This window comes from Pelobates fuscus, chromosome 5 (genome assembly GCF_036172605.1).
Source record: "Pelobates fuscus isolate aPelFus1 chromosome 5, aPelFus1.pri, whole genome shotgun sequence".
Classification (NCBI taxonomy): Eukaryota; Metazoa; Chordata; class Amphibia; order Anura; family Pelobatidae; genus Pelobates; species Pelobates fuscus.
The window spans coordinates 333,269,488-333,324,587 of NC_086321.1; the positions used below are offsets into that span (position 1 = coordinate 333,269,488).

At 42.9% G+C, this 55,100-nt stretch overlaps 1 protein-coding gene across 1 annotated transcript; it reads left to right on the forward strand.

Annotated features, from left to right (window-relative positions):
- Positions 1-5,074: 5,074 nt before the first annotated feature.
- EIF2S2 (eukaryotic translation initiation factor 2 subunit beta) lies at positions 5,075-31,064 on the forward strand. Its single transcript, XM_063455723.1, has 9 exons — positions 5,075-5,266; positions 22,843-23,023; positions 24,247-24,347; positions 25,271-25,406; positions 25,589-25,689; positions 26,915-27,063; positions 29,016-29,072; positions 29,700-29,785; positions 30,565-31,064. The coding sequence occupies exons 1-9, from the start codon at positions 5,252-5,254 to the stop codon at positions 30,738-30,740; spliced, it is 1,002 nt and encodes a 333-aa protein (XP_063311793.1). The 5' UTR covers positions 5,075-5,251; the 3' UTR covers positions 30,741-31,064.
- Positions 31,065-55,100: the final 24,036 nt, after the last annotated feature.

A 55,100-nucleotide genomic window follows, 5' to 3' on the forward strand; every position in this document is an offset into this window, starting at 1 on the left:
GACTGAAAGGAAGTGTGCACACTATTGTGCACACTTCCTTTCAGTCCCGCCGGAAACCGGAACCTTAAATTAAAGTTCCTGTACCGCGGTGCGCGCTGTGAAGCCGGCCCACGCTTCAGGACAGGTAAGTAATTATGGGATATCGGCGTATAACACGCACCCACGATTTTTCCCCTATTTTCAGGGGGAAAAAGTGCGTGTTATACGCCGATAAATACGGTAGTTATGCTTTCTTGACTGCTGCCTAGATGGAATGTCCCTAACCAACCCCTTGCCCCCAATGACACACAAGAGACCATGTTAAGTTGGGTAAGGGCAACGGCCACTCTATTATACATGCCCTCTATTATACATGCCATTATACATGCCTCTATTATACATGCTATTATACATGCCACTCTATTATACATGCCCTCTATTATACATCCCCTCTATTATACATGCCAGCAAAAACCCTACTGTCAGCTGTTGGGGTGATTAACCAACAGACAGGTCTATCCCAACAAACCATGAGTCTAGAGCAGCCAGCCTCCGCCATCAGCTCCCAGCAGGCTGCGACTCCCCAAGCCTCCTCGGTAACTTCTTTACTTCTGCCTGCGCTGGCCAGGACTCCCGTGTGCTGTGACAAAACAAGAAACAGAAACCAACAACAAGCACCAGGAACAGACCCAAAATCCCCTCTGTACCAGAAAGTCCTAGGGGTGGGAGGGTGGGAAAGTCAGGATCCCTGCACTTCCAAGCGCTGACTGGTAAGTCCCCTCCCCTCACTGTCCTTATAACTGTCCTGCCATTTTGGCCACTTTGTATCTATCTATACCCCACCCCTCTGCTTAGCCTCCCTCAAGACTCCTTAGCCTAGCATCAGTCATGTCCCCCCTTCCTTATCAGTCCAGGGTGGTGTCTTGACTGCTGTCTAGAAAGAATGTCCCCAACCAACCCGTTGCCCCCAATGACACACAAGAGACCATGTTAAGTTGGGTAAGGGCAACGGCCACAGCTTTATTAATTATACATGCCAGCAAAAACCCTACTGTCAGCTGTTGGGGTGATTACCCAACAGACAGGTCTATCCCAACAAACCATGAGTCCAGAGCAGCCTGCCTCCGCCATCAGCTCCCAGCAGGCTGCGACTCCCCAAGCCTCCTCGGCAACTTCTTCACTTCTGCCTGCGCTGGCCAGGACTTCAGCCACCGCAATGACGACCTTCCGTCAGGCCTCCTGTCGTCATCGCGCCCCCCGCCGACAGCGCAGCCTCAATCCCACTCTGTAAACCCGCATTAAAGATATCCAACCCGATGGCATTTAAGTGTACTCCGTCCTTCCTCATCAGATCCAGGTTATCACCCTCAAGCTCCACATGTCGGACGACTACCCCACCTATACGACGTACGAATTTCCCCACTGCAATATTAAGCTTGCGCCGGCTCTTCTCCAATCCGCGTGAGTACGGTATCACGCGCCAGCATGGCCTGGAGACCACCTCAGACCAAACCAAGGTCATGTCCGGAAATAGAGCCATGCACCTCACCAGGTCGTGCCGAATCGCGTGGAGAAGGTCCACTGTCCTGGCTTTCCCTAAGTCATTCCCTCCCGCATGAACCACCACCACCAACGGCCCTGAGACAAATTTACGCAGCGCCATGAATTCTGGGTATACTTGATGTCAGAGAAGACCCCTAGTGCCCTTCCACTGGACCCGGGCCAAGTCAAATGAGAACCCCAAATTCCGTCCGTAGGACCAGTCTTCTGGTCGCCGAGCAGCCCAGTATACATAGGAATGCCCTATAATCCACACGTACCGGGGCCGACCACCTACAACAAGAAGAGGATTACAGCATATGAGGACGGACATAAGACTTAAAACACCCCAACTACCACCTACCATTGCGCCTAATGCCCGCTGCCGAGTAGCCCAATAAACTCGCCTGAGTGGCGGCCCCGATACGAAAGGAATGGGCCGAAAACCCTTGACCATCCATCCCACCAGCTGCCAACACTCTCCGTAGCATGGCTGAGAACTGATACCGCGTGAGAGGCGACCCATCCGAGTGAACTAGCAATGGGCCCCCCCGCTCCGGACGCACCCTCATAGATCCGTGAAAGGCCTCAACCAGACAAACTTCGTCCCCAGTGGCCCCTAAACGAACCCATGCGCCGCGGGCCACCCGATCCTTCTTAGTCCGCCGAACAAAAAATGTAAATGGAAGAAGTAGACCACCGAACATCAGACAGCGCCAACGGTGAGGCCATCCCCCTACTAGAAGCAACCAGCTCGCCGATGCGAAATGCTCCAAAGAAACAAAACGAGAAGGCCAAACGAAAGAGATCGGACTTAAACTCTGAACTACAGACCGTCGGCAAAACTGCGAGAATCCGTTGCAACATCTCCACCGAAATCGGGCGACGTCGATCCGGGCACCGACACAGACGCCACCCCTTTATCACTCTCTGAACTTCCAAGCGCTGACTGGTAAGTCCCCTCCCCTCACTGTCCTTATAACTGTCCTGCCATTTTGGCCACTTTGTATCTATCTATACCCCACCCCTCTGCTTAGCCTCCCTCAAGACTCCTTAGCCTAGCATCAGTCATGTCCCCCCTTCCTTATCAGTCCAGGGTCGTGTCTTGACTGCTGTCTAGATAGAATGTCCCCAACCAACCAGTTGCTCCCAATGACACACAAGAGACCATGTTAAGTTGGGTAAGGGCAACGGCCACAGCTTTATTAATTATACATGCCAGCAAAAACCCTACTGTCAGCTGTTGGGGTGATTACCCAACAGACAGGTCTATCCCAACAAACCATGAGTCCAGAGCAGCCTGCCTCCACCATCAGCTCCCAGCAGGCTGCGACTCCCCAAGCCTCCTCGGCAACTTCTTCACTTCTGCCTGCGCTGGCCAGGACTTCCGCCACCGCGATGACGACCTTCCCTCAGGCCTCCTGTCGTCATCGCGCCCCCCGCCGACAGCGCAGCCTCAATCCCACTCTGTAAACCTGCATTAAAGATATCCAACCCGATGGCATTTAAGTGTACTCCGTCCTTCCTCATCAGATCCAGGTTATCACCCTCAAGCTCCACATGTCGGACGACTACCCCACCTATACGACGTACGAATTTCCCCACTGCAATATTAAGCTTGCGCCGGCTCTTCTCCAATCCGCGTGAGTACGGTAGCACGCGCCAGCACGGCCTGGAGACCACCTCCGACCAAACCAAGGTCATGTCCGGAAATAGAGCCATGCACCTCACCAGGTCGTGCCGAATCGCGTGGAGAAGGTCCACTGTCCTGGCTTTCCCTAAGTCATTCCCTCCCGCATGAACCACCACCACCAACGGCCCTGAGACAAACTTACGCAGCGCCATGAATTCTGGGTATACTTGATGCCAGAGAAGACCCCTAGTGCCCTTCCACTGGACCCGGGCCAAGTCAAATGAGAACCCCAAATTCCGTCCGTAGGACCGGTCTTCTGGTCGCCGAGCAGCCCAGTATACATACTGCAGTCAAGACAAGGCGTCAGCCACCACATTTAGCACATCCGAGACATGACGCGCCCGCACCCAAACATTAAACTGCAGACTATGGAGCACGAGCCGCCGGAGAAGCGCCAAAACCGGAGGAGACGAGGAGGACGACCGGGCAATCACATGGACGACACTCATGTTGTCCGTGTGAAAGACCACCGTGTGATTTCTGCGCCGGAAGAGAAGGGGGACTCCTAGATCTTCCCGCCAATCCACCATCTTGGGCCAGTGCCGCTCGTGGGGACGTGGAAAGGCTCGGCACCACAGCTCCAGCCACCTCCGGTCAACGACTCCTGCGTCCCTCTCTTCCTCCCCTCACAGGACTGGGAGACAGGCGCGATGGCAGCCTGGAACGCCTGGCCCGCCGCCCGCCTTCCACGGACACCTCACCGGTGGCTCCCGGTCCCCGGACACCTTCCATGCCAGCCAGCAACGCTTCCAGCGAGCCTGCTCTGTGTGCGGCCCGGTAAGCCTGCAACAGGGCCACCAAAGACTCCTGGGAGACGTCCATATCGATCAGAAACACAGGTAACCGGAAAGTTGAAATCGCTGATAATTATTTGTTTTATTTTTATAACTGGGGTCAGCAGATTGGGACAGAAAGTCAGGATCCCTGCACTTCCAAGCGCTGATTGGTAAGTCCCCTCCCCTCACTGTCCTTATAACTGTCCTGCCATTTTGGCCACTTTGTATCTATCTATACCCCACCCCTCTGCTTAGCCTCCCTCAAGACTCCTTAGCCTAGCATCAGTCATGTACCCCCTTCCTTATCAGTCCAGGGAGGTGTCTGTCCAACTGTTCATCTTTGGGCAGGATGGTCCTGAACACACTGTCTTGTTGGTCTGTGTTTATTTTTCTTGTTCACGTTCACAGAGTGGATAGTAGGAGCACAAAAATAGACCCGCTAGTGCTAAGCAAACTACCCCGAGTGAGTCCGCCTAGTATGAGAGCTAGTTGGCCAGGCATGGATTCATGCCAAACTCTAAGAAAAAAAGCCTTTTTAGGGGCATGTTTTCTCTTATGAAGTCACCAGTGACCCAGTGTAAAGCACTAAGGAATTTGTTGGCGCTATATAAATAATAACATAATAATAATAATACGGCACCATCCCTTGCTAGCTTGCCCATGTCCGCACTGGTTTCAAACATCTCATAGCAGGATTATTTACCAAATTATAAATCGTAAGGAGTAAATTTATTATTTCAGACTACAATAACGGATTCATAAAATTATCCAAATCATCTATGTATTGAGTGCAGATAGTTTGACTTGGAATTGTGTATACATTTTAAATCACATTTAATTACTGACCAATCCACATATTAGTAAGCAACATTGAAAGTAAATTTAAAATTTTAGGATTAAAACATCTTCCAAATCAGTTATGTTCCAGCTGTGCTAGCTTGGTATTGAATTTGTAAAATAAATAAATAAATGTTTCTAAGCTTAGTCCATTCCCAGGGCCAGACCACCTGCCTCTACTAATATGGCGTCTGCGTAGGCGACACCGCGCTGGTTCTCGGGTGTTTGGAACGCCAGGCGCGGTATAGCACGGTCGCTCTCTGTGTGACGCGGCACACTGCACACGCGCCGCTGTGGAAGAGCCTGAAGCTGATGTAAGAGGAGACCGACCGGGCGAAGCGGAGATACCGGTGCGGGCTGAGAGCGGGAGAGACACGCTGAGCGGAGCAGGAGCCGGGCAGCAAAGATTCCACCGATAGACGACAACATGTCCGGGGACGAGGTGAGAGCAGGCGGCGGGAGAGCTGCCCACAGCCGGCCACATGTGGATGGGAGAGGGCCCGGCCTGCGCCATGCTTTGCCTGAGAACAGGCCGGGGCCCGGGGGGGCCGCTCAGGGACACACTAGAGGCCCAGGGGCTGCAGGCTGGGGAATCAGCTCTGAGGCCGGGGATGTCAGGCCTGGGAGTGGGCAGCCATCCCTCCCCTGGGAATTAATCACAGCCCCCCTGCACTAAGGAAGGGCACAGCCAGATCCCAGCAGCCATGGGCCTGGATATTAAAAAATATATGTATTTATATATTATATGCTCACATTATTATTATTGGCATTTGTATAGCGCCCACATGTTAATTCTACAGGGCTTTACAATATAATATTAATAGGGGAGAAATGTAACAATAAATGAGACAATTACAAAATGTTACAGGAACAATAGGTAGATGAGGACTCTGCTCACAGTCTAGAGGAGGTGGGTGTAAAACCACAGTAGGACGGGTGTGGAGGGGGATAGCGACCAAAGGACAAGGTGGGAAAGTTGCAGAATTGGCAGGTTATTATTTTATTATTTATATAGCGCCATCACATTCTGTAGCGCTGTACATTGGGTGGAGTGTGGCCCTTTTTAAGAGAGCGAGAGATAGCTTTGTGAAATGAGTTACTATGGGAGGCCACAAGCTTTTCTGAAGAGATGGATTTTAAGGGACTTTTGTAAATGATTAAAGACTAGGGGAGAGTCTGATGGGGTTTGGCAGGCTGTTCCGAAGGAATGGAGACTCCTGCAAGAGAGAGTCCATTTTTTTTCCTGTGTCTAAATTTGCTTGGTTTAAATACTTTTAGGAGCTGAGCGGAGCTATTCGTTAAATGGATTTGTCCACCAAACAAATTAAAATCGGGATAGTAGGATTCAGGTTACAAGAGCCAAGCTGTGACTATAGCCTTGTTAGAGGATTTTATCAGATTAGCTGTTGATAGTTGAACTGATTTGATACAATTGAAAGTTTAACAAATGAATCTCTAAAGCAGGTGTGCCCAAAAGATAGATCCCCAGATGTTGAACTACAACTCCCTTAATGCTTTGCATGCCTTTTAAAATGCCCTTCGAATGACAAAGCACCATGGAAGCTATAGTTTTAAAACATTTGGGGATCTACCTTCTCTGCATCTGTGCCCTAAAGAATGATTTGTCTGGCGTGGAATCCAAAGTGAATATTGAATATTAGTTTAAAGCAGCTTAACAGGATAGACTCATTGTTAAATTCAGGTAGTTTTTTTTCCAGTTATTTGTCTTAAATGTGATATTCACTTTGAGTTGCCGACAATTCACACTTTTAATAATTCCCCATTGAGAGCCAGAAGTACATCTGTTGATGCTGATAGTCCATTGACTGGAAGCTGACCAATGAATGAACCTTAGTCTGTTTTGGCTTCCTGTGTGCAGTTTTTAATTATTAGCCTTTATATAGCGCCAGAATATTCTGCAGTTCTTTACAATTATACAAAGGCGATAGATATATATAACCCCCTGGATTGACAGAATAAAAGAGTGATTTTGGAAGACAGAGTGCTGGTATTTTTTCATTTTTATGTTATAATTGTGACTTGGTACTAGGCTTTATTATCTGAATTTTGGAGTGCAGGTATTCTAATTTTATTATATATATATATATATATATATATATATATATATATATATATATATATATATATATATATATATATATATATATATATATATATATATATATATAGCCTTGCTCAAACAGGATTACAATCTATGGGGATTTGAGGTATGTTGTCTAAGGAAACTTACTGGTGTTTGGTGTTCTAGTTTATTTTTTTATTAGTTTGTCCCCCTCTATATAGTGTACTGTTTGCTTTGTCTTTTATCTTCATTTACCATCTTGGTAATAAAGCAGTACAGTAGCCATACATTCGCTATGTTTTGGCAACCTTGCTTTATGATGTTTTTTTTTTTTTTTTTTTTTTTTTTAAATTCTTTATTTTTGCATGTGCATATAAGTTACAGACAAGCGTGCAGGGCCACGGCAGCAACTGCAGGCATATTCATAGCATTGCAATGAGTGGCATGATGGTACAGCACTTTTTTTTTTTTTTTTTTTTTTAACATGAACAGAAAGATTGCCGGCATATTTTTGTGTAAACGTTAGAGTGATGCTGAGTAGTTTTAAGTTTAGATAAAGTACAAGATTGTGTCTGCGAGTTTTAAACAGGCTTGTGTAGCCACTGTAGGAAATACAGGCTAGTGTTACATATCAAGCATTTGAGTGGCACCAGCTAACAGCACTATATTTCGTAGAGTCAGCATAGTTTCCAGACAGTTAAACAAGCATGATAAGGGTGTCTAAAGCGTGAAACAGTTAGTTAATAGTTTTTTGAAAAAGATAAAACAAGCTAGGAACATTTTTAAGGCTTATGAATATATAGGCAAACTAAATAATGACCGCTAGAGCATACACATGAAATCACTGCGTGGCTGATAGGTACTGCAGATTTACAGTGCTCCCCTCTCACCACATAATCTCACTATAGCACAAAAGCACATATTTGAACTAGCAGAAGCATGTAAGCTTCTGTGGATAGGACTAAAAAGAATATGCAACTCAGCCATGTATCATTGGTAATGATGGGGTGGTCTGTCCTGGGAGTCAGCCTTGGGTGTCAGCATAGTCAGGCGGCCATTCATCCTATACCCCTGCTGGGCTGTGGGCTGCCATGTGGGGAAAGTTCATACTGGGCTTCCAGCTGCTTGTCCTGCGTCTGATACCATGCAGTTGGTGGTTGCTGATGCGCTCTGTTCCGTCTTGAGGGCCTGTGCTTTGCATGGGGGCCCGTCGCTGCTAAGGTGTTCTGTCTCCTGGGTGTCCTTTGTCCTCGTGGATGCTTTCTCGTGGTTTCCCGGTGGGGTCGGCAGATTAAGCGCCTCCGTGGTTGTGGTCTCGCTTTTCTACGCTTTGGGGAGGTGCGCCCCATGGTCTGCCGCCCTGTGGGAGCCTCCGTAGTTGCAGACTGTCGCAAGCCACTGTGTGGGTGAGTACAGGGCTGTGGTGGGGTCTGTTGGTGCATTAAACGTTCAAGTTTCGTCCAGAAATCTTGAAAGTGCTGATCCAGCCGGGTGAGGATGTCATCAGCGTCGGGGCTCGAGGGCCATGTGGCCGTCGCCATTTTGGCTAGGCCTCGGTCGACCTGTCGCGAGTTTGCGGTTTCAGCTCGCTGACCTGCCCGGTTTGGAGTGTCCTTCGATAATGGACCGGGATCACCCCCGCCGGTCCTAGGGGAGGGGTAACGGGGCACCCGCATAGAGGGTTGACTTCGCTTGCAGCGCCAGTTCAGCATTTTGGCCGCTGTCTCTGTCCGGCCTGTAGTAGGCCGCTTCTGCCTCGACGGGGCTTGCAGTTGTTCAGAGAGCCGCCGACCACCTCGCCACATCTCAGGTGGGTCAGGCAGCCTAAACCTTGCTTGATGTTGCCCCTGTCTAGGGCAATAGGGCTGTGAAAAGGCAGTTTTTAGCGAGAGTGTGGAGGAGCTCGTCCAAAACACGTCTATCCTCCATTGCGGTCCTTGCTTTATGATGTTGTGGGCCAGGACATTTTATTGCAAAGCAATACAATAAGTTTCAAATGGTCTATAACCAAATTATTAGGCCCGATTTTGAATACACTACTTCTATGTAATAAATTATGCTTGCAAATGTGTAGATTGGTAGAAATTTGAAATATAAAGTACTTGTTACATATGAGGTAGCCTTGCTAAACTCAAGCCAAATTCACAGATCTGTGCGTACCTTTCCTCACCCAGTATCTACCTATGGCCATGTGTGCTTTGCTGTTGTAACAGTAAGACACCAAGTGAGGTGCAGGAGCACACAGAAACACAGAGCTAGTTATTGGGGTAAATGCTCTTTAATTTTAATCTGTTTGTTAGAAATTCTGCTACGTACAATTCAATTAAAAAAAAAATGGAAATTCCTGTAGTGGTTATAGTGCCAGGAATGCACTTCCAAGGGAAGTAGTTAAAAGAATTCACAACTTACCTGAGTAGTATAGATAGTATTGTGTGTGAGGAAACTCTATAGTATATGGAACACCATTTTCAATTATTAAAGGGACACTATAGTCACCAAAACAACTTTAGCTTAAGCCACTACAGGGCTTCCTGGTTTGAAACGGACTTTTGGTCCGGTATCTGGCGCTGGATGTCCTCACGCTCTGCATGAGGACCTCCAGTGTCAGATATTTTTCCCCCATAGGAAAGCATTGACTCAATGCCGCACATGCGCATTAGAATCTGCTTGTCGTGGGGCGGAGGAGCTTCGAACCAATGCCAAGGGACATCGGCTCTGGGTTCAGGTAAGTAAATAAGGGGTTTTTAACAGCTTTGTACTCCTGTCACTGTAGTATCCTTTTAATAAAGCAGTTTTGGTGTATAGATCATGCTCATGCAGTCTCACTGCTCAATTCTCTGCCATTTAGGAGTTAAATCACTTTGTTTATACAACCCTATTCTTTCCTCCCTGCATGTGACTTCCACAGCCTTCCTAAATTCTTACAATGTTTAAACTTCCTTTATTAACATCTGATTGAAAATGAAACCGTTTTTTAAATTCAGGGTGTGAGAGTCACAGCCAGGGGAGGTGTGGCTTGGGCTGCATAAGCAGAAACAAAGGTCGTTCTAATGATTACTATAACCCTTTTGAGAGGAGGAATCTATCAGGTATAATATGCCCTATTGTGCATTGTGGAGAAGGTCCCCCCTCTCAATGCACTGTAAAACCTGTAATAAAAGGTTTTATTTACCTGAAATCCAGCTCTGGGCAAAGTTTCCACACTGCTTTTTTGACGTCATTGGGGCTGCATGTAGTCTAATCAGTCATCTCTCCTAGAGAAGCCTGTGATTGGACCAATTTGGGCCAGCAAAGTGAGAGGGAAGGGTTTATGAATATTAATAATATGATGATGATGAAAAAAAGAGGGAGGCAGGAGGGAGCATCCACAAGATTGGAGGGGAAAATCTATCTTTCCTTTGTAGGCGTTCTGCCTGCAATTGCAAGATCCTTACGTCTGTAAAATATGCTGAATGGCAGTTCTGCTTACTCTGCAGCACTGCTCAAGGAAGCAGCTTTAGTGGCCAGTGAAGTTATCACTAGGCTGTAATGTAAACACTGCATTTTCTCTGACAGTGTTTACAGCAAAAAGCCTGAAGGGAATGATTACTCACCAGAACAAATACAAAGCTGTAGTTGTTCTGGTAAGTATAGTGTCCCTTTAAATGTAAGATAAAGGAAAGTAAAAAAAAGTTACCGTTTAAAGTTCCTATAATTGCAGCACTTGCATTGTTGTGACACCCCCAGCAGTTTTATGATCAGTAGTAAGAAGTGGATAAATAAAACACTCCATGCATCACAACCACTACAGCCCACTATGGTGGTTATGGTGCTAGGGGCACCTTGGCACCATCCCAATATAAGTAGTCACATTTTTTGATTTGTTACCTGAGGACTGTTGAGCACCAGTCTAAACCTCCTCTATAGTTGGAATTTTGTTGTTTCATTGAGCTAACATAGCTAGTTGGCATTAGAGCAATCAGCCTTTGAGCTAGCTCTGTATGACAGGGTTTAGGTCAGTAGAGATAATGGAAGCTCCTACCGTGTTAAATTAATCTTTGCCCCCCAAAAACGCACCTGGTCTTAATTTCGGGGATAAACTGTAGCAAGCATGTGCAAGAAAGCATGTCTGTGTTCAGGGGAATTCTCCCGAACAAAGACCAGTTCACATAGGCATAGAATCCTGCGTATCTAAGCCCAGCTAGGACTTATTTTGTGGGGAAACGGTAGCAGTAGCTTCGGATGCTTCATAGAGGTCTGGACAGTGCAGTGTAGAGGTTATGTGCTTGGGAGTGTTCTATAAAATATACCTGTCATTTATGCGCTATGCTAGTCAAACTGGTAGCAAATGTATAGTATTTTATATAATTTGACTTTCCCTGGCTATATTTGTTGCAGTGCCCCCTCCCCCTCGGGACGTACAAAAATACCACACACACACACATTTTCACAGTATGGCATGTCATTTCTACAGAACCGGTGCGACTAAATTAAATTCAAATAGATTTATGTATTAGTCCTGATTGAAAATGCCTGATATGTCTTGGATTTTAATTAAAGGGTTACACCAAGCATCTACAGCCCACTGTAGTGGTTATGATGTCAGGAGTACCCTGGCTCGATTCCCAGGTAATGGGACAAACGGTTTAGTAACGACTGCGCCAGGCTATGAGGCTCCTCTCCTGCTGGGTGACGTCCGTCCGGTTTTTTTTTTTTTTGCAGGGCTACAGAAACTAGAAGCCAATCTAGTTGCTGTTCATTGGCTGAGGACATCAGTAAATAATTGGCGCTTAGTCTGTGAATGGCACACTGTGCGTGAAACTTTGTAAAGAAGTGACAATAGCCAGCTTGTAACTCTTATTCCAGGCTAGATAATCAACCACTAATGGCACTGCTGGTTTCAGAGTTACACCTCCCGTAGCAAAGAGGTTAAACTCTGTATGTACAGGTTTCAAAGTAAAACTCGGCACATACAGAATCCATGCACCGTAATCACTTAAAATCACTCTCACACCTATGTGGAAGTACAGCAGTGAGGCTGCTATTGGCAATCTAAAACCCAGAAGCTGAAAAAAGAGAAATGGCTTTAGGTAACTACTTTTAGCTGCCCCCAGACAGCCACACTCCAAATGAGTCTTTCTAGATATGCAAAAAAAAAAAAAAAACAGAAGTGAGAGCCTGCTTTAACCCCTTAAGGACCGCTGACGGTTCAGGACCGTCAGCGGTAAAATGTGCGTTTGGACCGCTGACGGTCCTGAACCGTCATAACGGTCAGGGGCTACTTACCTGATCGCCGTCGGTCCCACGGCGGCGATCAGTGCTCCTCCCGGTCCAGGGGGACTGCCTGTCTGCCCGGGCAGTCCCCTCTCGGCAGATCAGGACCCCACGGCCATGTGATCACTCGATCACATGACCGCAATAGGGGTCCATGTGTCTGCCTGCAGGGGGACTGTCTGTGCTGACAGGCAGTCTCCCTGCAAGTGTAAAATCAAAAATAAAGTGTAAAAAAAAAAAAATCAGTGTAAAAATAATAATATGTATATATATAATGTCATACTAAGTGTATTTTTATATTTATATATACGTATATTAATATAAAAATACACTTATATTTATATTGCACACGAATATAAACAATATATATATAATAACTGTATATGGTATATATATATTATTATAAAATACAAATAATATGTTAATAAAAATAAATAACAAAAAATAAAAATAATTTTTAATAATTAAAAAAAATTATATATATATATGCAATTTTATTCTAACAATATTTTGATATTGATATATATATATTTATATCAAAATACACTTAGAATGTAATGATATATATATCTATGTATAAATAAATAAAAATAATACGAAATATACATATGTCCACATACATAATTACATAAATAATTTCATAAATATACACGTAGACGTCAAATATATAAATATGTATATATATTAAAATTCTACGTGCATATTTATGTAATATTTTTACCTAATTAAGTAATTTTAATGATTGCAATTTGAGGGACCTGCCTGCCAACCCAGGCCAAAAGTCCAGATAATTTAATTTGCTAGCACTGTGTTTAACCCTGTAACTTTCTATGACACCCTAAATCCTGTACATGGGGGTACTGTTTTACTCGGGAGACTTCGCTGAACACAAATATTAGTGTTTCAAAACAGTAAAACATATCACAGCGATGATATTGTCAGTGAAAGTGACGTTTTTTGCATTTTTCACACACAAACAGCTCTTTCACTGAGGATATTATTGCTGTGATATATTTTACTGTTCTGATACACTAATATTTGTGTTCAGCGAAGTTTACTGAGTATAACAGTACCCCACATGTAGAGGTTTTATAGTGTTTGTGAAAGTTACAGGGTCAAATATAAGGCTTGATTTTACTTTTTTTTTTTTTATTGAAATTTATCAGATTGGTTAGGTTGCCTTTCAGAGCGTATGGTAGCCAAGGAATGAGAATTAGCCCCATGATGGCATACCATTTGCAAAAGAAGACAACCCAAGGTATTGCAAATGAGGTATGTTCAGCCTTTTTTAGTAGCCACTTAGTCACAAACACCGGCCAAAGTTAGCGTTTTTTGCATTTTTTTTTTTTTTGTAAATCTTTATTTTATTGAGACATTGAGTTATGCGGTACAGAATGTGAACAAAAATAAAGGAGTTAGTGCATAAGACGACGTTAATCAAGTAGTTGGTCACTATACTCATATCTGTCTCATTTTTTGTAAAGTAAACATGCAAGTCTAATTAGTAACAACAAGCTATACCATATAGTGCAGTGTAACAATCAATAGGTAAGTCAACGTAAGTAATATCAAGCTTCTTAGTTATATCAATAATGTTATGGTATGATGGATTCAGGCTAAACCGTAGCGTGAACTAAGCTGATAAGTATAAGTTTTTTGCATTTTTAACACACAAACAAATATAAATGCTAACTTTGGCCAGTGTTTGTGACTAGGTGGCTACTAAAAAAGACTGGACATACCCCATTTTGAATACACTGGGTTGTCTACTTTAAAAAATATGTACATGTTAGGTGTGTTTCGGGGATTTATGACAGATAACGGTGTAACAATGTCACTATTGATACATTTAAAATATATATATATTGAAACCGCAATTTTCTACTTGTATTTATAGGCCTATAACTTGCAAAAAAAAGCAATAAAGCATGTAAACACTGGGTGTTTTTAAACTCGGGACAACATTTTTAATCTATTTAGCAGTTTTTTTCATTAGCTTTTGTAGATAAGTAAAAGATTTTTCAAGTAAAAGTCCAAAAACATGTTTTTTTTTATATTTTTCACCATATTTTATTATTTTTTTTTAAATACAATATATGACATAATATAAATATTGGTATGTAAAGAAAGCCCTTCTTGTCGTGAAAAAAACAATATATAACTTGTATGGGAACCGTAAATGAGAGAGCGGAAAATTACAGCTAAACACAAACACCACAAAAGTGTTAAAACTGCTCTGGTCCTTAACGTACAAACATCGCAAAAACAGGCCGGTCCTGAAGGGGTTAAGCCCCCCATACTTTGTCTATTTGTTTACTTTTCTATTCATTTATTCGCTCAAGATGTTATTTGGCTTTTCTGATTTAACCCCTTAAGGACACATGACGTGTGACATGTCATGATTCCCTTTTATTCCAGAAATTTGGTCCTTAAGGGGTTAAATACTAACTTTAATGAGAACCTGTCATGCTACTTTAATGTGTTTTGCTGAAAAACAAATGTAGTCTTATAGGAAGCAGACATTATTGGCAGCATGCGATAAACAAATGTCATGCAGCATCCTTCTCTCTCACATTACATCTAGTAAAGAGCAGTTTCTTACAGCATCCGTGTGATGGGTCCATTCCATGTAGCACTGACCTTGCACTTGTCATTTACAGCAAGCACTTCAATCACGTATAGAAACAAATGCTAAAGTTTAATGTGGAATGGTCAGACTCCTGGAAGTCATAATATCCTTTTACATCTTCTGAGTGAACCTGATAGAAGAGTTTATTTTAGTGACTAATTCAATGTATATAGCATAAAATAAAATAAAAACTATCCATCTATTTATGCCATGCATGTATGACACTGTGGGGTTTATACTTATTTACATGGCATTCTCAGGTTGGGCCAAGACAGCCAGGCATGCAATGTAAACTATAAAATAATTTTAAATAATCCATTTTTTTTTTTTAATTTTTTTTTTTTTTTAGTAACCAACATTTATTTTGCTATTAATTGTGTGAATATCCCATTAAATATTGTACCTACATCATGCAATGTAATTTAAGGAACACCCCAAGCACAATAACCACTACAACATGGTTAAGTGGTTGAGGTGCTCTTACATTGCCCTTCCCCTCCGTTTTAAGTAGCCAAACCTTGTGGACTGTTTGACAACTTCCCTGAAGTCTTCTATGGGTCCTTTTCCCATCTCCCCTGGAGACAGAAGCTCCTGCAAGGAGCTTTCTTTAATTCTGGAAATAAAAAGAAGTAGATGGCGCTTACACAGTAAAATCAAAACACAGTACTGGAGTGGAAAAAGGTGTTCCCCAACACCCTAGAGTCAAAGTAATAAAATAGAGTATTGAAAGCAACAAGTGCCAAATACACACACCACTCCCTGTGTCTAAAATAAGAAATAATGATACTTATATATATACAGGTACATATGGGAGATGTTCCATGTAGTAAAATCCTATAAAGACAAAAGATACATAGTATAGACTGTATATACAAAAAGAAATATATGAAAGTGATAGAATACACTCACGAATTCCAGAGCCGTGCCAGGCTCTGTATATAGTGCCCAAGGGTGCCTTAGAAGGCTATATGGAGAATCTTGGATGATGTCCCCCAGAAGCAGGAAAAAGCAGCAAGTGATGATAAAAAAATATTACATTTATTGTAAATAAAAGTTTAAAAATACCTGTGCAGGTCCCATATGGTGACACACAAAATCAGTCATGCAGACGCGTTTCAACTCAGTCCGAGTTTTCATCAGTGCATAAAACATCCAGCTGCAGTTCCGTTTTAAGTTCTCCGCTTTTCTGATTGCCGGTCACATGGGCGGAAGTTCGGGTGGCCGGCGTCTGACGTCACTTCCGGTATTTTCGGCGCTCGTTTTCTGGCTTCATTCTGTTCAATGCATTTGCCCAATTGAAGCTGGAAACTCCACATTGTAAATGGGCACCTTGTATAGTCCTTAAAGTGCATACATATAAGCAGTAGCTTGTAATGGGGAAAGTGACATAGTTATATATACAGATAACGGAGAATAATATAGTAGAGGGACTTAATGGATTGACAACTTATAAGTACATAATGCATAATGTCAATATTAGTTTGTTAGTGCATTTGCCCAAATGATGCAAATGGCTCCATATTGAAAATGGGCATCTTTCATATCTTACAGAATACATACATATAAACAATGATTAGTAGTACGAAAAATGACATAGTTGCTTATGCAAATAGCAACAATAAAGCAGTAGTACATACTGAAAGGAAAAATATATATGTGTATTAATAAACAACATATGGGCACATAATATGTAATGCCTTAAAGGTGTATATCACCTCCAATTTATATGGATATAGCCCCTATAGAGTAAGATTGATGGGGTGGAAGGGCCAAAAATATAAAAATAAATATAGATATAAATGTAAAAAGCATATATCAAAAAGTATATGTAAAACAAGTATATAGAAAACTGTGTAAAAAATAATGTGTTTTTAAAAAGTATTATAAAAAAATGAGTCAACTCAAAATCTAAATTTAAGCCATTGGGGGATAAAGTGTTTAGTTCGAATATCCACCTGCTTTCAATTTTGCATAATTCTTTAAAATTGTCTTCCCCCCTCCAATCTTTTTTCTTTTGGGCAATGGCAATAAAATTAACATATGAAGGATCACTGTTATGGCATTGTGAAAAATGTGCAGAGACACTGTGTTTGGCATACCCCCTCTGTATATTGCCCAAGTGTTCCAGTATGCGGGTTTTTAAAGTTCTCGTGGTCATTCCCACATACTGTAGTCCACAGGGGCACCAGAGGAGGTATATCACATTGCTCGAGTGGCATGTGAGAATAGAATTAATTTTATATTCCTTTTTGGATATGTTGGAAATAAATTTAGTACGTGTATCTTTTTTAAATTTTGTTCTTTTACAGGCTGTGCACATTTTACATGGATAAAAGCCATGTTTTTGATTAAAGGTATTAGTATTAGCAGTATGGGTTTTTATATGGTTTTTAACCAATAAAGTTTGGAGATTTTTTGTACCTCTATATACGATTTTGGGTTTATCACCAATGATGTCATTAAAGGGAAACTCCAGTGCCAGAAAAACGATCCGTTTTTCTGGCACTGGAGGGTCCCTCTCCCTCCCACCCACCAATCCCCGGTTACTGAAGGGGTGAAAACCCCTTCAGTCACTTACCAGGGGCAGCGACAGGTCCCACGTCGCTGCTTCCTCCTCCCCCGCCGCTCCTCCTTCTGGTTACGTCGGCCGGTGGGCGAGACTGATCTCGCCCGCCGGCCGAGGAGACCTAATGCGCATGCGCGGCAATGCCGCGCATGCGCATTAGCGCACCCCATAGGAAAGCATTGAAAATGAATTTCAATGCTTCCCTATGGGGAATAGAGCGACGCTGGAGGTCCTCACACAGCGTGAGGACGTCCAGCGACGCTCTAGCACAGAAAACCTGTGCTATGAAGCAGGAAGTGTCCTCTAGTGGCTGTCTAATAGACAGCCACTAGGGGAGGACTTAACCCTGCAAGGTAAATATTGCAGTTTTAAAAAAACTGCAATAATTACACTTGCAGGGTTAAGGGTAGTGGGAGTTGGCACCCAGACCACTCCAATGAGCTGAAGTGGTCTGGGTGCCTGGAGTGTCCCTTTAAGACCTTCATCAGTTTTCAAGATATGCCAGTATTTCTGAACAATGGATTTTATATGTCTAGCATCACCACTATAATCCAAAATTAATGGAGGTTCATTTTTTTGCTCGATTATTTGTCTGTCTCTATATTCTAATAGGGACTCTCTATTTAATTGTCTAGTTTCCTCGATTTGGTAATCTAAAATAATCGGATCATATTTCTTTTCAACAAAAAAGTTTTTTAATCGTCCTGCCTGTTCCTCATATTCCTCAATGTCACTGCAGTTTTTGAAGATACGGTTGAACTGACTTTTGGGCACATTGCGCAACCACGGGTCGTAATGACAACTCGTGGTGTCAATGTACCCATTAACATCCACCGGTTTAAAGTAAGTCCTAGTGGAAATATGATTGTTAGAGATATAAATCTCTAGATCTAGAAACTGGACCGACGTTTGGCTGATTTGACTAGTCAGGACAATATTTCTGCAATTGTCATTGAGGTCTTTCAAAAAGAGATCCAAAGAAATTCTGGACCCCTTCCATATAAAGAAGATGTCGTTGATATACCTGCGATAGAGGACCAGACCCGCCCCCATAGCCTCCCGACCTGGAAGGAAAGTGCCTTCCCAGTGGGACATGAACAAATTAGCATAGCTGGGAGCGAATCTGGTCCCCATCGCATTACCGACTAACTGAAGAAAAAATGAACCATCAAACCAAAAAAAATTATTGGTGAGGATTAGATGGATACTATCTATAATAAAATTGATCTGGTTCTCAACAAACTTGTTGCTTTGTTGCAAAAAATATTTAATAGCTTCACAGCCCAGCTCATGTGAAATGATAGTATATAAACTGATAGTATATAATAGTATATATACTATCATTTCACATGAGCTGGGCTGTGAAGCTATTAAATATTTTTTGAAAGACCTCAATGACAATTGCAGAAATATTCGGTGTTTTTATATTAAAAACTTACCTCCGTTCCAGCGCCGAGCTCCCCGCTAGGCCGCGCCCCCTTTTTCGTCAAAATGACGAAATCGCGGGGCCCAATGGGACTGCTTCGCGCTGGACTAATCGTGTTCTTCATAGAGCGGCATTGAATGCCGCCCTATGAAGAACCTGAGCGCTTTACCGCGCATGTGCGCGGAATGCGCGTTCGCGAGCTGAGCTGTCTGACTGACAGCTCAGCTCGCTTTCTAATATTATCAATAAGGGGGGGGGGCCTACTGCCCCCACCCCTGTGCGGCGGGTGGGGGCCCTAAAATTATCAATGAGGGGGGGGACCTACTGCCCCCCCCCCCGGCCCCCACCCCTGAGCGGCGGGTGGGGGCCCTAAAATTATCAATAAGGGGGGGACCTACTGTCCCCCCCCCCGGCCCCCACCCCTGTGCGGCGGGTGGGGGCCCTACAATTATCAATAAGGGGGGGACCTACTGTCCCCCCCCGGCCCCCACCCCTGTGCGGCGGGTGGGGGCCCTAAAATTATCAATGAGGGGGGGGACCTACTGTCCCCCCCCCGGCCCCCACCCCTGAGCGGCGGGTGGGGGCCCTACAATTATCAATAAGGGGGGACCTACTGTCCCCCCCGGCCCCCACCCCTGTGCGGCGGGTGGGGGCCCTAAAATTATCAATGGGGGGGGGACCTATTATCCCCCCCCGGCCCCCACCCCTGTGCGGCGGGTGGGGGCCCTAAATACAAAGGGGGGGGGACCCTAGTTAACCCTCCCCCCCCCCCCCCCCCAAAAAAAATATCTCCCTACCTACCCCCCTCACCCTAAAAATAATGAGGGGGGACCATTAACTAAAAACCTGTAAAAAAGAAAAAATTAGATAAAATCAACTTGCCATTCGATGTTTTCTTTCTTCTAAAATCTTCTTTCTTCAGCCCCAAAAAAGGCCAAATAAAAATCCATAATAATCGACGCAATTAAAAAAAAAAAAAAAAAAGAGCGCAAAAAAAAATAATCCATCTTCACCCATGGAGGGCTCCGCGCAGACTGAGCTCCGCAGGGTGGGGAAGGCTTATAAAGCCTTGCCCCGCCCTGCAATTAGGCTAAGAACACTCTGATTGGTGGGTTTGAGCCAATCAGAGTGCTCTTTGTCATTTTACAAGCGTGGGAAAGTTCTTTGGAATTTTCCCACGCTTGTAAAATGACACAGAGCACTGTGATTGGATGGGTTTCAAGCCATCCAATCACAGTGCTCTGTGTCATTTTACAAGCGTGGGAAAATTCCAAAGAACTTTCCCACGCTTGTAAAATGACACAGAGCACTGTGATTGGATGGCTTGAAATCCATCCAATCACAGTGCTCTGTGTCATTTTACAAGCGTGGGAAAATTCCAAAGAACTTTCCCACGCTTGTAAAATGACAAAGAGCACTCTGATTGGTTTAAACCCACCAATCAGAGTGTTCTTAGCCTAATTGCAGGGCGGGGCAAGGCTTTATAAGCCTTCCCCACCCTGCGGAGCTCAGTCTGCGCGGAGCCCTCCATGGGTGAAGATGGATTATTTTTTTTGCGCTTGTTTTTTTTTTTTTTTTTTTTTAATTGCGTCGGTTATTATGGATTTTTATTTGGCCTTTTTTGGGCTGAAGAAAGAAGATTTTAGAAGAAAGAAAACATCGAATGGTAAGTTTTTTTTATCTCTTTTTATTTTTTTTTTTACAGGTTTTTAGTTAATGTTCCCCCCCTCATTATTTTTAGGGTGAGGGGGGTAGGTAGGGAGATAATTTTTTTTTGGGGGGGGGGGGGGGGGGGAGGGTTAACTAGGGTCCCCCCCTTTGTATTTAGGGCCCCCACCCGCCGCACAGGGGTGGGGGCCGGGGGGGGACAATAGGTCCCCCCCTTATTGATAATTTTAGGGCCCCCACCCGCCGCACAGGGGTGGGGGCCGGGGGGGACAGTAGGTCCCCCCCTTATTGATAATTTTAGGGCCCCCACCCGCCGCACAGGGGTGGGGGCCGGGGGGGGGGACAGTAGGTCCCCCCCTTATTGATAATTTTAGGGCCCCCACCCGCCGCACAGCGGTGGGGGCCGGGAGGGAGAAGGAGAGTAGGTCTCTCCCCCCCCCCCCCCCCCCCCCCCCCTTCAACCACTATTGTGAACAGTAAGCGTCCCTGTGGGTTCGGGCTTCAGCTGTCAGCTGAAGCCACGCCCACAGCAGTGCTGACAGGCTATCAGCACACAAAGCGCGTTCACAGCCTTTTTAGGGCCTCTGAACTCGGAAGTCCCTCTGGTGGCCGTCTGATTGACTGCAACAAGAGGTGTTCCAAGCTTCCAATGTAAACACTGCATTTTCTCAGAAAATACAGTGCTTACAAGAAAAAGGCTCCGGGTAGCTGTAGCACTCACCTGAACAACCTCATTAAGCTGAAGTTGTTCAGGTGACTATAGTGTCCCTTTAAGTCCCTCTACTATATTATTCTCCGTTATCTGTATATATAACTATGTCACTTTCCCCATTACAAGCTACTGCTTATATGTATGCACTTTAAGGACTATACAAGGTGCCCATTTACAATGTGGAGTTTCCAGCTTCAATTGGGCAAATGCATTGAACAGAATGAAGCCGGAAAAAGAGCGCCGAAAATACCGGAAGTGACGTCAGACGCCGGCCACCCGAACTTCCGCCCATGTGACCGGCAATCAGAAAAGCGGAGAACTTAAAACGGAACTGCAGCTGGATGTTTTATGCACTGATGAAAACTCGGACTGAGTTGAAACGCGTCTGCATGACTGATTTTGTGTGTCACCATATGGGACCTGCACAGTTATTTTTAAACTTTTATTTACAATAAATGTAATATTTTTTTATCATCACTTGCTGCTTTTTCCTGCTTCTGGGGGACATCATCCAAGATTCTCCATATAGCCTTCTAAGGCACCCTTGGGCACTATATACAGAGCCTGGCACGGCTCTGGAATTCGTGAGTGTATTCTATCACTTTCATATATTTCTTTTTGTATATACAGTCTATACTATGTATCTTTTGTCTTTATAGGATTTTACTACATGGAACATCTCCCATATGTACCTGTGTGTATATATATATAAGTATCATTATTTCTTATTTTAGACACAGAGAGTGGTGTGTGTATTTGGCACTTGTTGCTTTCAATACTCTATTTTATTACTTTCTTTAATTCTGCTGTGCTATGTAGGACTGACTCCTTGGCTGAGAGCGTCGGCTGAGCAATCTCAGCCAATGAGCACCTGCCTGCACTGCCAGGCTTAGCTCAGTGCTGGAAAAAAAAATTTGACTTCCGAGAAGGTGGCAGGTTCCCCAGCAGACCCCAGGTAAGTTGTCAAACACTGTGCTTACAGTAGGAGGCAAAAAGTGCCCTCTTGCCACTGTAAATACAACAGCAGACTGTAATGGTTATGATACAGGTACAGCTCTGCTTTCAGTCTGATCTCCCTGTTTCTCTTACTTGTCACAGTATGCTTCATAGTGTTAAATTACCAATATGCCAAAAACAAATTGTCAGGACAGCACAGTGTAATGTGAACGTTGCTCATTTTAGAATTGTGATAATAAACAGTAGCCCAGTATTTCCTTCCCACCCCAGTAAAACTGTGTGCCTCGATAATAATGGAGGAACTCTGCTGTGTGTACATATTTCTATTGTATCCACATAAATGCAGAGTTATAATGACTCTGCCATTATGTCTGGGTGGAGTGGGTGGCCATTGCCTGCTGCTCCTAATGGGGGGCCTTGTTGATTTCAACATAATAAAGAGTTCCCTGGCAACTAGTAAGCATATTTAGTCATTTTGTTGCCTCTTTAAATGGTTGCATACAGAAACAACCAAAACCATTTTTACAATGTGGAATAAACCTAGATTTTTAAAGGCTTTTGTTCAACTTTCTTTCTAACATTAGTAACATATCTCTATCTATAAAATAACCCATTCGGTAGCAAAAGGGTTATATAGTGCATAATGTTCCTGCATACATAACATTAGTCGAGGAGTGTGTGGTTACCAGTTACCCAATATGGAATGCTGTGCCTCTTCTTGCAGATGATTTTCGACCCCACCATGACACGGAAAAAGAAGAAGAAGAAGAAGCCTTTCATGTTGGATGAAGAAGGGGGTGAACCACAGGTGGAGGAGACCCAGGTCCCAGAGACTAAAGAGGTTGAGCCGGAGCCTCAGGAGGAGAAAGATTTTGATATAGACGAAGAGACCTTTAGAAGAAAAGGTGAGCGGAGCTTTTTTTTTTTTTTGCCAGAATACTGACATATTTTCCACATACACATAAGTAGCATGCAACACAGTACCCCAAATGATTCTTTATGGGAAGTTTAAAGGGAATGAACGTTCAAAGTTACTCTATTTATTTATTTTTTTTAAATCACAACTTAAATAATGGATGTACCTTCCAAGATCCTGACACTTTACGGTCTAGACTGCTGCTTCAAGCCGACCATCCCTCACCAGGAAAAGGATCCACCAATCAGGAGCCTTTCATTCTATTCTGTGGGTTCTGATGACTAGCATGGGTTTATGATATCAGTAATTTTATCCCCCAGCTGCAGTTTTACTCATCATGTGTGCACCTTTGCATACCCTATAAATTATTTTCTAATGCTTATTTATTAACATAACATATATGCTTACATTTTTTTTTGTGATCTTAGCAATGCATTGCATGTGTGTCCCTCTGATTTATGCAGAACAATTCCAGGATCAAAGGAATACCATAGCATTAGGAAATCAAACCTGATTCCTAACACTACAGTGTTCTCCTCTTTTTTTATTTTGATTCATTCTTCCAATGCTCTAAATCTAAGAAAAATTGCGGGGGAGAGTTTTACTTACCTTTTTCCTCTTTCTGAGATTGAGTCACTGCAGCCGCTCGAACTGCTTCCTGTGACGTCACACAGACGCTTCTAAATGTTCAGTGCAAAGCTCCTCAGAGGAGCATTGTGGCTGAAAAGTGCATGCATGGCATGGACTGAGTTTGACTTGGATCTCACAGCAGAAGTGCCTCTGGTGGTTGTCAGGTAGAGAGCCACTAGAAATGTATTTAACCCTACAGTGTATGCATTGCTGTATCTACTAAAAGGCAATTCTTTACATTGAAGGGTTTGTCTGTGTTTGAGTGTTGGTTATTGCAGATGCACAGCGTCTGGACATCAAACTTTATTTTTTTAAATTTTTTTATTATTATTAGCTGTGAAGTTCCACCTTGTCGTTTGTACATGATAGCTGCACTTTATTATCCAGAAAGACAGATGGTTCCTCATTGATGGGTATGTTAGGTTTGCTTAGTTTAGCAGACTGGGAACAAGTGGCCCTTCCAAGCCTTCACATCTGATAACATTTATTCCTTGAAATCCTCCACGAAGCCTCACTAGCCAGGGGCAAAGCTGTTAATGCAATCAGCATTGGGAAATAACTATTATATATATTTTATTACAGATGCACCCGATGATCTCGATGACTTGAATTTCTTCAACCAGAAGAAGAAGAAAAAGAAGACGAAAAAGTTTGACTTGGATGAGGCAGAGGAAGCTGTTAAGGTAAGAAGAGATTTTTGGGATTGTAAATTCTCTGCACCAATATAGAAAGATCCATCATGGTGCTCCGAATCTGCTTTATTTATTTAAAGAAACAGTCAATATGAGTATCTTAAGATATAAAGATAGAGCATATCCCAACATTTTGTATTTGAGTATAAAGTAAAAAAAATCAGATTCTTTGACATATTAACATGACAAGTCATGTCTGTTTCAGCATCTTATAAAAACGCTTTACTGTTACGATACAAAGCTTATTTCCAACACCTAATTGTTCCTCTGCACTTCTACTTCCCTCATCCGCAAATAACCCTATTTACACTAGCCTTATTCCAGCCTTTTCTTTACATCCTCTGACATCCGTGCAGAGGGGGAGCCCAAGTGCTCATATTAGGCCTTCCCCATAGGATAACATTGATTCAATGCTTTCCTATGGGGGATTTGAAGATGCTGGATGTCCTCGTGCAAAGCGTGAGGACGTCCAGCGTTGTTTCGTAGAGTCAAACTCTGTGAAACAGCAGGATGTGCCTCTACTAGCTGTCTGGTAGACGGCCACTAGAGGCAGTCTTGGCCCAGCAATATAAACATTGCAGGGTTAAGGGGAGAGGCACAGTGCACCCAGACCATTTAACTGAGATTCAGGGGTTTGGGTGCCTATAGTGTCCCTTTAAACTTAGCAAGAAAAAAAAGTTTTGAGACTTAAAATACGCAGACAGGCAGTGGCTCTTTCAACATAACAAAGAGTTCCCTGGCAACTAGTAAGACTTTTAAATAAATATTTTAACATGAAATAAACAGTGCTCATTAGACTGTAACACACATCCTAATCGTTAAAATACTAACCTAGATATTTAAATGTGCATTTTATAATATTTCCTGGATATATTCCAGTTTTATGCATGTAACTCTTATTTCTCTCCTTATAGAACCTCAAAATCGAAACAGAAGTCCAAGAGGCCTCAGAATCTCAGGAGGATGACCTGGATTTCATGCTGGGCAAGAAAAAGAAAAAGAAGAATGTGAAGTTCCCTGAGGAGGATGATATCATTGACAAAGATGAAGGTATAATTTGGAGCAGTTTGTGCAAGAAAAATAGTGTTTGTGAGAAGCTATATCACATACCTAAAAAACACCTTCCTATTCGACATGTCGTAGAATAGATTTTCCATGTTATCCACAGCATGAGGAAGGCCTGATGAGGTCCTCTGTGTCGATTAATACATTCTAAATGTCATGTTTTGTAGCCTTTGAAGAAGAAGAAAACAAGAAAGATTATGACATCACCTTCGTCTCCCAACTTGGACCTGCATGGGCTGGCACTGAAAGGGACTATACATACGATGAGGTGAGAACTTGCTACTCTTGTCCTTCTGGAATATCATTGAAGTGCTCAGTCATAAAAAAAAAAAAACACGTCTAAAACATTTCCTCAGAGGATTTAAAATTCATAATTGCTGATCAGTACATTTAAGGACCAGTGTTCATTGGTTGTCAGCTGACCTGCTCAATCTATGAATGCCATCCCAATCTGGTCAAAACCATCATTGCTTATTTGGAAGTGTAACTTCTTCATAAGCAATATACTGAGTAAGTAGCTGCACTATGGATGCCCTCACAAAAATGGTATGCTGGCATCATGGGCACTACAGTGGACTTTAGTGATTATGGTGCTCTGAATTCATCATGAAAACTTTTGTTCTCCGACATAAAATATTAGATCTTTCCTTCCAGTTAGTTTTTTATTTTATTTTTGTCCCTAGATTTTTCTCTCTTTATTCCACCAACAACCATAATAAATCAAATGTGGTGAGGCACAATAAAGTAATGATTATTACAATCTAAATTTTATTCAATATAGTTAAAAATATCCTAAATGGGGATATAAAAGTACAATCCAAATATTGTGTACTCCAAAATAGCAGGAGTTTATAGAGAAATAGAATCAATGTAGGAAATGCTTAGAAGGACAAATGGTAGATATATGAATAATGAGTACAAAAGACTATAGTAACAAAATGTCTTGTCCTGAAAAAAGAGGATATATACTGGGACTTCGTCGGTACTGGCTAGTTTCTCCTAAGTGGTGTGGGGTATTATAAATAGCTAGAATCGATATACAACGTGTATAAAGTCAATTCGAGTAAGTTCGTATTCCAGCTAAAAAGGTATCCAAAAAGAGTATCCGTAATTTAGACAGTGTGTGATGATGTACCAGATCCACCACTGGATGTTACTGGATACCCATTTACAACACAGTATAGCAAAACCTAAGGGACATTAGCTTAATGAAGCAGTTTTTTCGTGTAGATAAAGTTGTTTCTGTACATATAGTATCCAATAAAATGAAAATTATTTGTAAAGGCTCGTCTCTGCTTTACACGGTTTATGTGGCATCCTCCTTGTTAAGTAAGGACACGTTTTGTGTCCTGTTGAATGGTTGCAAATTCCACTGATACTTCTTGTGGGGTTTCATAACATTTTTTGCATCCCATAGCTTTCTTTAATGAATTTTATCAACACTTCTTTTATCTTCTTTTTTTAATTTATTTTTTTAAAAATCTTTTTCTTAGCTGCTAAACAGAGTTTTTAACATTATGCGGGAGAAGAATCCAGACATGGTGGCCGGAGAGAAGAGAAAATTTGTCATGAAACCACCACAGGTTGTTAGGGTTGGGACAAAGAAGACCTCATTTGTGAACTTCACAGACATTTGCAAATTGTGAGTAGCTCCTCTTGATTGTCTTCTATATATCCTTGTTGTGCTGTATATTGGTAATCTGATTTCCCTTTATAGAACTTGAAACTCCTTCAAGATTAAAGTGACACTATAGTCAGCAGAACAACTACAGCTTATTGTATTTGTTCTGGTGAGTAGTATTATTCCCTTCAGGCTTTTTTCAGTTAATACGGTCTTTTCAGATAAAATGCAGTGTTTACATTACTGCCTAGGGGTAACTCCACTGGTCACTGCTTAGATAGCTGCTAGAGGTGCTTCCTGGGGCAGTGCTGCACACTGTGCAGCACTGCCGTCCAGAGTCTCCACCCTGTGTATGCAGACACTGAACTTTCCTCATAGAGATGCATTGATACAATGAGTCTCTATGAGGAGATGCTGATTGGCAGGGCTATGTTTGGCTTGTGCCTCCTTGAGTCTTAGCCAATTCTATGGGGAAGCATTGTGATTGTTGAGGCAGACAGATCAGGGTCAGAGCCAGCAGCTGCAGACTTAAATCCAAGTAAAATGTTACTATATTTAGGGAGGTATGGGGGGCTAGATGGTGGTTTTAAAACTATAGGGTCAGGAATATATGTTTGTTTAACTTTTAACACATAAGTTGAGCAACTATTGATACAAACTAAAGTGCAAATACATTATAGTGATTTCTTATATTGCCAGCTACCTACAGAATTCAATTCCTTCTTGACTCAAAAGCAGATGTTAATATATATGTAGGTTATTAGGTTATAGTTTTTCAGTTTTCTTGGCAGATCTATATTGTGTGATTTATATTTGTTTCTTTCAAAAAAAGTGTTCGTCTTCATGTGAGATACTTATGGGAGGCTGCTTGCAGGCAGGGTCCATTGTTTTTGCTGGTTGATCATCCTAAAATGACCTACATAGGGGCTGCCAAAGGAAATACTGCCCTTAACAATTTCAGTACCAGAGTACAGTATAAATGTTTAGACTTTGATGTATGTTGCAGAATGAAATATAGTCCATAAAGCCTCATTTACTCTCATAGGTGCTCTAGGAATGATTACCAGCCTGTGAGGCAGTTATACACCAGTCCTCATGGCCCATTGACAGTCTAGGCTCTAGAGTTTGTTGAGATAGTGATGAACCTGGACTGTTGCTAAGTTATGATGACTGGTTTGGGAACCAGTGTTGTAGAATATTTTTTATTTTATTTTTTTCCTCTGCCTAAAGCCACTGGTCACTGATTTAATTCCTCAAATTTGCTGTAAATGCCAGCTTCCAAATAATAAAGGAAGTTTCAATGGGTCTCATTATTCCTCAAGAAGAGGGAGGAGTGATTTGACATTACATTTTCCTCTTTGGATTACATTGCCATTCCACAGTTTGATAAAGATTGCTATAGCAGTTTTAATTATCATTTTTTTTTTTTTTTTTTTTTTTATAAGCAATACTTTAACTGTATTTATTATATGTTGGCATTATGCTCAAATGTAGACATTCATTTTGCATTTTGTTGCCATTTTCAGTAAGCTGCAGTGCTTTCATGGTCCTTACAAATATATCTATAAGCACCTTTTCATTGGGATTTCTAAGCCTTTGCCAAGTCTCTCGTCTCAAAATATATTTGTAAATCCTTTTGGTCAGTTGATATACCTATTATGTGTCATCTGACACTTTTCTGCCCAGCCACCTATATTGTCAATACTCTCTTGGAGCAATGTGACAGCCTACTTTGACTTCCTTTGCATTTTTTTCACCTGCACTTGGAAACGTGTATGTGTGAGCTCTCGCTCTCTCTCTCTCTCTCTCTCTCTCTCTCTCTCTCTCTCTATATATATATATATATCTATATATCTATATAAATTTCTTATTTTTTGATTAAAATTTTGTTGCATAAATGATGCAGCTGATGTGTCTGACTTTTTTCATATAGCGTATGTTTTTGTTTTGTTTAATTTTTTTTTATTTCCCAGATTACATCGTCAGCCAAAACATCTTCTGGCTTTCCTATTAGCGGAGTTGGGTACAAGGTAAGTTTATCTTGAGCATTTGTTCTCGTAACTGATTACTTACACAAATGCATTATTCACTAAGCAGTTTAAAGTATGTTTTGTTTGCAGTCAACATGTTCTATTTTCATTTTTAGTACGGCCTAGTATTTTATTTATTTTTTTCTCTTCTGTTTGTCTTCGTGGCTTTACATTTGACTGAAATTTTATATCGATAATAAGGAAGCAAAAATCCCTATACTTTGGAAGATGTGTTTACATCAAGATCCCTTCCTTCACATGCAGCATGCTGCTCTAGTGTACGCAGAACCTCTAAAAGACTGACCGTCTACAATTCCTAATGTGCGGGTACCCATAGCTATACAGCCCAGAAAGATGGAAATAATTGTGAAATAACCTTTTATACTGCATATCTGCTTGTGATTTCCCTAGCAAAGTATAGATATTGTGTTATACACAATGAAACCAGATCACCTTCATGTAAATATAATCAAAGTATGCCCCCTTGAAAGCTATTACAGAAATGTTGTAAATTCACTGGGCCTGCTGATCTCCCAAGCCAGATAACTGTTGAATAATGCAGAGGCCATGCCTGCCTTTCTGAAGTTAATTTCCGATGCACTAACTGCTTCTCTTGTATCTATCCAGTGGCTCTATAGATGGCAACAACCAATTGGTAATCAAAGGCAGATTCCAACAGAAGCAAATAGAGAATGTATTGCGACGATATATCAGTAAGTCTTTCCTCGTACCGAGTAAATCCATTGTAGGATAATGAAGTTGTTGCTTGTAGGACGTGATTTGATTGTATATAAACTGCTATTTTCCCTTGTCTTCATTAATCCTGCATATTTTAAATGATCTTGTAGCGCCATAAGAGAGATGTGGGAGGTTGTTTTCTTGATGGCGATTTCTTTAAAAGAAATCCCAAGAGATATAAACTTGATTTTTGAAAACATTATAGTTTCTCTAATAATAGTGCGGCAGAGTATGTCCTTAAAAACATGAAAATTGTCTGAGTGACAATGTCCTTTGGAAATGGACCTTTTCATATACTGTACTTGCTGTTTCAGTTTAGGTTTCTTAAAGGAACAATACATTGAAAAGTTTTTTTTAAACAGTTTAGTAGATATAGCCCCAGAAAAAACATGCATTTTATTTCTTTGGCATATATTTAAACACCGCTTGCAAAAGCTGCAGATCGGCTGTTTGCAGCCTTTGCAAGCCATCCACTTTTTTCCTTGGAATATATCAATCAGAGGCTTCCCAATTAAAAACTCTCTGTGCTAGAGCCACGAGTAAGCACCTACTCACTGTGCCATACTTTATTATTCTTATGACCACCCTAAAATATGACATATTCTCTTGTTGACCCTGATGGCAAGTGTCAGGAAAGGAATTTTGTGGGTTTTGTATATCATGTGGGTCATGTATCTTGTTTTGGTATTCTATTAAACATGCTACAAGCATATTTGCATTGTTTTTAAATAGACCTTCTTATTCTGTTTTGCAGAGGAGTATGTGACATGTCACACCTGTCGATCGCCAGATACAATTTTACAAAAAGACACAAGATTATATTTCCTACAGTGTGAGACTTGCCACTCCCGCTGTTCTGTGGCCAGCATTAAAACCGGTTTCCAGGCCGTCACCGGCAAGAGAGCTCAGCTCCGCGCCAAAGCCAATTAACCGGCCCTTTCACCTTTTCATATTTTACCAGCTCATTGTGAGGATATACAGAGGGCATCCACTGGCAGCAATGGGATTGCAACCCTCTATAATGTAAAGAATGATTTCCAAACTTGGAAAGGAGATCTTTGGCTTAACATTTCCCCATTTCTCTGTGCAAAGAGCTTGCAGACATCGGTTATTATAGCTGATAAAGCTCTATACGCTTACAACCCACAGAAAATGTTTACCAAGTGTCTGAGGGAAAAGGGGAAGCTACAATATGCATTTTTATCCAGATTTCTGTTAAATGCTAAATACATTAAAGGTAATACAACATTCATAGACCAGTCAATGTATTTGTTTTCTTTTCCTGTGTTTTTATCTTGTTTTCAATCAAAAATCAGAGCTTACACTGGGAATATCAGCCAGTCACTGCCCTTCCATTTTAACAAATAGGAATCACTGTGGGCATGAAACATTACACATACATAGTCACTGAATGAAAATCCATCTGCAGAACCTGCATAGTGTTACTCTCGTTTATCTAGAGTTGGCACAGCTAAATAGCTGAAAGATTATGGGTAGTGCTTTAAATGTATTTTTAAAAAAACATCTCCACAACGTAGGCCTGCACAGAAGAAATTCTCATTGTCTTGCATAGCTGTTTCCTTGAAGATGTTTGATTGTGCGTTGGGTATCATGTTCTCACACACTAAAGTGTTGCTGAGCTTCATTGCACTCCTTGCCCCAATAAATGCTTCAGTAGTGTTTTGAAAGGGATAGTGTTCTGTTCCTCACCCATGTAAAGATGTGACTGTTAATCTTTTATATGTCCCACAGCAATCTCCTTACACATAATATCCAATCATGTGTAACTTGCAAGGTTTATTACAAAGAGCACAGCATCTGGTTTTGTGTTAGTTGTTTTATATATCCTACACACCATAAAGCAGATTTAATAAAAATTGCATTCAACTGCAAATTAAGAATGCACAATGTGAAATTAATACGAAGATTCTTTTAAAAAAAAATATATATATTTTTTTGGGAGAGAGGGAGGTAAGCTAAAATATGGGAGGATAGTAGATTAACATACGTCAGCCATTGCCTATTTGTGTGTCAAAAAAACCAAACCTTTAATTTTGTAATAGGTTTCAGTTGCGTAGGGCTCTTCCCACCCCCTCATTGGTGGCTGTCTGGAGAAGATTTCTTGAGCAGCCTGGAACGTCAAAAATGGGATAGATTGATGTATGTCCTGTTAGTCTCTTTTAAGAATGAATTTCATGGGTCTCCCATTGAGAGTTGCCATTTGTGCCGCAGAGCCAGCTGCTCAATAAATGGAGACATGCAATTGGCTTCTCTGTTCAAAGGCCATTATTGGCTCATATCACGAGATGTTGGGGTTACAGTGCCCACAGGGAGAGAAGCAAGAATCAAACTTGGCTGCAGCAGGCCCTGGCCCCTGCCAAATTTAAGTGCATAATCTCTATTTATCTACTCCAACCTCAATCAGACATTGGATTAAGCAAGGGAATTTACTAAAATATGTAAGCCAGGGAAGGGAGAGAAAAATGTCAGACCTTTATGACAGCACTGTGCTGCCGGTCAGTAGTAGTTGGAAAACTTCTACTGCACATCGCATAGTATAAGCTCACCTGCCCAGTTCTCACCATCGTTAAAGTGCTCAGAGACTTGAGATACTCATGCTGTGGCTAGTTGAAAAGTAAAGCTCCATATGCAGGACTTGCGATGCCTCTACATACTGAACTGACTATGACTTCAATCTGTAATGATTGTTGCTTCTTTTGAGCAATATTTTTTAGGTTCCCTTCCCACCACCAAAAAAAGCATTTAAATATATTTTAAAAGATGTTTTACTCTCCTACATCCAGCACTGGGCAAAGTGGTCAACGCGCCCCTTCCTACATCACAGGAGCAGTGTTAATTTTGTCGACTAACAATATAGACCTGTTCTCTAGCGCATCCTCACCAAACAATTAGTTTTACGACCGAGTCGTAAGAACGTAACCCGGTCGGTAAGTGAAGATCATCCGTCCGTGCAGACAAACAGATGCGTGCAAAAAGTAAAAAAACATTTTGTTTTACCACTCCGGTTTCCTAACTTTTAGGTGCAGGAGGGTGGATTCCCTGGGGTCAGTGAATCCGTTGATGCTGTTGGGAGTCAGGTTCTCACTCTGCACTTCCCTCTCTCCTCCTCACTTCTGCTCGGTGTTAGTTGGGAGGAAGTGTCGGCCTGTTACCAGTGGTGTATCCTGGTTTTGTGCTGCCCTAGGCAAGACAAAACTCAGGCGCTCCCCGCCCTGCCTTCTAAATAAACACACATTCACTGACATACACATACATTAGCTAACAGACACAGTGGTGTATCCTGGTTCTGTGCTGCCCTAGGCAGGACAAAACTCAGACGCCCCTGTGCCCCCTGCCCCGCCTTCTATTTTTTTTTTCCAAGTTAAATTTTTATTCATTTTTTGTTTTAAAACATGGGGTACAGAAGGAAAGGGGAAAGGGGGGGTTACAATCCGCATTAATTACACTGTACAAAATAAAATTCTTGCAAAATTTTGTTTTAAGTATTGCCAAAGTCTATAGCATTATTACTTATAAGTGATTTCTCCACTTAGAAATAGTTGCATTGCGTTAAAATGCCTACTCTTATAAGGCTTGCTGGTAATACATTTATAACTCTTTGTGGATAGAGGGAAAAAAAAGGTGGGGGTAAGGGGAGGGGAGGGAAGAGGGGCCAACCCAGACTGTAAATTCCTGGGATAATCCGGATTATCAATGTCCGTGTTTTAGAAAAGCTATGAAGTAATTGTTGATAAGTAACTACGCCATCTATCAGCTACTTTTGGGCTTAATCTCCCTATTCTTGTTTGCTTCCACATAATAAGTTCATAATCTACTGTTATAGACATCAAAGACCTAATTTCTTGTAAGGAAGGTAATTCTGGGGATTTCCAATTCTTCGCTATTAATGTTGATACTGTAGATAAAATTAAAAAAAATCAATTTCCTTGTAGGTTTAGTAATGTTGTCTGGGAGTACTATGAGAAGTAATATCTTTGGTTTATCTTCTAGTTTACATTATGTAGCTTCTTCAATCATTCTATCTGTATCTTTCCACAAATTGTTTACTTTATCGCATGTCCACCATATATGCAGCAGGCATCTCCAACATGTGTCCTCCGCATCTAGATACATTGATCGGAGGCGACTCGCTACCATATACCACCTATACAATATTTTCCGTGAAGTTTCAAAATGTTGAGCACATGATGATAAGCTTTTATGTATTGCAAAGATGTTCTCCCATGCTTCTTGGGTTATAGATTCTTGAATGTCCCTTTGCCAATCTAACATAAATTTCCATGCTTTCGGTTCTTCTATCTTAGTAAGGTGATCATAACATCTTACTGATTTTTTTTCTTCAATGAAGGAACTAAAAAAGGATTTTTCCTGACTGAATTTCTATCAGCTCTAATTATTACTATTCCAAAACCAGGGAAACCCCCAACAATATGTCAAAATTTTCGACCTCTCTCTTTACTGAACATAGATGCCAAAATATATGCAAAAGTGTATGCAGAAAGAATTAACCCCTTAAGGACCAAACTTCTGGAATAAAAGGGAATCATGACATGTCACACATGCCATGTGTCCTTAAGGGGTTAAAGCAGTCTTACCAACCTTAATTCATACAGATCAGGTGGGATTCGTATCAGGCAGACAAGGGTCAGATAACACAAGAAAAGTCTTAGATATTTATACTATTCTAAAGTCATCTAAATTGGAAAGCATTATGTTATCTCTAGACGCGGAGAAGGCTTTTGACCGGCTTTTTCTTCAGGAAACTCTTGACTGTATACGGATTTCCCCCGGCATTTCTTTTAGTGGTCAAAGCCCTATATAATAACCCGACAGCAAAGGTTATGAATTTAGGTTTTGGTTCAGATTCCTTTAAGATTACTAATGGTACACGACAAGGGTGTCCACTATCCACATATGTTATATGTTCTGGCCTTGGAGCCTTTAGCTTCAGCCATTTGACAAAGTAAAGACATACATGTAGTCCGAGTGGGATCAGAAGAATACAAACTTAATATCTTCGCTGATGATATTTTGTTAACACTTACTCAACCACATATTACCTTACCCAGTTTACATAAGGAAATACATAAATATAGCCAACTCTCCTTTTATAAACTTAATATTACAAAAACGCAAGCTATGTGCTTTAATACATCTAAATCGTTAGAAGAAAAACTTAAATTAGACCATCATTTTGACTGGAGAGAAGACTATTTGGTGTATCTCGGTATCAGATTTACAAAAAATGAAAAATAACTCTCTTCAGTGAATTATATAAGATTACTTAAAGACTGAAAAACAACTGAAAATGTGGGGAAACATCATTTTATCATGGGTAAGAAAAATAGTGTAATTGAAGATGCAAATTTTACCAAAAATACTTTACTTGTTTAGGTCTTTACAGATTAAGATCCCGCAAACATATATTTCGGCATTACAGGCGATATTAATTTGTTTCAGTTGGGGAGGGAAACATCCCCGAATTTCAAAAAGTTTAATAATGAAACAAACAAAGGATGGAGGTATGGGATTCACGAACTTGAAAGTATATTATTACTCAGCAATCTTAAGCAATATAGTTAGTATAAACTCACAAATATATACCCCCCAGTGGGTTGCTATAGAGAGTCACTGTTGCGGTACCTCTAGTCTCTCCTCCACATTTTGGCTCCCCCATCAGAAACGGACATTATCCACTGAGACATTATTAATCACCAAACACTCGTTAAAAATTTGGGACAACAATCGAGAAAGATTATGTTCGGCCTACCCATGGGCACTGATAACCCCAATAAAAACTTTATATGTCTGCAATGATACTTTTCCTCACCAAGCTTGGAAACAAAAGGGAATAACTCATGTGTTTCATCTCTTCGCAAGAAACGGCTTAAAAGCTTTCTCAGACCTTCAAAAAGAGTACAAACTTCCTTCACAGTTTATATTCACATACCTACAGCTTAAAGCACTTCTCTTCAATAACAAGATATGCATAAGACACGAAACGCTACGTACATCAGTTACGGAATTTGAACAATTATGCGCAGCATTATGTCCACAAAAAAAAAAATCTGCCCCGCCTTCTAAATACACACACACACACTAGCAAACAGACACCCTCACTAACAGACACCCTCACTAACAGGCTGACACACACTAACAGACACGCTCACTAACAGGCTGACACACTAACAGACACGCTCACTAACAGGCTGACACACACTAACAGACACGCTCACTAACAGGCTGACACACTAACAGACACGCTCACTAACAGGCTGACACACACTAACTGACACACACTAACAGACACGCTCACTAACAGGCTGACACACACTAACAGACACGCTCACTAACAAGCTGACACACATTAACAGACACGCTCACTAACAGGCTGACACACACTAACAGACAGACATGTACACACACACACGTACATTAACACTTTTTTTTTTTTTTTTACCCCCCCAGCCGCCTTACCTTTGGGAATGCTGGGGGGTTCTCCATCTCCCTGGGGTCTAGTGGGGCTGCTGGGCGGGCAGGCGGGCGACGAGGGAGCACTTCCTCTGAGCTTTCTTCTCAGCTCCCTCGCGCGCCGCAGAGTGAGGCTGGGAGCCGCTAGCCCAGCATGTCAGTTAGCCGCGAGGCTAACAAGACATTTGCCCTGGGCATTTGGGGGCGGCTTTTTATGCCGCCCAAGGCAAATGCCTTGTTTGCCTCGCGGCTAAAACGTCGCTGGCTGTTACCACCTCCAAGCGGTGTCATCACAGGGACCCCTGACGACATTACCATCAGGTGGCCCTAAGTGCATGGGTCAACTGATGAGTCCGCTGTCCATAATAATTTTTTAGGATCAGCTGGGGTCAAATGTGAAATAAATGGGCCCGGTGCACCTCCCCCTGCATCAAACAGCCCTGGATCGGCAGGAGGGATGGTAAAAACGGGCTTCGGAGAAGCAAATTACGTCTGTTGGCAGCGTGGAATGCGCGCTGACTACGGGCATAAAATATGTACAGCTTTGACAGTTGGTAGCCTGGAACAGAGTACCAAAGAGTACAAATTAAGTCTTGTGTGCTCAGGGTGCAATTCGCCAACGGCACACAATTGTCATTACCTCTGTACTGTGTTTCAAACAAATACTGTGCATTCAGACTCCTACCATCATGACCACTTCAAAAAGCAGATGTGGTCATGGTGAATGAAGTAACCCTTTAACCATGTTAACTACTTCTTGGCTACATATTGACACTGGAGATAAACTATATTTTGCAAGCTGCACAAGTAATTAGAAGACTATCAGTATCCTCCTGTCCTGTGCTGAGCGCTAATAGTAAGGCAGGAGTAGCCGCCATGCCTTAGAACAGCAGCAACATTCACTAGAAAGCTACAGGTGCACTGCCAAACATGAGATCATAAAAGGGTCTTCGAGAGCTAGAGCATTATACACACGGCCGGATTAAGAGCCCATTGGGCCCGGTGCTGACAATAATGATGGGCCTAATTACAGAATCTTATTGACAGAAAACAGTCATGCCCCACAAGCATCATGTATCTGGTGGAGGTGGTGCTGGAGGGAAACTCACAGGATATAGCTATCAAAAAAATTCATCTTTCAAGTAAATACATACTCCCTAACACCAGCATCCTGTGAAGCAGAATATTGGTAGGCAGGGTAAAAGGGTGGGCCACTGATGTGAATCGTGTTGGGGACAAACATGCCTAATAAGGGGGCGTGTCTGCATGAAGAATCATGCAGGATGACCAACCAAGGACATACTATGCAGACAGTACCCTGAGCTTGGCATAAATGCGTCTAATGATGCAGTAGCTCTACACTCTCTAAGGACTGTGCCCTAGCACTCACTGGTCCACTTATCTCCTAACCTTCTTACTAGCAGGCAGAAGCTCATTTATGCAATCTGGGACAGAGAATAAAGTGCATGTGGTGAGCGTAGAAGGAAGGAAATATGCCACAGTGTTAGAGAGGCTGAAGAAGCAAGAGCATTCGCATAGTCCGCTTTACCTTAACTAGTTTCATTGTCAGCCAGTCCACACAAGTTGTGTTCCCTACATCCCTCTTAAGTTTCCATAATTAAGCAAGAGCTTTAACCCCTTAAGGACCAAACTTCTGGAATAAAAGGGAATCATGACATGTCACACATGTCATGTGTCCTTAAGGGGTTAAATCAATGGACCTGGAGATGCAGCTCCGTCAGCTCCTATGATAATCCGGACCTGATTATACAAAGACATTTCACTCTGTATTGCAGCTCTGTGTAATCCATCACAGTGATTCTGGCTGTGTGGGATAGTTATGATCAAATCCTTATTGTGCCAAGCACTGTTTGTTGTATCGAAGTATTTAACACAGTTCTGCCTGTTCTATGATTGCTGTGAGCATTGTATGTCCAACTCTGTATAATGCTCATCTCCGTATTGTAGTTGTAGTAGTTATTGTACTGTGATCTTTGTATTGTACCAGGCTCTGTATTTTGTACGGGTAACTCTGTATTTATTAACTACCATTGCCACATTTTAGAAGATGGTGGCTACAGAGTCAAAGGGTGGAGACTGGCACCACACCATTTTAAAATGTGACCAGCTGCCACTGGATCCAATCATGAGTACAGTGGGACCTTTGTTTACAAACGCCTCGGTTAACATAATTTTTGGTTTGCAAATGAAAATCCTTTGAAAATAATGCTTCGGTTTACAATTTTTTTTTGCAATACAAAGCAAGTTCCCCAGGATGCATTGCACCTGGGAGGTTTATAGCACTGCCCCCTGCATGCTGGAGCCTGCGGGTAGCACGTGGCGTTGAGTGTGGAGCTGTTGGAACGGCTTTTGCATCGAGTTTTGAAGCCATTCTGGAAATTGTTTGCAGTTGTTTTGGGACATTTTGGTGCATTTCTCAAGCGGTGGAAAAGTAGGGAGCTAAGCTTCGTCGTTTTCATGCCTTTTATTGTGTGTTCTGCATTGTGGGTTGGTTTCCATGCCAGCTCATTTTGACTTTTTTCTGACCTCCAGAACGGATTAATTGGTTTTCAATGCATTCCTATTGGAAACCGCGTTTCGGTTTACAAATATTTCGCAATAAGATACGTCCCGGAGAACGCATTAAATTCGTAAACCGAGGTCCCACTGTTCTTTGTTACAGCATTACATTTGTGGACACAGGGCAGCGCTTTACATGTATTTTGTGTATCACTTTTCCTGTATTGCCCAGCGGCATAAAAAGGTGGTGTCTAGAAACCATGGTGAATCTGCCGATTCTCTGCATGCACCCAGCCTGTGACTTATGTAGATTATCAATGCGTCGCTCCACTTGCAAGTGATTTTTCCTTTCTTCAGCTGCTTGGATTGTGGTAAGCCATCCGTTATACTAAGAGACCAAAGAAAATACACTAACTGATGTGGTGGCTGTTAAATTGAGATTATGTATTTCTGTCTCTCACTGTTTTTCTCCATAAAAGCTTTCAACAAACCTTTCAATTTACAAAGCTATCTTCTAATAAAATAGTCATTAATGGAATATGGTTTCATTTTTCGGGCAGAATGGTGCAAATCTCACCATCGGCTTGTTTCCTGTTAAGGGCTAGTGAGTTTATCCATTATCCACAAGGAGGCAGTAGAGACCAAATATTCATCTGACCTTTTCTCTTGGTTTGAAGTGTCAGATTACAGAATCACGATTTATCTAAAAGTGCCTAGTAAGGGAAACCATTTATGTCACGAACGTTTGTCTGATTGTTCACGTCACGCACAGGCTTTTATTGTTCTCTGAAAACATATCTAAGCAACTTCAGGGACTTCTAATGAATATGAGATGTAAAGCTGTATGCATACAACACACAACATTTTATTGAACAGACATCTAAATTTTCCAATTCTTTTTACGCCAAAGGGACTCTGATATACAGTATCTCACAAAAGCGAGTACATCCCTCACATTTTTGTAAATATTTTATAAGAAATGACACACTGCTACAATGTTTGCATTCCTGACACTATAGTGCTCCTTCAACCTAGAAGAGCAAGGGTAACTAGGAACTAAGAAAGCTGGGTTCGAATCCAGGTCAGACCACCTCGCCAGTAAATGTCCTTGGGCAAAACCTCATATATCGTAAGCTCATTTGAGCAGTGCGTTCTTCACTACATATCCCCCTTTCTATAATTGTAAAGCATTGCGGAATATGTTGGCGCTATATAAAGAATAATAATAATTGTTTCTTTGCAGAAGGTCTTGATGGTAAGGTGTGTCTTTTTGTGGATGATACTAAGATATGTAACAGGGTTGATGTTCCAGGAGGGATAAGCTAAATGGCAAATGATTTAGGTAAACTAGAAAAATGGTCAGAGTTGTGGCAACTGACATTTAATGTGGATAAGTGCAAGATAATGCATCTTGGACGTAAAAACCCAAGGGCAGAGTACAGAATATGTGATAGAGTCCTAACCTCAACATCTGAGGAAAGGGATTTAGGGGTGATTATTTCTGATGACTTAAAGGTAGGCAGACAATGTAATAGAGCAGCAGGAAATGCTAGCAGAATGCTTGGTTGTATAGGGAGAGGTATTAGCAGTAGAAAGAGGGAAGTGCTCATGCCATTGACCAGAACACCGGCGAGTCCTCACTTGGAGTACTGTACACAGTACTGGAGACCATATCTTCTGAAGGATATTGATACCTTAGAGAGAGTTCAAAGAAGGGTTACTAAACTGGTTCATGGATTGCAGGATAAAACTTACCAGGAAAGGTTAAAGGATCTTAACATGTATAGCTTGGAGGAAAGACGAGACAGGGGGGATATGATAGAAACATTTAAATACATAAAGGGAATCAACACAGTAAAGGAGGAGACTATATTTAAAAGTAGAAAAACTACCACAACAAGAGGACATAGTCTTAAATTACATAGTCTTTACTGAGAATGTAGTGGATGCATGGAATAGCCTTCCAGCTGAAGTGGTAGAGGTTAACACAGTAAAGGAGTTTAAGCATGCGTGGGATAGGCATAAGGCTATCCTAACTATAAGATAAGGCCAGGGACTAATGAAAGTATTTAGAAAACTGGGCAGACTAGATGGGCCGAATGGTTCTTATCTGCCGTCACATTCTATGTTTCTATGTTTCTAAGTGTACAGCAGTATATAACAGTGTACATTTGCTGACCCCTTAAAAAAAACTCAACATTATGCCCAATTAGCCATTTTCCTTCTCCGGTGTCATGTGACTGGTTAGTGTTACAAGGTCTCAGGTGTGAATGGGGAGCAGGTGTGTTAAACTTGATATTATCGCTCTCATACTGGTCACTGGAAGTTCAACATGACACCTTATGGCAAACAGTTTGCAGAAAACAAGCAGACTGAGGACATGGATTACTGGAACCATGTCCTGTGGTCCGATGAGACCAAGATAAACTTATTTGGTTCAGATGGTGTCAAGCGTGTGTGGCCAGGTGAGGAGTACAAAGACAAGTGTGTCTTGCCTACAGTCAAACATGGTGGTGGGAGTGTCATGGTCTGGGCCTGTATGAGTGTTGCCGGCACTGGGGAACAACCGTTCATTGAGGGAACCAGATATGTCTTGATTTAATGTAAAGAAAACACAGATATACAATGATCATGCAGTATGTTAGTGCAACAATGCAAGTATAGAGACTGTGCGGTATATAGTAAATGATTAGAAAGATGAGTGTTTATTACAAGTATACAACATAAAAAGATATAAAGATATATTGAACTGTTTAGAAGATAGCAGATGGTGAGCTTTATGTGGGCTACGAAGCTCCGCTACTTACAAGCGCTAGTTAGTGTGTGGTCTGTTGGGATCAGCAGCGGTATGATGTTGCCAGTCGCCTCCTTTGATTCCCCGATCACGGTGGTAGTTTACCAAATGCTATCTGTTGGAAGTTCACAGAGTTACTGGTGCCGCCCACCTCTATGACGTCAGTGTGTGGTTACGCCAACGCGTTTCGCCTTCCGGCTTCTTCAGAACGTAAGTAGTATGTGGACCATTTGCAAAAGGGGAGAATTGAAGGGCAATAATCAGTCCACCCCTAATAGTCCTGATTGACTCGATTGTGAAAGTCTTTCATTTGCATATAGATCAGTCTGACCATACTGATAGTACACACATCTACTATATACCAGAAATCTAGCTGTCTATCTGCAATCTAGGCAGTTGTTCATATTAAAAGAAAAATTTACAATTTATTAACATCATCACTAAACATAGATAAAATTATATATATATATATATATATATATAAATAATTCAAAGCAGTGCAATATATGCTAAAATCTCATATAAAAATATCCTATAAAAAACATAAAAATATATTGATAAGAAATACAGTTAAAGGTATATTCTTATGGTCACCAACAAACAGGGTTCGTATATATGACATTAATACTGTACAAAACCAGGAAAGACAGAGATGTTATTAAATACATGAAATTTACATCCATATTATGGGGATCTTAAATTATTATTTAAAATTAAAAGGAAGAAAATACCCATTTCTAAAAAAAATCTAATTTCAAAAAGGTCTAATTTAAAAAAAATGGCACAGTTCAAACTCAGCGAACTTCCAACAGATAGCGTTTGGTAAACTACCACAGTGATTGGGGAATCCAGGCAGGGCTGGACTAGGGATACGAAGCAGCCCTGGAAAAAAATCTATGCCAGCCCCATAAGTCATTGTGCTATGTAGGGTGTTATATGTATATATAGGCAATTTAAATAGTTGGCTGCACTCTCAGATTTCCTTAAAACTTAATTTTTATTGAAATATTTAAGAGAAGATCAACGTTTCAGTCCCTCTTGTGGACTTGCATCAGCCAACTATTTCAATTGCCTGGATACTGAAGCCCTGGTGATGCACCCGGTCACACAACTTTGAAGCCTGAGTGCAAGGTACAACAGCTTTTACATATATATATATATATATATATATATATATATATATATATATATATATTATTGATACATTTCTTCTTCTAATTCAAAATATTAGTTCTTTCAGGGTAATTAAATTATACAGTAAAGCCTACTCACACACAGACACGGACAATCTTACTGACGCACACAAATAGGCTCATTGACAGACAATCTCAATGACACACACAGACAAGGTTACTGGCACACACACAAATTTAGTACAGACAAACTCTGATTCACACATGCTTACTACAGACAAGCTCACTGTCTTTCAGGGTAATTCAATTATACAGTAAAGCCTACTCACACACAGACACGGACAATCTTACTGACGCACACAAATAGGCTCATTGACAGACAATCTCAATGACACACACAGACAAGGTTACTGGCACACACACAAATTTAGTACAGACAAACTCTGATGCACACATGCTTACTACAGACAAGCTCACTGTCACACACACACACGCTCACTACAGACAAGCTCACTGATGCGCACACACTCTCCCTACCGACAAGCCCATTGACACACACATGCTCCCTACAGAAGAGCTCACTAACACACAGATTCACTACAGACAAGCTCACTGACACACACATGCTCACTACAGACAAGCTCACTGACACACATATGGTCACTACAGACAAGCTCACGATCACACTCATGCTTACTACAGACAAGCTCACTGTACACACATGCTCACCACAGACAGGCTCCGACACACCCATGCTCACCACAGACAAGCTCACTAATACGCACACACACACACATATGATCCCTACAGACAAGCTCACTGACACACATACAAGCTCACTCACTAGCAGGCACACACACACAAACTCACTAGCAGGCGCACACACACAGAGGCTACCTCACTAGCAGATGCACGCACACACACACACACAGAAGCTCGCTTGCTCACTCACTAGCAGATGCACACACACAAAGACATCCACGCACACAGAGGCAGACAGTCACTGACACCGAGGCAAACATCCACACATACAGAGACAGGCAGACAGTCACACATACACAGGCAGACAGTCAAACACATAGGCAGACAGCCACATACACAGGCACACACTCACACACACACAGACACAGGCAGACAGTCACACACACACAGACAGTCTCACGCACAGGCAGTCACACGCAGGCAGTCACACACAGACAGTCACACACACGCAGACAGTCACACACACACACAGGCAGGCAGTCACACACTCACAGGCAGTCACACACACAGGCAGACAGTCACACACAGACACACTGACCTGCTTCTTACCTCCACATCCCTTGGAGCTCCTGGAGGCTGGTTGTTGGGGAAGCAGGGACTCATTCCTGCTTCCCATGCTGCAGTTAGCCAGGCCCCCACCGCACAGTAAGATCCGCCCACGCCGCACACTACGCTCCGCCCCCGCCGCACACAACGCTCCGCCCCCGCCGCATGCTAGCTCCGCCCCGCCGCAATTTTTTTTTTATAGTCCCGGCCGGCCATGTGTGAGCTGTGCCGGCCATGTGTGAGCTGTGCCGGCCATGTGTGAGCCTGTGCCAGCCGCCTGGCTCCCCCTGCTCCCATGGGGCTCTGTGCAGCCGCACAGCTCACACATGGCCAGCCGGGATCACAAGAGCCTGATCACTGATAAGGGCTGTCAACCCAGCCCCAGGTGCCGTGGCCCACCGGGAAATTTCCCGGTATCCCGGTGGGCCAGTCCGGCCCTGAATCAAGGGCGGCAACTGGCAACATCATACCGCTGCTGATCCCAACAGACCCCACACTAACAAGCGCTTGTAAGTGGCAGAGCCTCATAGCCCGCATAACGTTTACCAACTGCTATCTTGTAAGCAGTTAAATATATCTTTATATCTTTTTATGTACAGCGCTACGGAATCTGATGGCGCTATATAAATAATAAAATAAAAATAATAAATGTTGTATACTTGTAATAAACATTCATCTTTTAATCATTTACTATATGCCGCACAGTTGCACTAACATACTGCACGATTATTAAATATCTTTGTTTTCTTTACATGACATCGAGACATATCTCCATACTCTAAGTATATTTGAATTTTTCCCTTTTGCACTATGGGTTGTACTTAGAGGTTTTAATATATTCTATTTTGCGCTCCACTTATCCTCTCTTTTTTCTATTTGTACTTTAAAGGGGCTCTCCAGTGCCAGGAAAACAAACCCATTTTCATGGCACTATAGATTCCTACAGTGCCCCTCTCCCTCCTGCCCCCATCCCATGTTGCTGAAGGGGTTAAAACCCCTTCAGACACATACCTGATTCCAGCGCCGATGTACCTCGGCGCTTGGTCAGGCTCCGCCCATGTTCCTCCCCCACTGACATCTGCCAGTGGGAGAGACCTAATGCGCATGCGGGGCAATAGCCGCGCGCACGCATTAGACCTCCCCATAGGAAAGCATGATTTAATGCTTTTCTATGGGGATTCCGACAACGCTGGAGGTCCTCATGCATAGCGTGAGGACGCGCAGCATCGTTTAAGCAACCAAAAAGTTGTTTAAGAACCCGGAAGTCCCTCTAGTGCAGGGGTTCTCAAAAAAAACACCTTAGACTGTAAGGTGTTTTCTTTTTCTAAACACCGTAGACACACCCAGGTAATCCCTATACCCTGGACTGGTAGGGGGTCCTTGAGGACAAGGTTGAGAACCCCTGTCTAGTGGCTGTCCGATAGACAGCCACTAGAGGAGGACTTAACCCAGCAAGGTAATTATAGCAGTTTGTAAAAACTGAAATGATTACACTTGCAGGGTTAAGGGTGATGGGAGTCCACCCTTTTTGTTTATATTACGGGTGATGGGAGTTGTCACCCAGACCACTCCAATGGGCAGAAGTGGTCTGGGTGCCTAGAGTGTTCCTTTAAGTGTGCCTAAATCTGGAGTCACAGCACTTATGTGTGTAGCAGCTCATCCATATATTGCACAGCGTTGTATTATTTAGATTTTTTGATTGCATGTTAAGGGGGATTATCCATAAGCTTTTTACTCATTTTTACTTTGCCCCCTAAATGCCTTTTTAGTGCTTTTTACAATTTCAATTCTACAAAATATTTTATATACAAAGATTTATTTAGAAACGTACTGGTTATAGTTTAGGAATGTTTTTATATTTTCTTCCAAATCAGAATGCCAACTGATGTAGAATTATTAAAAAATCTTATTGTATTTATATTGAATTGCTGCTCTAACTCTGTATTAACCTGATACTGTGACAAATCCTCCATTTTGTCCTCATAACCTGACTTCTTCATATGAAAACTACATTACATGACAGTATTTCTCAGCACATCTAATACAATAGACAAGGACAGTATTCTCCATAAGGATATGACTAACCCAGGAACTGTTGAATTTCCCCTAACTCGCAACAAAGTATAATTTAAAGGCCACGAGAACACAGTAGTAATGAAATGTTCTATTCATAAGAGACCTTGCACCTAACCACGAGATTTGACATCACCGACCGAGTAAAATGACGCTCAGGACCCCTTGTCCCCCACCCGTGTCCGAAAAAGTACCACCTCTTGGTGGGTGGACACGGAACTAACCACTTAGCTTTTGATCCAATTAATTATATTGATAGGTGGACACTAACCCAGACACTTAACAATTAATCCAATTAATGATGTTTATTCACTGATATCTTGATAATCAATGATGACGAAAATGTCTCTTAAAAGGGCCTGCGCGCCCGCTGATTCTGGACTTGCCAATAAATTTCCTCGAAGTTATTTTAACCTGAACTCCGTGTGTCAGACTGAATTACTTCAGCGTATATACGCAATTCAATTCTCTTTAATTTGGACAGGAACAGATAGACACTTAAACATTTTGGTTTACTGAAAAAGTACCATAACAACTTTGGCGCCCGAACAGGGACTCCGGGCTATGTCTGGCCGGTGAGCCGTCCTAAGGAAGACAAGGGTGGACGGAGGAATCCAGGGGGAAGGAAAGGGAGACTGATCACCTCCAGTTACACGGTAGAGACTTCTGCAGAGCCACCGGTACGTTCCGGCCCCTTTGATTGACCCGTCCACGTGTCTGTGACTGCTTCCCGGGAGGACATCAAAGACAGGTAATATCTTGCCCGGAGTCTTATTACCCATTTGTTACCTGCATTTAGTCTATCTGTTGCCTGGGTGTGTCTAGTTTGGTTGCCCGGGCTGAATGTTTATTTGTTTCCCCTTTTTGGGATAAAGGGGGGGGTGGACCCGTGGTAGTTTGCTTGAGGGTCCTGTGTTTGTCTGTTTTCCCCTTTTTGGGATAAAGGGGGGGGTGGACCCGGGGGATTTGCCTGGAGTCCTGTTGCCTGTTTTACTCCTTTTAGGAGCCACGTGTTTGTGGCTGTAGGGAAAAAGGGGGGTTGACCTGTGGATGTGTTCCTGGGGGTCTTCTTTGCCTGTTTACTTCTTTTAGGAGCCTCGTGGCTGTGGCTGTAAGGAAAAAGAAGTTTGTGGAATTGTGGGATCTGTGTAGAATCATAGTTTCCTGTGATCCAATTTTGTGTCACTTTGATAGCCTAGCTAGCTTCACTGTGCGCTTTCGGACCATCCAGCTCTAGTTGAGTTGGGGACGTCCTGACCCGGACCATCCAGCTCTAGTTGAGTTGGGGACGTCCTGACCCGGACCCTTCGGCTCTAGTTGAGTTGAAGGTCCACTGATTATTTTAACTGTGGTAGGAGACTTAGCCTTGTGGCAGGGGACTCAGTTTCCTGGGGGGATTCAGGCAGGCATTGCTTGTTTTCCGCATCACGTGGTAGTGAGACTTATAGAGTGGGTTTTATAAGGGCACTACGGGAGTGAGGGTGGCGTGGCCACTTTAAGTGGACTGCTGTAACGAGGGAGGCTAGAAAGGATTTCGGACCGGTGTTAGCTGTTATCCTTGGCCGCTGGTAGTGAGACTTGAGGAAGTCATTCTCCGAGCGGGGACACTACGAGGTTGAGAAAGGTGACTTTGGAGTAAGCACATGTAGAAGGAAAGGGATTACTGTTGATTTCATTTGAACTGTGATGCATGCACTGTATTTCAACTGTACTGTTGTCTTGTTTGTTTAATGTGGAGTCATTTAAACTCCTGTATCTGTCTCTAAGGATTTTTCTTCCCTTACTCTTTACCTTTTCTACACTTCCTGTACTATTGTACTATCCACTCCCATTCCTCTTAATAGAGAAGTGATTGGTCACACACTTCTCACCTCGCTCCAATCCGTGTCTACCACCCCGGGTAGGCGGATTCAGTGACTAGTCTACGTTTTGGGAAGACGCACTTGAGAAAGACCCACGATTCTCAGGTGGCAGTCGAGCATTGTAGACGTTCCGGTTCAATTTTCCTTATCTTTCCCTATATCTGGGACGCTGGTGTAGGGGAGAAGGGATCATGGGGCAGGATTTAGGTAAGCCCAGTAAGGGCTGGTTAGCATGTGATTTAGTTGATGACAGAGAGGGTGAGGAGATGGTTAAAGGTGTTGAAAAGATTGCAAAAGTTTGTAAAATAGCTGTGCCGACATGTGGTAGATTACAACCAGAAAGTTGGCGTAGATTGTTGATGGAAAAGAAAGGCAAGCTTGCAAATTATGATTTATTAAAAACAGCTGAAGCATGGTACAGAGTAGCAAAGGCTATTCAGCAAGAAGGTTGGGTTGAAGAAGAAATAATTCACAAGGGTGTGAAATTGTTTGTGTACCATAATAATTATGTTGCTGGGGCTCTTCCTCAGCCAGCGCCCCAAAATGGCGCCCGGGGGATGTCTATCCCAAAGGTCCAGTCAGCAATGGGAGATTGCCAGCTGACTATGTATCCCACTCCCAATCCTCCCAATCCCCATCCCGTCACCTCTCCCGTTTGCCCGGTCCTAAATTCTGATGGATCCTACTTTTCCCCTTCTCCTTCCCTAACATTCCCATCATCCTCATCCATCCCCAAGCCACCTTCTGTGTCTAATGCTAACATCTCATCTGCCATTCCTTCCTCACACTTTGTCTCCGTAGATAATCCTACCCTCCCATCTGCATCTGCCCAGTTCACTAACCCCTCCTCTCCTGCCACTGTCAATCTTGCTGATCCCACTCCTCCTCCTCCTCCTCCTTCAGGCACCTTTACTGACTCTTCCCCACCCTCTCCCTCGCCCGCCCCGATCACAGCCCAGTTTCCCACCCCCTCTGCTAATCCCTCCCCAACCTCACTGCCCACTCCAGGTTCCGCCCCAACTCCCACCCAAATGGCCTGGCCATACCCCTTCCCATACCCCTATCCTCACTGGCCATACCCCTTTCCCCAAGCCACTCCCCAGGTTCCGGTCATGCCCAGTCCGGTTCAGTCTGTCCCGGATGTGCCCACATCCAACATGGCCGCCACATCTTCCCTTAACCCCAATGCAACTTCCTTCCCCGCCTCCAATATGGCGGCCCCCAGCCATTCAGCACCCCTGATGCCGGTGCTTCCCGGTGATTACCGGTCCCAAGATTATGACCCAATGGCAACTCCCGCCTCCGGAGCTCCCTCCTATCCCCCGGCCCTGTCTCCTCAGGTGATCCCCTCACGCAGAAGGTCCCAGATAATAGAGCTAGATGAGGGAGAGGATGACAGGCTGTCCCAGGTTTCAATGGAGGCTGCGAGAGCCCACCGTTCTATTGAAGATCCCTTCGGCCATCAGGGTCGGGGAGAACAGGCCCCTCCTAAATATGTCGCTTTTAACCCCACACAAGCTAGTGCTTTAATGAAATCTCTCCCTGACCCAGAGAAACAGCCTATGCCTTTTTACCGAGGGATAGTTCAGATACAAAAGACTTATTCCGCCGCCTGGCGTGACCTACTGAGCATTTGTGCTATTAAAGCAGGGGATGCATATTGGCCCAGCATGGCCCGCCACCTCAGTACAGATCTGCTTACAAGTGATGTTGATTATCCCTCCGGAGTAACCTTTTGCAATCAATTGAGAGATTGGGCTAAGGATAAACTTGCAGATCAAGCTGCTGGCCTTACTGATGTTGTGCAAGACAAAGGAGAATCAGTGGAAAGGTTTCATGCAAGATTATATCAAATGTTTACAGATTTGGGATTTGATCTCACTGACAAAATTCACTCACAAATGCTATCAGGTGCGTTTGTCCAAGGTGTTAAAGATTCCATACGCAAGGGAATCATTGCTGCACGCCCTGAATACAAGGTTGTTCCCCTAGATACGTTACTCCTAGTTGCTAGAGGTTTGGAATCTGCCCAAACCCCCAGAAGACCCAATTCAGCTCCTCTCATGGTGGCCCGTGCCACCCCCATCACCCCTGGCACCAAGGGTGTCAAGTTAGAGGACGTATCATGTTTTAATTGTGGGGCTAAGGGACACTACAGAAGTGACTGTCCAGAACCCAAAAGGGAACCGGGGGAGCCCAAAAAGTTTCCTACAGGGGAACCCAAAAAGTTTCCCAAGCCTGCCCCGGCCCCTAAGACCATGAAAACGGTTCCAATTGTTGAGGAACCAGATGATGATTAGGAAATTGGCAAACCTGTGTCATTAACCCCTGTCATGGCAGTGTTTACAGGGGATAAGGGAGGGGGGCCACTTGCCACAGTAACTTTACCCATTGAAGGCCAACCTACCACATTTCTTATTGACACAGGCGCAGCCCGAAGTGTTCTCAGAGAACAAGACCTGCCAGACCCATCTTTCTTGTCAAGTATTGATGTCTCCTGTGTTGGAGTGGATGGCCAACCGAGACACAGTCCTCTAACAACCCCTCTGCGGGTTGGCACAAGCTTACTTGCTCGTTTTGTAGTTTCCTCCACATGCCCAATTAACCTGTTAGGCGCTGATGTCCTTTCACGCCTGCAGGCGTCTATAACCTTCACTCCAGATGGACAGGTAGAAATGTCTACACCTCTATCTGTTTCTGACACTTCAGCCCTGTGCTCCATACCTTTGATGCTGCAATTAGATATATCCAATGAGCAAGCAGCAGAACCTAGGTCCAATTTCCCAGATGAGTTAAAAACTCAGGTACCTGCTAAGTTATGGTCCTCAGGCCCAGAGGATATAGGTCATCTAAATGTCCCACCTGTGGTGGTTAAGCTTATCCCAGGAGCTAAGTTACCAAGGAAACCACAATATCCTCTAAAGCCAGCACAGGCTGCAGCCATTTCTATTCACATCAAAGCGCTCCTGGAAAAGGGTGCTTTAGTGGAGTGTAAATCAGAATGTAATACTCCATTATTTCCTGTGAAGAAGAAGACTCTAAAAGGTGAGCCAGTAAAGTACAGGATGGTTCAGGATCTCCGTGCAGTCAATGAAGCCACTGTCCTGGACACCCCTCTTGTACCAAACCCCCACACTCTGCTCTCTGGCGTCCCACCTTCTGCAAAGTATTTTACAGTCATTGACCTAGCTAATGCTTTCTTCAGTGTTCCACTGGATCCATCCTGTCAATACCTGTTTGCTTTCACCCATGAAATGCAACAGTATACATGGACTGTCATGCCCCAAGGGGCTCAAAATTCTCCAAGTCAATTTGCCAAAGCCATGTGTACTATTCTTGACCCATGGCAAGCTGAACACCCAGAAGTTGTTTTACTCCAGTATGTGGATGATTTGTTGCTCTGTGGAGATGATATACCCACTACTGAAGAATGTTCAATTAGTCTGCTTTGCTATTTGGCAGAACAAGGATGTAAAGCTTCGCTTCTCAAGCTGCAATTCTGTCAACCTTCTGTGATTTTCCTTGGACATTGCCTATCTCAAGGTACCAGACATCTCACTCGGGACCGAGTCAGAACAATTCTGGACATTCAACCCCCAAGGACTTCAAAATCTCTTCATGCCTTCTTAGGCCTCATTTCCTACTGCAGAGCATGGATCCCAGAGGCCTCTCTGCTTATGCAACCTCTCTACGATGCACTCAAGTCAGATCCATTCGGCCTGACCAACGAAGCTCTGGACAATTTCAAATCTCTTAAGCGTGCCATTGCTTCTGCTCCTGCCTTGGGCCTACCTGATTACTCCAAACCTTTCAAATTATTTGTCTCTGAAAGACAAGGCCACGCAACAGGAGTTCTCACCCAAACTAATGACTTAAGAGGCCGCCAGAGGCCTATTGGATATTTCTCATGTCAACTGGACATTGTGGCCAGAGGGACCCCTTCCTGTCTCAGGGCTGTTTTTGCTGCAAGAGAGCTCATAGAAAGAACCTCAGACCTGGTCCTTGGCCACCCCTTGGTTGTTTTGGCCCCTCATGACATTTCTGCCATCATCAACCAAGTCCAGCTCAAGCACGTGTCTCCAGCCAGACACCTACGCCTCCAGTGCCATCTTCTTCTACCTGACAACATTTCCATCCAAAGATGTCAAGTTCTTAACCCATCCACTCTTCTTCCACTCCCTGAGGGGGGTATCTATTATGGATTTATCACAGATGAAACCTACATTTACCTGCTTTGTGGATGTATCAAGAAAGTCATGCATCCACATTTGACATTTTATGAAGATGAAAAGCCTCTCTGTGAAGGCCCAGATTACGCCTTCTGTACCATGTGGTACAAACCAGACATTACTCCCGAGCCTTGCTATGAAGATGAGCTCTACCATTGGACTGATGTTAAGCTCACTGCTCAAGATTTCTATTGTGACTCTGAAGGCAATAGCATGGTCTTGGTCCAATTACCTCAACAACTTAACTACCTTTACCGCCATTGGGATACTGCTATCCCACATATTCCTGTTACCAAATTGAAGACAAAGTCATGGAATGATCTTGGGCCCATGGCAAAGTTATGGGCCACCATGGATGAAGAACAGCTACAGGAAAATGGTATTGTCAAATACCCAACAACTGACCTTCTGGAAGCATGGCCACGCCACTTCCTAGAAAAAGAATTTAAAGACCTAGTTATAACAAATGACTATGACCCAGAAACTCCTCATGACTGTTTCGAACAGATGAAAATGGAAACAGTACACTTACCAACTGTGCATGAGAATCCATTACCGGACCCGGATTTTACTCTGTTTGTGGACGGTTCAAGGTATGCTGATGAAGAAGGAAAATACCATACAGGATATGCCGTAACCACAACAGGGGAAGTTCTCAAGTCATCACCTCTACCGCCAGCAATGTCTGCGCAAGAAGCTGAATTGCAAGCCTTGACTTCAGCATGCAAGATTTCCAAGGGAAAGCGTGCCAACATCTATACAGATTCAAGATATGCTCTGGGTGTGGCACATGACTTCGGCCTCATTTGGAAGACAAGAGGATTTCTTACCACTGCCGGTACACCAGTCAAACACAGCTCTGCAATCAAGGAACTAATGGATGCCCTCCTACTCCCTGAAGAAGTGGCCGTTTTGAAAGTAAAGGCACATGGGAAATTGGATTCAGATGAAGCAAAGGGCAACCATTTGGCCGATCAGGCTGCTAAGCAAGCGGCCAGAGATTTGCAGGAAGTGGATGAAGGAGTGTCCGGTCAAGAAGAAGAAGTTCCTATCTTTACCTTACAAACTCTTCCAACTGACCTAAGAATTCTACGAGAACAACAAGCTATAATTACCCCTGAAGAAATCCAGAAATGGAAGAAGAAAGGAGCTGTCCTAAAGGACGGAATTTACTACAACAATTCTAAATTTTGCCTTCCAAGAAGCTTATACCCAGCAGTTGTCCAATGGGCCCATGGGCCTGCACATCTGTCAAAAGACCTAATGGCCGCCCTCATTCAAAAATATTATGAAGCACCTGGAATCACAACCCTGATCAACAGCTTCTGCAGGGCCTGTGTCATTTGTGCAAAATGTAATCCAGGAAGACCAATCAAGGTGCCTGCAAAGCACCTAGCAAAACCCATGTACCCATTCCAGAGAATTCAAATTGATCATATCCAAATGCCCAAGAGTGGGTCTCATGAATATGCACTAGTAATGGTGGATATGTTCTCAGGCTGGCCAGAAGCCTACCCTGTAGCCAATATCACTGCAAAAACAACCGCAAGACGCCTACTTACAGACATTGTATGTAGATTTGGACTTCCAGAAGTCATTGAAAGTGATCAAGGCCCAGCCTTTACAGCAACAGTGACTAAAGAAATTTGGACTGCTCTGGGAGTGACCCTAGCCTTCCACACCCCTTACCACCCACAAAGTAGTGGTAAAGTAGAGCGCATGAATGGCACTCTAAAAGCCAGAATGTTAAAAATGTCACAAGAAACAAAAATGCCCTGGCCAGAAAGTCTGTCAATAGCTTTGTTCAGCGTTAGGCACACACCTAGAGGGAAACACTCGTTATCCCCATATGAAATTCTATTTGGGACAGCACCCAGGCTAGGTTGTTATTATCCACAGCAGTTACAGCTTCAATCAGATGTTTTAGTAGACTATGTAACTGAACTTGCAAGTGCCTTGAACAAAATACATGCCCAAGTTTTCTCTTCAATTCCAGATCCTGATCTGAACACAGGTACCCATAACCTGCTTCCCGGAGATTGGGTTCTGGTTAAGAAGTTCGTGCGGAAAAGCTCCCTGGAACCAAGATTTGACGGGCCATTCCAAGTTCTCCTGATCACCGCAACTTCCGTCAAATTGGCCGGCAGGCCACATTGGATCCACGCTTCCCACTGCAAGAAGTCTCCTGCCCCAGAGGAAGCAGATACCGCACAACCATGTACCTCTGGTACATTGTCTCCTTAATTAGTTTAATTAAGGCCCAGCAAGTAGCCATCACTAAAGATGCTAGTGGGTACACCTTCTGGTATAATTCATCATGTACCCGTGTGGCTACCTATACCTTTGATTATTGTGACATCGTAGAATGCCCATTCACTACAACACAAATCCAGAATATCTATAGAGATATCCCTCATGTAAAAGATCCATATGTTTGTGTAGTTGACAAACAATGGGGGCATGATTGTGGCCATTGGGGGGCGGCGGGATGGAATGCCGGGCCTTCCTGGGGCTACAAGCCAAAAAGTGCCTTATCTAAAGTAGATGACCATGGTAGGTCCCTCCTTCAAAGAATGACTCTGAGAAAGCCTGGAGGAGGCACACCAATGAAATTAATTCTTAATGTTGAGCATCCAAGCCCAACAGATGCAGACCAGTATGTATTGGGAATGTACTGGAAAAAGGGTTCCTATACTAAATTAGGGCATTTCTACCTTAAAGATATGTGTAATTCCCCTGAGTGGCAAGGAGCTACTCATATGGTCACAAACCCTTTAAAACCACACATCCAGTCCTTTAAGGACATGATGGCCATTGCTAACCCCACCTTTGAAGATACTATGGCCGCTGAAACAGGTTTTAATGATGTTAACCTATGG

What these genes read in the sequence shown, in the direction of transcription:
- EIF2S2 (XM_063455723.1), top strand. An exon ending in TATCATTGACAAAGATGAAG is followed by an intron (nt 25,407 to 25,588) that starts GTATAATTTGGA and finishes CATGTTTTGTAG; the next exon opens with CCTTTGAAGAAGAAGAAAAC. An exon ending in GGGACTATACATACGATGAG is followed by an intron (nt 25,690 to 26,914) that starts GTGAGAACTTGC and finishes TCTTTTTCTTAG; the next exon opens with CTGCTAAACAGAGTTTTTAA.